Genomic DNA, 72,089 nt, shown 5'->3' with positions numbered 1-72,089 from the left:
ACTGAGGGCGTGAGATGAGTAGATAAATGGCTGATTGAGCAATGATCGTCCAGCAAGGAATTTTTACGTTTTGTTTCATGTCATGGCTTTAAGGGGCACTAGACCACGTTTAAGTTTTCTAATGGTAAGGAAATATGCCATAGGTGCCGACCCAAACAAGTTAAGAGCAAGTTAAGGGTCCACCCGGGGACCGGGTCTTTCAGAGGAGGGGAATAATGTAGCGGCACCACCGTTTAGGACAGGGGAAGTTAGTTTTGTTCAATATTCAGACCACAAGTTACAGCCAGGTGCTGGCCAGATTGCAGTGGTTTATGCATACCAACAGTTTCAAAATAGGATAGAGGCCACAGGCCATCACAATGTTGAAAGAGTATACGTAGCTGTTTTGTATGTCAAAATCACAATCAGAAGGGGCCCACTGGCTAACCTAGTGTGCTATGAGTACGTGATGCAAAGTGGCACGTATGGTAAAACAGAGGCGCACAGCTGCATATAAATAGGAGTAGGTTTCTAACGAGATTGATGCAAGTGTGGGAGCTCTCCTGGACGGCGGGGCATGTCACACCACAAGCTACATGCAGCAGCAGATGGGGCGCCAGCGTTCCAGTCCACGGTGGGTAGCTGGTTCGTCCCTCTGAGGCCGACGCGGGGTCTGTAGCCTGCCAGTGGCGCGCCACTCCACGGCTTGCTACCGCGGGCAGGCGTCCTGGCTTTCAACACACGCCGGAGGCAGCCTGAGGTTAGGGTCGGCTGTCATTGTCGCCGCGATCTCAGCCATGCCAGCGATAAGGACGCAGTTGGCCAGCTGAGGCTCACATTGAGTGGTGCTTAGTTGGCAGGGACGCCGACTGCTGAGTCTATAACACCATAGCTCTAATACTCTACTGATTTATTTTGCCTTTTGTTTTATTTAATGTAACTTCGTTGAGCTTCTTTAAATGTGTTTGGTTGAATAGATAACACAAAATTGTACACTCCTTTCTTTGTAAAAACTTTGATGTCATCGTTTGATTCTATGCAATGTAGTATATCTGTCATTTAAATTCTTTTTCACAATTGGAGGGAGACAAAACTTACTGCATATATTTGGAATTTGTTTAAATAATTTTGTTTAGAACTACCTATATGTGCAAATGATACGTTTTGTTTAAAATGATTGTTTGGTGTTCTGTAAACTGCCGACCTTCACTTAGGGTTCTTAGTTATCTTGTACATAAAAGGTGTTGTGGTTCCCCTCGGGAACGGAACTGTGTAGCGCGCGCAAGTTGTGGATGGCCTAGGTAGAAAAGGTGGAACAAGAGTCAGTCGGGGACGAGCTACCAAACTGTGCACTGCCATGTAAATGTTGCATATTGTGCTGGTTCCGAGAGAGGCTTTTTCTGCTACTTTCCAATGCCTCAGATGAATGGATAAATAGCTGGAACGATTCTCGAATTGGTATTCATCATCGCCATCAAGAAGGGCCAGAGTCCAGCAATTCTGTCTGCAAATCCGCATACCAACATGCAGTTGCCACCACATTGCGCAATCACTGTAAAGGAGTACTATACTAATGTACAGTGAAGGATCAGCTTACTGGGCGATTTAGTGTGCACAAATATAACGTAACGTATAACTGAATTTATGTACCTACCTTGATTTTTTCCGTATCACAACACCTCTCAGGTTCCTCTCCATTTGAACTATGATTACCGAGTGTCCTATTTTGTGGAAAAAATGAAAACCTCAAATTTGGGCAGTTTATTACATAATGTTGTTTGATCTTTGATGAGAAGCGAATATTGTGATTTACTGCGGATTTAGTGAAATTGTGGGAGGCAGTAAATGTAGTTTTGTGAAGTTTCAAAGTCACCTATTTAATCATTTACTTGAAAGTAGAGGACTGTGGTAATAAAGACAATTTGCTGTTTCTTTTATAAATTAAAGTTCTTAAAATTTAGGCTCATAAAGTTTTGCTTAGTTAATGATCATAGTGCTACCTGTAGTAAATTTTAAAAGGTGAGTCAGTTTCTTGCAAATTTGTCAACATTGTGTTTCATTGTAGTAAAAATGGAAAACTGCAATAGTAGAAAATTATACGTTCATGATTGCTAAGTGTTTGTCTCTCTTGTGTATTGGAAGTGCATATTAATAGTACAAGAGGATCCACAGTTTGTCTATTGTGCTAATGTTAGGAAACAAGTAACAGGAAAACCACTATTTATGAAGACCATAATTTCTTTATTCAGAAGATAGTGAGAAGCAACCTGTTAGTGGATTCCAATTAACTCTCATTTTAAATAGTAAAGTATTTAATTGAGAGAGACTTAACCTTCGTCCAATTTATGATCCTGCAGTGAATGTTAATAGTAATGTTATAAAGACCATTTAGTTTGAACAAGCCCTGAAAGTAATAGTGTATTTCGGTATCTGTTATATTTTTGCCAATAGTTGGTGCTGCTCTAGCTGTTAGCTTCAATCTTACCATAAACATATGTATGTGTCAGAGTTCATTGCACTCGAGTGTGCCCAAGTGTAGGTTGTGTTTATCCCTTAAAGTTACTAATAACTATTTTCTTGAACAAGAATGTTAATCATTCTCTTGCCTAATTAGGCTGGCGACCGTTTTCTTTATCCGTTAAACGGTGCAGATAGGCAAAAATTTTGTTTCTTACTGTTCAAATATTTACACAATTCTGACTTTCATTTCCGATAAGCCACCCCCGTTAGGTACAACTCGGTCAACACAACAAAATTCCTCTCAGAGGGTAACAGTGCTCTGTTGCTTTATACGATAACTAGATAGTTATATTTCACGACCTGCCTCCTACTTTAAGGTTATGGTATAGCAGTAGCAGACGGTAGTGTTATATGTGGCTTTTCCGTGTCATGACTACTTTGTTCTGTTGGGGCATAGTACGTAATAAACCAAACTTGGTATTTAATTGTACAAGCTACGTAAAATGCTGTTGCAGTGTTATAAGTCGACTGCCAGCATCCTGGTGACACCGCAACTCCGCTGGCATACAAGGCCGACACACAGCAGTGCAGGCACTGGTTGCTGAGGCAGCCATTCTGCACCGAGTCGTTTCGCATGCAGCAAAGTGGTGACATCAGCATTGAGGGACCCAGTGATGCATATCGAGAGGAACTGGGGCGCTTTAGTTGGAAACAATAAATCTGTTGGAAAGCTCAGACAGGTCATAATACGATGCCTTCTACCTCTTCCCACTACATTTGGCCATCCTGATACCTTCAATGGCAGAAGCTGTCACTACAGAAGAGAAAAAGGAAGGACAATAGCAAATTCGTAGGTCATGTTCTTACAGACAAATTCTTCCTTCCTAATATAATTGTGAAACGTAGTACTAAGAGAGTAACTAAGAAAACGCCCGAGAAAGTAATCAACATCAGAACAAGAGCCAGATTTCATAGAACAGAAGTGACACTAGTACCGAGGTGGAAGGACTGTGTTGTACTGAAAGATCATTGTAGAACTACCAGGTGTGGAATAAACTTGTTTCGAAGAAAATATATAATCATGCAACTACTTATTATTAGAACTGTTACTTCAACAAGAGATTATGAAAGTAAGTAACAAATCTTCGGAAAAAGTGGAAGTACTCGTAACTCTACAATTTCCATAGTCCATATCTGCATAAAATATATTTCGTCCTGTAGGCACATCATTTCTACACTCGGTCTCATGATGGTATTGAGTATAGTAACATTGGTGTTCCGTTGAGAAGTCTATCTATTCTCCACACCAAGCCTGCTCCACAAGCCAAGATATACTTCCATACGGCAACAGAGAACCCTCCACTTCTTTGGCTTTCGTGGACGTTTGGATGGAAGTGTTGTCCCCATGGGCAGTACACCCAAAGCAACGCAACTGTTTGGGTGTTAAAACAAGTATGCATTCATTCAGCGATTACGTTTACTTAAGACATAACACTTAAGACTAATGAAATTGGGAAATTTGTGGTAAGTTCCTATGTGACCAGACTGCTGAGGTCATGGGTACCCAGGCTTACACACTACTTAATCGAACTTAAACTAACTTACACAAAGGACAAAATACACACCCGTGGCCGAGGGAGGACTCGAATCTCCGACGGGGGGAGCCCCGCGAACTGTAGCGTTTTATACGTTAACTTTGATATCTCCCCTGAACAGGGGCTTCACTACACAAAGAAAACACTTTTTCTTCAAAGAAGATTACTTTGCCCAATCACTGTCGATGATATATTGTGCCACAATAGCCATCCAGTAAATTTTTAATGGTCAGTCAAAGATTGTTTGATAGCTGCTCTCCGACAATATAAACCAGCGTCTCAGTCTCCTCATACTAGTTTTTCCACTGCTGGGGAACTAACATATCAGCCGGCCGAAGTGGCCGTGCGGTTAAAGGCGCTGCAGTCTGGAACCGCAAGACCGCTACGGTCGCAGGTTCGAATCCTGCCTCGGGCATGGATGTTTGTGATGTCCTTAGATTAGCTAGGTTTAACTAGTTCTAAGTTGTAGGGGACTAATGACCTCAGCAGTTGAGTCCCATAGTGCTCAGAGCCATTTTTGAACTAACATATCTCTTTCAGCGCACAGCAAGTGAGAAATGGATTCGCTCTTAAGTTCTCCAAAGAGACGTTGATCATCTGCTTCACTAGACACACGGAGTCGGCCACTTCCTCCTTTCCTCTCGATACGGCCACTGCCCTGCTATTCTTTCCACTGGTCTAGCTGTTCTTGGCGGTACTCCAAACTTTTCTGCAACTTCTGTCGCAGCTTAATTGTCATTACCTATCAGAGCAATCACTCGCACTCTCGCGTGAGCGGGTTTATGCGACTGGCCATAGATATATCCAATAGAGCCCGTGACACTTGCAGACCCCACCTTTGCGTTGATGGAGCCACGACCTATGTGCAGTCCGCTGCAGTTCTTCTCAGAAGTAACGATGCAGGCCCATTGGCTGGGAATACACCTGCGGATTCTTGAACGGGGCACTTTCAGGGGTCCCTGTGTTGCCTTGCAGTTTTCACATGGCAGCACAAGATTTAGTAGCTTCCAGTACGGCGCAGGAGTGGACTAATGACCATACAGAAAAACATATTGAATTGTGAACCTCTAAACATTGCTATTATGGTCGCTGGAGAAAAAAAGGTTTAGTCCCCGGTTTACAGCAACTCAATTTCATTTCACGAGTTTCGAGTAAACTCATCTTCAGAATATCAAACATGGAAAGGCGCTTCAGACACGCGGTATGGCGTAATGTGCACACAACCATTTTCAAAGTTCTTTGAAATAATGAGCAAAGGAGAAATCTCTCTAGGAAGGTCATTACACGCTCAATCTGCAAGTTTTTCTTCGTTTCGCATTGACCTGTCTGGCTTAACTATTACCAGAGAAGTGGAAGAAGCAGAAAGCAGAAGTGTCATGTTAGCTCCGTGGCACCATTCTCGTCACGTAATCTGGTGGTTGCTGGTTCAGATCTCGAACTGCCGATGTTTATCGTGTCGAATTTTTTTTCTTTTTTAATTTGCAAATATGAAAAACGGAATTCAGTGATAAAATGAAAGGGAAGCCTATGTATTGCACCAAGTGAACGAACAGCCTATTTTTATTTTTAATCGACATCTTCTACTGTAATGGAATAAAATTCGATCATTATTGGTTAGTTATTGTTACTATTACTATTGTCATTCGTTCAGTCTCAAGAAATTTCGTATCACTATTTTGTGCCAATGCACTTGACCAGTGAATCTGGAAGAATGGACTGTTGGATGTTTCGTCACCCAGAATACACACATTAAGATTCAGTTCTCGTGTTCAGGGGAATGAGAACGGCCCAATAAGAGTAAACGACAACCGGTGACGCAGGCAGAACCCGAGAACAATTTATGTGCATTTCACACCAAGACGACGGATAAATTCACATTATAGTGCATTACTCAGCAATAGAATATGTTGGCGGAACTCTACGACAATTTATGTTGATTTCACACCAGGACGACGGATAAATTCGCACTGCAGTACTTTACTCAGCAATAGAATATGTAGTATGAAGGGACTCTGCTACGAATTTGTGATAAACAACCATGCTTTACCCTTGACTCAGCGGTTGGTTATAGAGTAACAATTGTAAATGGAAAACTGTGTTTGATGACTCTGTTCTGCTACTCTTCGAATGAGTTATGGCAGTTCGTACATTAGAGTTTTTTCTTGTTCTTATTTACACATTTATTTAAATTCCAGATAATTAAGTGTGCGTTTCACTTGCGATATTCGATTTCGAATGCAGTTAGTAACTCTCCTAGCCATCTCAATCCAATACCGTGGAAGAATGTATAGTGTTCTATTTCCAAATACCAAGCAACAACACAGAAAAAAAGTCACAGAACCTCATCTGTGACATGGACTTAGACTCTTTCAATCATATGCGGAACAAGAAAGAGGGGAGGGGTTACTGTTCCGCGACGTGTGAAACAACGTTGACTTCCAATATCTTTTTATTCCATTGAAATAAGCTTTCGTTGGAAATTGACAGCCGCCGCTGTGGCCGATCGCTTCTAGGTGCTTCAGTCTGGAACCGTGCGACTGCTACAGTCGCAGGATCGAATCCTGACTCGGGCATGGATGTGTGTGATGTCCTTGGATTAGTTAAGTTTAAGTAGTTCTAAGTTCTAGGAGACTGATGGCCTCAGATGTTAAGTCCCATAGTGCTCCGAGCGATTTGAACCATTTTGAAATTAACAATGTAAGTATTTTATTCCTTTGCACTTTGGCGGAATTGTGTGCGTGACGGAAAATTATGTACCTCAACACTTTGTATGCCGTTTCCTGTACTAGCAAAACTAATATCACTTGCTGTGATACTCATATGTTGTTACTAAAGTGTGTAGCACCGCACTTAACAGACTCCATCCACACCGGAAAGGTTAGAAAACGAAGAATTCTCGTTAAATATAACTTATTGACTTAAATCCATATAACCTAAAAGCTGACGCCGGAAAGTATGAGGATGAGACCTGATACTTAGGGAAAGACAGGGTTTGGCATGGATGGGGCCGTTATCAGGTACTGTTGGTTGCATACACTTTTTTTTTTATTATGCACCCTTTATTTGGAAAAAATTGCAAATAAAGTTGACAGTAAGGAACAATTATCCAGTTTGACTGTTAAGACACAATATCAAATAAAAAAATTCTTGAGCAAGTAGCACTCATGGCTGAAGGCCTTATTGACCAGATATTCGTATTATTGTCGGCTGCAGGCCCCAATAGTAATAACTCAAAAAACAGTTTGATGGCTAAAGGTCTGGGCAACAAATTCTTAAGAACCACTAAAACTTCTCCAAGAGATACTAGAATATTAAAGAAAAAGATGATCATCAAAGTTTCACTATTAAGAGACAATACCTAATTAAAAATTCAAAAGATCAATTGTGTTCAAGGCGGAAGGCCTTATTGACAAGAAATTCAAATTATTTGTCGGCTGAAGACCCCAATAGTAATAACTCTAAAAAACTGTTGGATGGCTGAAGGCCTACATACAAATTTTTGAGAAGCAATTAAATTTCTATGAGAGATATTTAAAGAACAATCATCAACAATTCAGTGTTAAGATATTTTGTCTAAACAAAATTTCTTAAGATATGTTACACTCACGGCTGAAGGCCTTATTAACAAGAAGTTCAAACTCTTTGTTGGCTGAAGGCACAAACAGTAATAATACAAAATTAAATTTTTTTAAAAAAAAAGAACAATAATCACAATCTGACCAAACCGAGAGAGAAGTCTGCCTCAGGCAGTGCTCCAAGGATCGACTTGGTAAAGTCGTTCAACTTCATAAACGATGAGACGGGCAGCCTAGAGTTGTATTTACTTAACCAAATGGCAACTCAAACTAGTGACAGTTTAAACCCAGACCAACACTCTTGGAAAATCTACCTAATGTCTGATAACCAATACTACGAAGGAATTACCCTGGCAAGGTGGAGCTGGTGGACAGCACTGCATCTTCAGAATCCGGCGTTTATAAAATTCAGAAGCAGAAGGAACCACTATGACCAAGGTAATCCAAAAGAAACAAAGTACCAAACCACAATGAAGGAGGCTGTCGAACTACCCGCCTTACCGGACAGCAGCTGCAAGGCGCGGAAAGGTACACTGCCACGAAAATACGCTAACCTCCAGAGCAGGTAACTGGGGCGTTAGCGGCCACTGGGCAGAAAAATACCGCTGGTTGAAGTTCACCAAAAATAACTCAAGGATACAATGATTAATAATAAGAAGTGGAGGACAGCTAATTGATTTCGCCAACTCCAAACACTCCACTCGGTGCTCTTTGTCCTAGCCACCCTGCGAGCAGCAACATGTGAACAAGTGGCATGATCTCAAAATAGTGGAAGTTTCTCTACTGGGTTAATGTTCACTCAACTCAAACGTCCTGGATCCAGTGGACAACGAGGTTGTCGCCCTCACAACTACAGCCCCTCAGTCCGGCAGTGCCTGCATGCCGCCAGCAGTCCCGGCATGTCCTCGCGCTGCCAGACCCCACTGATGCTCCATCCCAACCGAACTCCCCGACACACTCCAACCCAAAAAACACTTGATGTCCCTCCAAAGATATTACCTTCGTACTGGATATCGATAACCGCTGCTGCTGCCACTCACAGACAGACAACGCTAGCAAATGTAGTGGCAACAGTAAACACAAGAAAAGCACGAGATGCCACTATCCCTATTACATGATGCCAACTTACCAATGGCACCAACGCGAGCCACAATACGGCTCAGAGGAGATAACACAACATAAATCCAAACGTGACCACCTTCCCTCTGAGAGTCCATATAAGACAAGCACTTCAAGTATTTTGCTACATACTTACTTCTAGCACAGCTAAGAATTGGCAGCATTGCCACAAATATTTGGCATCCCTGTCAGAGTGTATATACTTCCGTGTATGTCACTGAGCGGACCTGCAAGAGTCATTTACAATTCACCCTCGACTCGATTACTTAGACTGTATACTCTTCATGTGTATTCCGTACTTTATGTAAGTAATACATGTTCTTATGTTTATTAGAGCGTTGCCAGGGTCAGCGACCAAGAGGGCTGTAGCTAGCAACGTTTTGTTCGCTCAGTTGATCTGCAGATGTCTTAGAATGAGAGTTCCAATCGCGATGTGTACCAATGCAAACAAAGTTTCTTTTCCGTTTCACTTTGTGGAGCTGAAAACCACTGGGAGAAATTCCTTAACGAATCTGAAGAAAACCTTTACACGTTAAGTCTCCTGAACTTTTCGCCTCTTCAAGCTGTTTTCAAGACCATACATGTCTGACGATTATCAAGATGTATCTTTATACAAACGTCTCTGAAGAGATTGAAAAGATACAAATTTGAGGTTTTCTCACCACATAGGCCCCACATGTTAGGGGAATAGCTACGAAGTGTGCATATTGATTATTATACTTCTTCTGTGCTAAATTTGTGTAACAGCAATTAGTCATCCCAGCAGGCCTTTGCTGACTCAGGCATTAGCAACTTCCTTCCTTTCTGGGTATCTACGAATAAGGACAGTTTTGTTGACTTAAATCTAATAAAAAACCTCAAAAAACACTTTTTACTAGCGTCAAGTTCTCCATAAATTCATATGTGGTTCTCAAAATGTGCAGTATATCTCCTTGCTGTAGACCATACCCCGCCAAGTATTTACACAGTCTATCTCACGCATTTAACGCACGGAATCAAACAAAGAGAGTGAAATACATTATGACACCATTACTTATTGTGGCTTGACAGATATACTCTTAATTCCTGACAAAACAATTGCATGAAGAACCACCTCTAAAGGGAAAGGAAACGAGATATAAAGCATGAATAATAACACTGAAAACCATAGTGAATATTTTAATTGGATCAGAATTATAGAAATAGGTTTGTGCCATATTAATGTAATATGAGGGTTGTCCAGAAAGTAAGTTCCGATCTCTTGCAAAATGTATGCCACAATGAAAACCTGATGAAGCTTTGCAGAGATGAATTGGGTAGTGTCTCTAGTATGATCAATGATCACATCAAGACGCTCTTTTCAGTTGTGAGAGCACTGTGAGCGAGTAAAGGTGGCTAGAACAACAATGCCTCCCGCCAATAGGAGGGCCCTCTCAGATGCTTCGCCTGAATGAATGCAGCCCACCTAACACAACTGCCATGCGGTTCCTTCTACATGGCAAATCTCAGCCGCACCCTGCAGGGGCAGTGAAGACGCTCCTGCAGCCTTTTCGATGGGAAGTGTTCGATCACCCACAACACAGCAGTAATTAGCTCGTCCTGAGTATCATCTCTGTTCACATGAAACCCTGGATACGAAGACAACACTTGGGCGCAGGCTACGCGCTGTAGAGCAGCGTAGAGAATTATCAGAAAGCAAAGGGCTGCCGTCTATGACGATGGTGTTGGAAATTTGGTATAACGCTTCGATAAATGTAAAAGTCGGAGCGGCGCCTAAGAGAAGTATCTGTAAAGTGTAGCTAACTATTGCAAATAAAATGTTTCTGATTTTCACTGTGGTTTCCATTTAGCGACTGATCGGAACTTACTTTCTGGACAACCGTCATACAATCACATCAATTTGGAGATGGTCATATGCTTTTGTTGCTGTCTAGCGTGAAATGCAAATCCTGGACATCTTTGTTAGAGCATCACTCGACAACAGTAAAGCATATTAACGTTGCAGCCGCAGCTGATAACTCGTAAATGGACCCAAGATCCTGTGTCATATGTGGCGTTCAGAGGCAGTCCGCCAAGCAATCGGTTACTGTTGTTGCGTGAAACTGTTACCACCAGCGTCTTAGAAAGTGAAATAAGTTATAGCTCTGCTATCATCTCACTCATCACTTCAATGAAGGGCGCAATAAAAATGCAGCAGAGGACTGACCCTGATCACGAGTCCACACATTTGGCCATCAGGCATTTTACGTCTACATCATGGCGATAGCCGGAACAGACTCGCTCGAACTGGAGACTATATTTCCTCCAAGAAGTGCCGCAGCATACAGTATTGTCAGATTGTCAGTGGCAGTCGCAACTGAAGTGTTGAAATTTTTCCGGCGACAAGGCTAAGGGCTTGTAGATTTCTTGCGTGAGTTTTCGACAGTAGCACTCGTAGACTCTGGCTGTGAACAGCAGAGTATTGTTCAAGACTGATAAAAATTTTGACATCGTCTCTTGGGTTTTAAGTCTGAAATGCACCCTGGTAGTTACGGACTCGTGAAATTTTTAGATATTAGTCCTCTAGACAGCTGCAAAATAAACAAATTTTAAAAATCTGTTACGTTCTTAGTGAAGGAATGTTAGACACGCAGAGTAGGTAAAGAAAAAGTTAGTACGTTGGAAACACTGGTAAATCTTCGTCTATTGAGATCACAAAAAGGAATACGTAAACATGGGGTCCATACTGAGGCCTCAGACGTCTTTTTACACGTGTTGCTTGTTAATGGCGGTTCGTGACAAATTCATTTGGCGGTTCACAAGTCAACCAAAATCACCCATGCATTACGGAGTTCAAATAAATATAACTGATAATGAAATTAATTGGTCTAGAATATCGTCGTCATCTTTATCTGAGAGAGTGAAGACAGGTCACGTATAGAGTATGTGAAGTGTTCGCGGTCTTCAAACTGTAAGAATCAACTGGGAGCGATAGCGACATCTGTCAGGTGCAACACCATAAGATTTTGCTTCACTTTCGGTCAAGAGCGTCAGATAGTCGCTTGCATGACTAGCTAGTGGAATTTATTATTTAAAAAAGATGTGAACTGATGGGTCCTCAGTATGGTTTCCAGCAAATTACTCATACGAATACACTCAGAGCAACGAGGTATTTTTGTGCCTACTTACGGAAACAGGAGGTGAAGCTAATTTTATACCACCATGGGCGAAATTTTTAAAGGTGGAGATTATCAGTGCAGATATGTCTGTGATTAGTGAGTGTTTTGATTTCTGAAGCCACTTTTCACGAAATATGCACCGTCTATCAGGAGCTGTGGGCCGTCAACACCAGTAACAATGTGACAATGACTTCTGGGTACTACAGACCGATTTAGGAGAACATGTGCAATCTTGCCAAGAAATCCAGGAGGGTATCAAAGCACCCGATCGACGCGACCATCCCTCCTGTTGGAATCAGTGACATCACAACAAAGTGACTCTGTCTCAACATACATTCAAGCCACATCAGTTTTGCCTTGAAAACAGAGCCAGAATATCTACGGCGCAGAATTTACCATAGCATCAATTCCTACTACAGAACGTGAGACCTTGCATGCGTAGGAAATAAACGTGCCCCTGAAGGCCAATTATTCCAGGCTACCCAATCATCAGCGAAAAGCGCCGTTTTCTTTGACGGAATACGTGGACAAACGCCAGCCGGTACCAACGACTGCTGGACACAGTGACATGGCCCTGCTCTATCAAGACAGAGCAGATACGATAATGAAGCAAACCTGCTCCAGGTTTCAGCGTCGCGAACGTTTTCCCCTAAGTGCAAAGTCAATTTCACGGACGACTGCACTCGAAAGTTTCAGCCTAATTGAGAAGTCTCCATCCACGCCCAAAGAAGCGGGAGCGGCACAGCTAAAAGGACCTTCTCATCTCAGTCCGGACAGGGTTCAGAATTCAAAGAAGAAAAACACAATTATACACGCAGGGTAAAACTCTTACCCAATGTAAGATCTACCATCAACCCTTCTACAAAGCTGCATGAGGAAGTCGTATCGTCACTCACTTCAAATAGTATGGGTTGATGATTGCGTCGCGGAATCGCATATCAAGCTCAAAATTAAGTGGACTTATCATACGCTACCAAATACTTGGAAATACATCACATTTACGCTCTGAAATCGCTAGAAGTTAGTATTACCAAAATTTCTAATATCGTCTGCAATGAATGTATTTGAATAGAGGCACCGAAGCCGGGACTTATTTACAGAGAATAACTGAATTGCTCGCTATACGCCCTCTTTCCGCAAGAAGAAGAATTCTTTTTACTTTTCACAACATTCACAATATCAACATACACGCTTTGATGCATACCAGCAAGACTTGCGTGGAGGTCCTGTTTAAGAATAAATAAGATTGTCTTAAGTAATCTTTTCGTTGCAGTTGAGCCTTGGTGAGGATATCCTACCGGATGTAGAACATGCCAGAAAAATAACAATATACAATAAATATTTTCAGTGAAAAACAAATACGCTAATGTACCTTCCACAGATCCCTAGTGGAGTGATCATTATGAATGTGGAGTGAGTAAAAACTTTTGTAACACATTTTCAGTTATGTGGTAGAAAACACTAAATAAAAAAATCATTTTCCAATACTTATTTACGATGAAGATATTATTGTACTGATTTTGTACAGAGGCCAGATTGCACTAATACTCGCATTATTTGATATTACTAGTGATACACACACATCAATTGGTTCTACTCAGACATTAATCCTTTAGGCTCCTCTTAAACTGAAATTTATTGATGTATAATTGTATATGGCTGCTGGCATATTATTGAAAATATATATTCCTCAATAATGGACTCTTTTTGGAGCAAATTAAGTTACTTTAAATCCTTGAGAAGATTATTGTTATTTCTAGTACTGTTTCTGTGGACTGATCTGTTGGTTTGAAAATGAGATTTATTATAATGATAACTTTCGTCAAAGAATAAATATATTTGGAAGCAGTAGTTAATATCCCCACTTCTCCAAATAGGATTCTGGAAGATGTTCATGATTTTACACCACAAATAATTCTCATTACATGTTTGTGGATATGGAAAAGTATAGCCTGACTTAATGAACTACCCCAAAAAACAGTCTCCTAAGGCATTATGAAATGAAAGTACGCACAGAGTACCAGCTTTTTTATTTTTATATCACATTTATCTGACAACATTTGCATTGTAAATAGAGATTTGATGAGGCGTTTCTGCATTTCTGTGGTGTGCTCCACCCAGCTGAGTTTCAATCCCTATAATTCAACACTGCCCACTTACTCTATCTGTTTGACATACGTCATTTGCCTCCCGTTTCGTGCACACCATTCAGTTTCCACGGTGACTTTCATTGCGTAACCCGTTCGACTAGAGCCCGTACTTTAATTTCAGCAGCGATTAGCAGTCTGCTAATCTGCGCCAGTACGAATCTTGGCCCAAATATATATCTCACTCATTCGTGTCATGGCAGCCCGTTTGTGGATTAGAGCGTATTCACGACAAGAGAGATCTATTTAACTACGTCATTTCAAATGAACGAGATCTTCTAGCTTTTTCTAACTCTCCACATGGACCGTTTAGTTATCGAATCTACCTGCTTACAAACACTTGAGGCCTTTTAATATAGCGCACCTCACCCACACTCATACCGAGGTAACATGGATCTACAGAACAACTGTGTTGCATATCATCTCGGATTCAGAAGGTAAATACACTACTGGGCATTAAAATTCCTACACCAAGAAGAAATGCACACGATAAACAGGTATTCATTGGACAAATATATTATACTAGGACTGAGACGTGACTCCATTTTCACGCAATTTGGGTCCATAGATCCTGAGAAATTAGCACCCAGAACAACCACCTCTGGCCGTAATAACGGCCTTGATACGCCTGGGCATTGAGGTAAACAGAGTTTGGATGGCATGTACAGGTACAGCTGCCCATGCAGCTCCAACGCGATACCACAGTTCATCAAGATTAGTGACTGGCGTATTGCGACGAATCAGTTGTTCGGCTACCACTGACCAGACGTTTTCAGTTGGTGAGAAATCTGGAGAATGTGCTGGCCATGGCAGCAGTCGAACATTTTATTTATCCAGAAAGGCCCGTACAGGACCTGCAACTAGCAGTCACGCATTACCCTGCTGAAATGTACGGTTTCGCAGAGATCGAATGAAGGGTAGAGCCACAGGTCGTAACACATCTGAAATGTAACGTCCATTGTTCAAAGTGCCGTCAATGCTAACAAGAGGTGACCGAGACGTGTAACCAATGGCACCATCACGCCGGGTTATACGCCAGTATAGCGATAACGATTACACGCTTCCAATGTGCGTTCACCGCGATGTCGCCAAACACGGATGCGACCATCATGATGCTGTAAACAGAACCTGGATTCACCCGAAAAATGACGTTTTGCCATTCGTGCACCCAGGTTCGTCGTTGAGAACACCATCGCAATCGCTCCTGCCTGTGATGCAGCGTCAAGCGTAACCGCAGCCATGGTCTCCGAGCTGCTAGTCCGTGCTGCTGCAAACGTCGTCGAACTGTTCGTGCAGATGGTTGTTGTCTTGCAAACGTCCCCATCTGTTGACTCGGGGATCGAGACGTGACTGCACGATCCGTTACAGCCATGCGGATTAGATGCCTGTCATCTCGACTGCTAGTGATACGAGGCCGTTGGGATCCAGCACGGCGTTCCGTATTACCCTCCTCAACACACCGATTCCATATTCTGCTAACAGCCATTGGATCTCGACCAACGCGAGCAGCAATGTCGCGATACGATAAACCGCAATCGCGATAGGCTTTATCAAAGTCGGAAACGTGATGGTACGCATTTCTCCTCCTTACACGAGGCGTCACAACAACGTTTCACCAAGCAACGCCGGTCCACTGCTGTTTGTGTATGATAAATCGATTGGATACGTTCCTCATGGCAGCACTTTTTAGGTGTCGCCACCGTCTTCAATCTTGTGTGAATGCTCTGAAAAGCTAATCATTTGCATATCACAGCATCTTCTTCCTGTCGGTTAAATTTCGCGTCTGTAGCACGTCTTCTTCGTGATGTAACAATTGTAATGGTGAGTTGTTTAGACTGTACATCTCCGTCAGTAATGGGAAACAGCCTAATTTTAAAATAACATTCACTTACGCAGCTCAATAGAAAATTAGTTAGTTTCTTGCCATTTGGCAACTATATGAAGATTCCAAAATTATGACGCATCCTTTTCATCTATTGCATCTTAGTAAATCAAAAAGCTTAGAAAAAACTAGTAGATGGATAGGACGTTAATGGAAAACAAGAAATAACATCTCAAATTAGCGGAAGACACTTTTGGTCCACATTATCAGAGAGGAGCAAGGCGGACCTCACAAAGACCAACCGAAAATTAACAGACGGACATATCTTCAGCCCTTTAAAAAGTGCCGACCAGAGTGGCCTAGCGGTTCTAGGCGCTGCAGTCTGGAACTGCGCGACCGCTACGGTCGCAGGTTCGAATCCTGCCTCGGGAATGGATGTGTGTGATATCCTTAGGTTAGTTAGGTTTAAGTTGTTCTAAGTTCTAGGGGACTGATGAGCACAGCAGTTAAGTCGCATAGTGCTCAGAGCCATTTGAACCATTTTTGAACCTTTAAAAAGTAACTTATTATGATTATTAGCCAGTCTTTATGTCACGTATCATCTTTCTTTCTCTCGGTGTAACAAAGAGCTGAACGAGAAAAGCAAATCGTTGTTGTCTGAGCTTCAAATATTCGATGCACAGTTACTCATACAACAATGCTTAGAATACGTGCATACAAAAAGGATTTGCATACGCTTGCACCAAACGTCTCATCTCACTTGCTGTTACGTGTGCAGGAGGCTTGAGCTGGCGTCTGCCACTTCCAAATTTTGTAGAGTCTATGAGAAACCGCTGTGGAACTAGCATTATGACGCCCAGAAGTCTGAAGGATTCGACACCCGTAACGTTAAAGAATTGGGACAGTAAGGTCTCATTCCTTGTACCTGAATGTAAGTGAAAATGAAATTCCGTATTCATCATGAGAATTGTGATCAGTCTTTTTTCTGTTTTTGTGTTACACAGAATTTTTGAATTTCCTGCTGTACTGTTACGTGAATTTTCTGGATTAGGAGGGCATCGTGAATTTGTTTATTGAGTAAAGGTGTGCATCTATTGTTATTAACAGAATAGTTTGTGTATCTTGAGACGTCTGGAAGCTGGTGTTTGCGACTAATGACCGGATTTCAGAGCCGTAAGTGAATATAGGGAAAAGAGAAACTTCAAAGATTTTTCATTTTACTCTTAATTTTGAATTGCCTTTGATTTCTTATTTCGATATACTACACTCTAGAGGTATTCGATGTAGTTGTGACGTAATAAGGTGTGGTGAGTTACATACATCTGTAAACGTATCGTTTGGTGACTGGTACCTACTGGCGTCTATAATTCGAGGTCAATTGCACTGTCTGCCAAAAGAAGTGGAAAGAAGTGAAGCACCCGATGTGTTGGTCAATGTCAATGTAACTTTGTAGACGTAATCACCATCGATGCGCATGTAAGTGATTACAGTTGCAGTTCTCTGTGACAGGTAGAGCGGAAGTGTATTAGTGTTGTTCGTATTTGGCGTTGTTACCATGCCGGGTATGGTATATAATGGGCGTTAAAGCATCAAAGTTGAGTGATTCTCTGAAGGATGCTGTGATGCCGTGTAACCTCGTTATCAGCACCTGACAGACGTTGAAAGGAGCCTTGGTGTGGGCTCCATTTAGCCAATAGTCGAATCGTGTAGTATCCAGATTTGTGGGGCATCAGGACGTGACAGTGGCCCGAAATAGGACTTGACGGGAATGTGAGAGCAGGTATTCTCGTCCCAGAGCTCCTGTCTACCACATATGACGACAACAAGGAAGGATCCCTGTATTGTGAACCAATCAAGCAGTAGCCCTTCTCGTCTACACTTGCCATCCGAGAACCAATAATTATGTCTAAACGACATTCATTGTCGTGGTGCATCATTGCTTGGAGAGCAGCGGTCAGACTGCAGAATTAGCGTCCCACGCGTAGGCAGTCCCTCACGCCACAACACAAACGGGGGCTTTTGGTGAAATTCCATGAACGGGTACGATGGAATGTTGGTGAATGGGCCCTCATGCTGTTCAGTGATGGATGTGGCTCTGCACTAGTCAGGGTGTCAATCGACGTCAATTACGTCGGCGACCAGGGGGAGGTCTCCTCTTCCAGTGTTTTGGGGAGAAACATCGGTGTTACTCCAGGCGTCATACTGTGGGGAGCTATCTGGTATGTTCAAATGGCTCTGAGCACTATGAGACTTAACTTCTGAGGTCATCAGCCCCCTAGAACTTATAACTACTTAAACCTAACTAACCTAAGGACATCACACACATCCTTGCCCGAGTCAAGATTCGAACCTGCGACCGTATCGGTCACGCCGTTCCAGACTGTAGCGCCTAGAGCCACTCGGCCACTCCGGACGACCATCTGGTATGTCTTCAGATTATTGTTGTTATAGTTATTTTGAAAAGTATCATTCTTTGTAAATGTTGTAGATAAGCCAAGGAAAAGAAAAATGTAAAAAGATGAAAAAAAATTGTAATCTGTACGACCTGTTTTAAACATCAGCTAACAGGTCTATAATTTGTCAATAAATAAATTAAATAAATAAATAAATAAATAATGTCTTCAGGTCATGGCTGGTAGTGATTGATGGAACACTTAAGGCACAGCGGTATGTAACGGACATCCTGGCTTCCTCATGTGTCAATCCTCATATGACGATGTCGTGGTGCCATTTCTCAACAGGACAATGCTCTTCCACTTATGGAACTTTCTCTAAGAACTGTCTGCATGATGTTGAAGAACTCCCATTGTCAGCAAGATCCCCAGATCTGCCCACTATAGGTCAGCAAGATCCCCGGATCTGTCCGCGATAGAGCATGTTTAGCTCCAGCTCAGATTTAAATTCTGTCCCGGTGCCAGATCCCATATTATGAAGCACCAGTTACAACAGTTGTGGACCAGGTTGCCTCAGGAGGATACAACGGTTTTATGACACCTTCGGCAACCGAATCACTAGAAGCATCAAGCCCAGAGGCGGTGCAACGTAGTGGTGTCTAATGGGCTCATATTACGCAATTCTCTGTAAATCTGACTAGATTTTATAATACACATGCCGTCTCACGCCGTGAAGTTTTTTTTTCCATTCCTCCTCACTTCCTGAAAGTTAACGTTTCTTGTTGGGCAGTGTACTTTAAGAATCAAAGTCTGCGTTGAGACACTTTACTAGTCAGTCACGTTTCATCGTCAACAGTGTTCGGAGCTGAGTCATTGCTCTTATGGAGGCTGGTTGTTTGCCGACCTCTGATGCTGGAACATGATATGGTATAGTGGTTGAATAGTGCAACGCGGCTGTCGGTCAAACGATACTTGGAAACTAGGGAGTCATCTATTCTTGGCTGAAATTGACTTTCACGTGTTTCATTATCGGCCCAGGATAGCGCAATGCTGCAAATTCATTACAAAATTTCGTTTTTAAATGAAAGAGAGTTGAAATAAGCTATGGTATTTCCGCTGTCGGTGGAAACTATTTTGTTCCAGCTGCAGGAAGCTGAGGTACGAAGCAATGGGGGAAGCGCCACGTATTGAACATCTGTTGTTCCACTTAGTGTTTGTAGCAAATAATCTCACCTTAAATGGCGAAAAGTTACGTTGTCTCTACATCGGCATCTATTCCCGGCAAACAACAGATTATTATGAGAACGAGAACAGAAGCTGCGAAGAGTTCACTTCGACCTCAGATATTTCTGAGAATCATCTCTCGACGTTCGAACAGGGACTGAACAAAAATATGGAAACATTGCGAGAAACGCATGCTTGAACATAAATGTAGATGCTAGACAAGCCTGTACGTTGCACTGTTGCGTTTCACCACAGACATCACCTATGAAAGTGCCAGTTCTTGTCAGAACTGTGTTCTATGTATTCGCGAGTGAATTATGTCGGAGCAAAGTGACTTTGAACGTTGGCAAATTCTTGGTGCTTCTATGGTGGGTGATTTCCTAACGAAGGCACCTGAAGCGTCTGACGTTTTACGAGGCGCCGTACAGAAGATTTATGCCGCATACAAGAAAACGGGAATAATCTCACCCGCTATCTCAACGCGGACGAAAGTCTGTGTGGAGTGACCGTGACGGCGGCTCACTGAATAGGGTTGTGACGAGAAATAAGCGGACGAGAGCTACTAAAGTCACTCAAGAATTGGATGTCACGTTCGCGAACCCTGCCGACACCAAAATAACACCAAGAGAACTCCGTAGCCAGGGAACTGTAGGGCGAGATAGAATTCCAAGTCCACTCGTCAGTGAAGGAAATGTCCACAACGAGAAAATGTGGCACCGAAGCTATTAAACCTGGCATGTCGAATAATGGATATTCATTTGGTCGGGTGAGTCTTGTTTCGCACTGTTTACAATTTCTAGCCGGGTATACGTCCCAAGAGCGTAACATGACGAGGTTTAGGTAATGAGTTGGGCTGCGGTAACTTGGTACTCCACTGACCTTATGGTTACACTTCAAGGCGTTGCTGCCAGCTAATATGTGACCATTTTGGAATATCAGGCCCATCCCATCCTACGATGTGTCTTCTCCAAAGGTCACGTTGTATTCCACGGCGACACGGCCCCTTTCACACAGCATTCATCGAACAGCACTCGTTTTGTGAGCATGCGAATGGATTGTCGCATGGAGGAGGTAACTTGGAAAAGGCCGGGTGATGCGTGAAGAGAGATTCCGGAATCAGATACTGGATTGTAAGGTGTATCCAGGAGCAGATATAGACTCAGATTACAACGTAGTAGTAGTGAACAGTAGGCTGAAGTTCAAGACATTAGTCGGAAGAAACAATACGCAAAGAAACGGCATACGGAGGTACTAAGGAATGACGAGATACGCTTGAAGTTCTCTAAGGCTATAGACACAGCAATAAGGAATAGCTCAGTAGGCAGTACAGTCGAAGAGGAAGGGGCACCTGTAAAAAGGACAATATCAGAAGTTGCAAACAAAAATATACGTACAAAGAAAGTAAGTGTAAGGAAACCATGGGTAATACTTCAGTTGCTCGTGCCAAAAAGGAAGTACAAAAACGTTCAGGGAAATTCAGGGATATAGAAATCCAACTCTCTGAGCAATGAAGTAAATAGGAAGTGCAGGGGAGCTAAGACGAAATGGCTGCATGAAAAATGTGAAGACATCGAATAATAAATGATTGTCGGAAGGACTGGCTCAGCGTATAGGAAAGTCAAATTAACGATGGGTGAAATTAAAAGCAAAGGTGGTAACATTAAGAGTGCTACGAGAATTCCACTGTTAAACGCAGAGGAGAGAGCGGATATGTGGAAAGAGTGCATTGAAGGCCTCTGTGATGGTGAAGATTTGTCTGATGTGATAGAAGATGAGACAGGAGTCGATTTGGAAGTGATAGGGGATCCAGTATTAGAACCAGAATTTAAGAGAGCCTTGGAGGACTTAAGATCAAATCATGAACAAGGGATACGTAACGTTCCATATGAATTTGTAAGATCATTGGCGTAAGTGGCAACAAAACGATTATTCACGTTGGTTTGTAGAACGTATGAGTCTGGCGACATACAATACGACTTTCGTAAAAAATATCATTCACACAATTTTGAAGACTGCAAGAGCTGACAAGTGCGAGAATAATCGCACAATCGGCTTGACAGCAGATGCATCCAAGTTATTTATTAGAATGATGTACAAAAGAATGGAAAAGAAAATTGAGGATGTGTTAGATGACGATCGGTTTGGCTGTAGGAAAGGTAAAGGCACCAAAGAGGCAATTCTGATGTTGCGGTTGATAATGCAAGCAAGACTAAGGAAAAGTCAAGACACATTCATAGGATTTTTCGATCTGGAAAAAGCATTCGGCAGTGTAAAATGGTTCAAGATGTTCGAAATTCTCAGAAAAATAGGGGTAAGCTGTAGGGAGAGACGGGTAATATAGAATATGTGCAAGAGCCAAGAGTTCAATAAGAGTGGACGACCAAGAACGAAGTGCTCGGATTAGAAAGGGTGTAAGACAGGGATGTAATCCTCCTTCCCTACTGTTCAGTCTGTACATAGAAGAAGCGATAACGGTAATAAAAGAAAGGTTCAGAAGTGGAATTAAAATTCAAGATGAATGGGTACCAGTGATACGATTCGCCGGTGACATTGCTATCTTGAGTGAAAGAGAAGAAGAATTACATGATCTGCTGACGGGAATGAACAGTCTATTGAGTACAGAATTTGAATTAAGAGTAAATTGAAGAAAGACGAAAGTAATGAGAAGCAACAGAAATGAGAATAGCGAGAAACTTAACATCTGGAATGGTGATCACGAAGTAGATGAAGTTAAGGAATTCTGCTACCTACGCAGCAAAATAACCTACGATGGATGGAGCAAGGATGACATAAAAAGCAGAATAGCACTGGCAAAAAGGGCATTGCTGGCGATTAGGCATCTACTTGTGTCAAACATAGGCTTTAATTTCAGGGAGAAAGTCTTGAGAGTCTTCCTCTTGAGCACAGCATTTTATGGTAGTGAAACAGGGAGAGTGGGAAAACCAGAACAGAAGGAAATAGAAACAGTTGAGCTGTGATGCTACAGACGAATGTTAAAACCTAGATGGACGGATAAGATAAGATATAAGGATTTTCTGTGAAAAATCTGAGAGGAAAGGAATATGTGGAAAACAATGATAAGGAGATGCGATAGAATGATAGCACATTTCTTAAGACATCAGGGAATGACTTCCATGTTACTAGAGGAAGAAATAGAATGTATGGGAAAACAGAGATTCGAATACAACCAGCAGATAACGGAGGACGTAAATTGCAAGTGCTACTCCAAGCTGAAGAGGTTGGCACTGTAAGCCTTAAAGTCGAACGCGTTTGGACAAGTTATGAAGAGGTTTAAAAATAATGCTTGCGTTTTTCAGGGTACAAAACATATAACTGTAATAACTGCGCACTGGTAATTTCGTCTTATCTACAGATGTGTCATAATTAAACTGTAACAAAATTCATCCAAATTGAAACCGTGACCCAGCCAGTGTTCAGCTCCTGGACAGTCGAAAATATGTGAGGGACTCACCAATACTAGTAGTTATCCGTTCGAAAAAGCAAGCTCCGACCATGGAACTTGGTGTTAGTCCTTTTCTGTACACGTTCAGCCTTCAACGCATGACGTTTTGCGCAACGATGCATGACTTGGCAGAGAGCTTGGTTGCAGAAGTCTGAATTTTTAGGAAACGTTCTACCTTGAAAATCCCTTCGTCCTCATTCTGGAAGTAACTGACACCCAACGTTTCTTCATCCGAGGAAAGTGGAAAAAGTCTGCTGGTATTCTGTCAGGAGGATACGGGGCTCAGGAAAAGTCTGACAGCCCAAAGAAGCAACACGTATGACCATGTCCTGTGTAGAACAAGCTGAAGTGCTGTCGTGGAATAGAAATACCAGCTTGGACGGCCTCTAGCGGCGTGTTGTCGTGGCGGCCTCCCGTAGCAGTGTCATAAGATTCCATCGGTGTGCTTTTGTAGCAGCGTGGCCCTTACGAGTGTCGTTACATTGCGGAAGCGCTGTAACAAATTTTTGACAAGTCCGCGAGCAGAATCTCAGTTTGGAGGGTCTTGGTCTCCAGTTCGTATCTGAAATAGAAACGTTGGATATAAGGTTTTTGGTTAAACCGAACCAACGGTCATTTGTATAACCATTCGATCATCTGTCTTACTGTAGACATGTTGCAGTATATATAGTAAGGTTTGAAAGACGAACAGAAGTTGTCACCCAGGTAAATTCAGTGAATCGATTAGTTCCTTTTGCAGTATATGTTAATTGGGCTGAAATTAATGCTCAGCTAATGGCACCATTTGTTTGTGCATCGTTCGGGTTTTACGTGCAAGCATGTTGAAAAAATATGTTTCTCCGCGAGTCTTAAAAGCACGTCGCTTCTGTATTTGTAGGAATCGGTCCAAACTATGCACTAAGGTGAATAAAGGCATAAAATAGAAACGATTTTTTAACTTATAATCTTTGTCCATTATTGAGATACGAGTAAAATGTCGCACGGAAAACTCATTGTCACATGAATTTAAGGCGTGAAAACGGTTTAAAGTGTTCGAAATAAATAAAAAATTCCGTCGTAAGATAAAACTGAAAACTCGCTTTCAGGAATCTAGTTTCATTCGGATTTGACATACAAGAAAAATGTTTCTTTACGTGCACCATTTATGTTTCAATCCTGTGCGAATCGGTTCAAACTTTGTAAGTATGTAAGTAGGCTGTTTAGGTTTTTATATTGGTAACGCCACGTAGCGCTCTGTATGAAAATCACTGGCTGTGCTGTATGCAGTCTGTGGCTAGTTTGCATTGTTGTCTGCCATTGTAGTGTTGGGCAGCTGGATGTGAACAGCGCGTAGCGTTGAGCAGTTGGAGGTGAACCGCCAGCAGTGGTGGATGTGGGGAGAGAAATGGCGGAGTTTTGAAATTTGTAAGACTGGATGTCATGAACTGCTATGTATATTATGATTTTTCTACACTATTAAGGTAAATACATTGTTTGTTCTCTATCAAAATCTTTCACTTGCTAACTATGCCTATTAGTAGTTTGAATCTTTTATTTAGCTGGCAGTAGTGGCACTCGGTGTATTGCAGTAGTTCGAGTAACGAAGATTTTTGTGAGGTAAGTGATTTGTGAAAGGTATAGGTTAATGTTAGTCAGGGCCATTCTTTTGTAGGGATTATTGAAAGTCAGATTGCGTTGCGCTAAAAATATTGTGTGTCAGTTTAAGCACAGTCATGTATAATTTTTCTAAGGTGACGTGTCATACGTCGACCCTTAGCCGAGGATACCTCACTGGAACCTTGTGATTTTTTTCTTGTAGTTCGTGTGGTTAGCGTAGCTTTTGTTTATTGTTAGCGCGTAATTGTAGAGAGAATCTCCTTTGTAGTTGCAGTCTTTCACTGTTGTACAGTAAAACAGGTGTGGCACGCATGAAAATTTGCACCAAGTATTTCGCAGCTGCTCTTGCAATTAACTAGATATTATTTTCAGCGCTATGTTAATGTGTTCTCTTATTTTTGCTCTTCAAATTGTGCTATTCTGTGTTATCGTGTGAATTATTGTGACAATAATAGCGTGTGAAAAACGTAACACTAGGCTCCAAAGTAAATTGAGAAATAATAGTGCCGACGAGCGTAACTTACCAGCACCACTGTTTAATGAATTAACAGACATTCAAAGTAGTAATTTGGTAACTGTGCATAGGGAAATGGAGCGGGCGTCAAATAATGGTGTGGACAGTGAAACAGGTAGTGAACAGGGAAGCATTATCGATCGATCGGTCGGCAACAGCTCGCCTCAGGAATCGGGAATGATAGAACACAATATTGTAAATAATGTAGACTCAGGTTTTGGGTTCTCACCGTTTTCTCAAATGAGTCAAGACACATTTTCCACTTGTCAAAATGTCAATGTTGCCGGTGCAAATTCACTGCCGAAAAGCATAGAGGAACAGATTCCAGACACAAATACATTATTATAGCAATTAATGCAACAAATGAAACAAAATCAGAGAAAAACACAGCAACAGATAGACACAATGGAACAAAATCTTCAAAAGTTAGACACAATGGAAGAAAATCTTCGAAAGCTAGATACCACACTTGAACAAACACGTGAAGGTTTAACTGCTGAGTTACTTAAAATCGAATCGAAATGTAAAAAGGTCTGTAATGACGTAAAAACACAAATTTGTGAGCATTTCCAACCTATTTTTTCGCGTCATGAAAATGCATTACAGAATCACGAAGCAGCCATAAAAGAACTGCAAACTATTGTTCATGAAAATCACGACACCTTGCAAGGTAAAATTGACTCAGTTGCATCTACCGATTCGGTTACATAACTTGCAAAAACTCAGGAAAACTTAAAGGACACAGTAGATACGATTTCAACACAAATGGACACTCTGAAACTTGGTTCAGAAAAACACACAGAGGAAATAATTTCACTATCGGATAAAGCAGCCGAACTTTCAGATCTGTTCACTAACTTATCTACAAAGGTAGATGATGATCTGAATGAGACAAGACATATAGCCTTCACGGACACTGAAGAGTATGAACAAATTAGAAAATTCAAACAAAATCAAAATCAAATCAATACACAGCACAAAAGAGAAATCCGGGAAGTACAAGATCAATCGGCACAAATAATACAAGAATTACATATTTCAGAGGACACTCGCGCTGCAGTACAAGAAGAGGGACATAGAAATACGGAACAACCACAAAATAATAACACAGGACATTTCGGAAACTATGAAAGAAATTGGCAAGGTGCACAGAATTTGAAATGGAACCGCCGAAACGACGTAGCAATGACCGACATGCGACTCGCCGACATGATGAATTTGACTATAAGCTGTTTATTACTACGCGTAAATTCAAAACATTTAAGAATTCCGGAAACGACATTCATCCACAAGCATGGCTTCATCAATTCTCTCATTGTTTTCCTCCCAACTGGTCATTGGAGCACAGGTTAGAATTTATGTGTGGCTACTTGGAGAATGAACCAGCTGTAAGAATGCGATCGGTCATTCACGATTGTCACAGTGAAGGAGAACTTTATCATGCCTTCCTCTCAGCATATTGCTCTCAAGCTACACAAGACCGAGTAAAACATAGCATCATAATGATGAAACATTTCGAACAATCTGAATTTTCCAGTCTTGGGAAATATTTTGAAGACATGTTGCACAAGAATCAGTACCTGTCAAACCCATACAGCCCCTCAGAACTCATCCGCATTTGCTTAATCTTACTACCTCAACATTTACGACATATTATTTTGGCAGGACGTTGCAAAGACGACAGTGAAGCTTTTCAGGGACTGTTACAAGAATTGGAAAGTGACACTGACGATCGCAGAACACGAAAACAGAAGCATAACAATTACAGGTCCCATCCGTTGCAATTCTGTGATGAAAGAAATATTAACTGGACACGACAAGGCTACTCTCACAACACAAATCGTGACCAAAACAGACTCCACCCGTATGACAACCACTGGCAAAGTAATAGTTACAGAGAAAGATCGCATTTCCATAGTAATGAATATGACAGAGACAATCATAGAAACAGACAATATGGCAACCAGAACTATTATCACGGGAGACACAATAACTTCAGACGCAATGGTCCACAGTGAAGTGATAATTCAGGGGGAAATTCTCCACCACGTGACCGACAAGAAAGAAACTATGGAATCTACCGACATGACGACAGACGATATGATCGTAACGACAGACCTGAGTTGCATCAGAACTGGCGGAATTCAAACAGAGCAGGGGCCTCTCGACAAGGTGAATTTGTAGAAGTTAGGTCTCCTAATCCCAATAACGACGCGCGCCAACAAAGAGAGAGACAATGACTCGCACCGCAGGCAGCCACGTGCGCCGGCTGGCTCAGCGAAAAATAACATAGACGCTAACCTTGAGAAAAATTCCAGTATTCTTTACCGACGTATACCGCATGATAATTGCATTCAAGTTCAAACTCTGAGTACTATGAAGAGTAAAGGATTGCACCACACTTCACATGTAAAACCGCTTACTGAGAGATAATCTATTTTTTAACTTAGTCTTTGCCATAAAATTTTTCACTTCATGCTACTAGTACAATTTGTCACACTGAGAAACTGTTAACATGCAACAATGTTTGAAGTTAAATATCCAGTCAAGAACCAAGAGAACTTATTTAAACAGAAATTACGAATGCATTGTTATAGTGAACAGACGACACAGTGTTGTTATTTGTACATTCTTGCTTGTTAGTTGCACGATTACGTAACGACTATCAGGCTTACATACTTAGAACATATACTGGTACTACTAATGAGATTTTAATGCAACATTTTGGTTTACTTGAAAATACATTTTGGATTTAAAGTACTTTCTGTGAGATACCAGATGACACAGTGGTTAGTTTATGTGACAGCTACACGATTTTATCACGACGCTACTAATGAGTGACAATTTACAATGTTGCTTTTGCGGTGTATCTGTTTTATATCTGCACAGATTTTCTGAATTCTTCTAGAAAGTAAAACATGTTTTGGTAATAACTTTTGTGGTATAGCTACAAGGAGACAGCCTTTTCCGTAGCACAACAATACATTACAGCACAGTACTTTCTTCATCACGGCAATAAGCGTAATAACTAAGATATCTATACGCAAAGCATTTCACTTTTGTTTATCATGAGGTAAGGACATTGACTTCTGCAGAACTTAGCTTTCGGAGGACGATAACTACGACACTTCCTCAGAGATTATCTTACAACAAGACGCACAGTTTAGCGCTACAGTACACGTATTTGAGTGATTAATTTTGTACTCAAAACATTTATTTTTAAAGATTTTTGAAGTACAATGATACAAAGGTTTTCCGTGATTCATTTCATTCCATTGCTGTAATCTGTAACACCTGAGGGTATAATTACATTAATCCTCAGGATAGTACACACCTACTTTGTGTACCATGTGTTTGGCTAGCACAAGGAGCCCTATTAATATGGTATTTGCTTATACAACTTTACACATCGGTACCATATTTCACTAACACAGAATTACACAGCTATCTGATCATTTAACTGAGAGAGACAAATATTTATTTTACTTCATCAGTGATAGATGTTTACGTAATTACACAGCTGGATAACTTCACACTTATGAAATTGTATTTTGTCTGTACTTTGTGAAATGTTCATATATTTTTGGAACCATTGTGATACCACGAGAGCTTTGAATGAAGTATTTGGTATGGGATCATGATTTTTAAAGTACGTTTGAGGTAGATGACAGTATTGAAATGAGCAGAGAATTTTTTTTTAGGTAGACAGCTACGACGTTTTAGAGATTTTACTGAGGTGTTATGAAGTTATTATTATGACGACAATGTGTATTATGTTGTCGAGGAATGTTTATTACAATATGTATTTATTATGACGAAAACTGAAGAAGTGTAGACAGCTACGAAGTTTTTGAGATTTTACTGAGGTGTTATGATGTTATTATTACGACGACGATGTGTATTATGTTGTTGAGGTTTGTTTATTATGATATGTATTTATTATGATGAAATATTGAAGAAGTGTCGACGAATATGTATATGTGTAAAAAGGTAAGGAATAATGAGTAGTGGTTGGGGACTCTGGTTTGTGAAAAAGGATGTTGGAAACCAAGAATCGTACTTTAAGAGTTATGAAATGTGTGTATATGCGTGAATGTATCACAATGCCCGCAAAAATTTTTTGGACACTTATACTTACAGCATTTTGTTTCTACACATTTGTAAAGCAAATTCTGGACCTGTGAAATTTTTATATGAGACTGTCACTGTAGCAGAAACTGCTGTCGTAAATATTTTGCTAGGAACATTAAAAGACCACCTGCACGTAATGCGTCGTTGGTACCCAGCTGCATGACAGTCGCCTGGAAAAAAGCATTAGCGTGTGCCTTTCAGATGCACAGGTGGTAAGAAAAAGAGGCCATTATCCTCGCTATTGACATTCCTTTGTAGAAAGCATCGCAAATACGACACGCTCAAACTTGAAAATATATGATTATACTGTGGAGTTCTTAATTTATGATATTTACTAAAATGCCTAATGAAACGATGAGAAACATTTCATGGCTATTGTCTTGCTAGTTGAGAGAAATGCCATATGTCTTGCTTTATGTATTTATTTACTCATTTTGTTTAATATCTAGTTTCTAGCTGCACTGCAGCACTGGTTAAAATAAAATTCAATAGATGTACTAATATAAATATTTTATGCCTACAGATCCAGTATATAATTTTATGATCTATTAAAAAAAAACGAAGGAGCATAAAAAGACATTCCCCTTCACAGGAATTACATACGGAATTTTCTTTTCAACTACTTGGTACTTTTTTTGGTAGAATATCTTCTTGTGGTGCACCACTTTAATTACATAGACATTAAGATGTGAATAGACATTTCCCTTATCCACATTGTTGTCTTTAGTGTACTATTTTTTCTGCTTGAGCTTTGTCATGTTTAGGTATAAGTTATTGCATTTGCTGCTGCTGTGTGCCAGGCATAGTGCTACTGAATTTCACTTTGTATTACACTGTTATGCCAGTTTTACTACTGATTTATTTTTCTTGTTGCTGCACATTGGCTCATATTAGTTGTAATGTTACATTTTCTCTCCAAATTTTGATTTACTGTTGTTTGCTTTGCAAATTGGCATTTTTGTGTCATTGCTGCTTGTATTAATTGTTTTGTGCTGCTGCATTGCCTCATCACTTAGTTTAGCATCTGAGCTCAACAGAATTAAGATAGCTTAAGATAGGGTAGGCTATATAAGAGAACGAGTTGTGATGAATTGTAAGAAATGCATTGAGAAGCTATAAGAAAATGGTTTGGCCAAAAAATATTTTGAAAGAGGATATGAACAAAAAAGTAGGGTTTAGGGACAACAGGTTTAGATAGGATTTTCTTTGAAATAAATGATGAGATAAGATAATGGAAAATAAATAATGAGGTAAGAAATATGTGAATGTATAAATACAGAAAGCAAGCTTGGAGAGAATTTTTTTGGTGGAAACAAATGTTGAAATAAGAGGAAAGATACATGAAATGAAGTTTTGGGGTAGACTGCAGTACCAAATGTCACACTGAAAACTAACCCTGTCCTGTATTCTTGTGTTATTACACTATGTGAATTTGTGTTTTTCCTGTCTTAATGTGTTTAGCTAATAAGAGTTATGTTGTAGAATTTTTCTGATAATATGTTATTTTCTTTGTAAACATGTTTAGACATTATTTATTCTGTTTTGATTTAATGCTCATGTGTGAAGTTGATGTTTCGAAAGTTATTCTGATCTTTTATGTATGTACTCATGTCATAATTCCTTTAACACTGATGTATATGTTATTTCGATTCTTTTGTAAAGCCTGTACTACAAATGCTATCTGTATTGTTATGTTCTTTAATGATGTATTTTGTACCTTTGTAACTGTATTCTTATGTTATAAAATTGAAATTGACACCAGTTCATCATATTATTAACTTGTAAGTTCCATTTCATTGCACACGTTTCTGTTTGTCATAGTATATGGACAATATGTGAGAAGTAGGGACTGATAGTGTTTGCACGTGTGTTGGTAATTCAGCAAGGGACTGGATAACAGCATTGCTGGTTCTAAGGACAATTCCAAAAACTTTGTGAGTGCACAAGTGGTGGTTATGGACTTGCTATATTGTCCGCAAGACTCTTCGATGGTGATTGTGCACCTGCGCACTCGCAGCAGATGGCTGCTGGCCATCTCTAGAACGACTACAGTGAGTCTGCATCTTCGATGACCCACCAGTACCATTACTTCTACAAGGACTACAGTGGGTCTACACCTTTGCTGACTCACCAGTACCATTATTTCTACAAGGACTGCAGTGGGTCTGCACCTTTGGTGGCCCACCAATATCATACTCTCTACCAAGACTATCGTGAGTCTGCTCTGTGATGACCTACCTACCAATATTCTTCAAAACTTCAAATGACTCTTCTGTGAGTTTGCTCTGTTGTGGCCCATTACCTGTCTGCATGTCGAGAGTCAGCACTGTCTTTCTGTTGGAAGGACAACACTACTTCTTCAAGATTGCATTGAAATCCACTACTTCTGTGTGCATTGTCTTTTACTGCTCTGACTTTGAAAAATAAAAACTGCAATTTTACTGTGATGAATGATCAGAACTGTCTTCATAGACTGTGAGAAAATTTTAGCTTATGACCAACATTGTATCAATAAGTGTGTGCATTTGATATCTTTGTTATTACAACTATGAAAAACTTTTTCAAATCTGTATTGGCCACTGCCCAAAACAATTTGTAAAATCTTTAGTGGGAAGCATGGGGGCTATGTAAGTAGGCTGTTTAGGTTTTTATATTGGTAACGCCACGTAGCGCTCTGTATGAAAATCACTGGCTGTGCTGTATGCAGTCTGTGGCTAGTTTGCATTGTTGTCTGCCATTGTAGTGTTGGGCAGCTGGATGTGAACAGCGCGTAGCGTTGAGCAGTTGGAGGTGAACCGCCAGCAGTGGTGGATCTGGGGAGAGAAATGGCGGGGTTTTGAAATTTGTAAGACTGGATGTCATGAACTGCTATGTATATTATCATTTTTCTACACTATTAAGGTAAATACAATATTTGTTCTCTATCAAAATCTTTCACTTGCTAACTATGCCTATTAGTAGTTAGTGCCTTCAGTAGTTTGAATCTTTTATTTAGCTGGCAGTAGTGGCGCTCGCTGTATTGCAGTAGTTCGAGCAAGGAAGATTTTTGTGAGGTAGGTGATTTGTGAATGTTATAGCTTAATGTTAGTCAGGGCCATTCTTTTATAGGGATTATTGAAAGTCAGATTGTATTGCGCTAAAAATATTGTGTGTCAGTTTAAACACAGTCATGTATAATTTTTCTGAGGGAATGTTTCAAATAGATAGACAAATACATGTAATTAATGGTCATCACGTTCTTTTGTGAAAGCTTTGTCTACTGGCATGATACAAGCAACACAGTTCGAAAGACAAAAGCTTGTACCGGATCAGTGAATAGAAATATACATGGGTTGCCAAGCAATGGTTCTCTTATGTCACAGTAAATGTTGGGAAACAACGAAATATGCTCCTAATACACCACAAAAAAAGGCGATTATGTCATGAATAGAGTTAGGAATGTAAACGAAGACGACTATCTTTTCGACTTATCTAACAAATTCAAAGACATTAAAACAAAACATTTGACATATTCGAGCGGGACGGATGGCCCTTGTAGTCTGGTCCCGTCAATCCCCACAAACCAACCAACCATATTCGAGCACTTTTATGAGTTAACCATACTTCCCCAGTGGTGAGTCCCTTTAGCCGCAAGGCGTGGCACATCTACATCTGGCAGTTTTGTAGGCTAAAGTCCCTGATGCTGTGCTAAAAATTCAGAAATTTCGCCAGCCATAGTAAACAATACACAGTATCATATTGCTGAAAAGTATACATGTAATAGCTAAAAAAGTTTTTCTGAGTGGAGAAAATTTGTATGTGTAGATTTGTTCCTGGGGAAATGACACCATGTGTCATGTTACTTCACTTGAGATGATGCATCATACTGTATAACTTGAGTGCTAATATCAACAACGAAAAAAGAGCGAATATGTCAAGATATATTGATTTAAATTTCATTGAAGCTTCCAGTTAAGTAGAAAAGGAGTTCCCTCCTTTTATATCGGCCCAGAACATATTCGCCTTTCTGTGCTATGGTAGGAGCATTTGTCATTCTAATAATATTATGACCATAGTTGTAGTTACACATCAATCAACCGGTAAGGTGATACGGTTGGTTACTTAGTTAGTTTCACATTCCATGAGCCATTACGCACGATAAACCGTAATGATGTGGAATGTGTCATTTTACATTCACATCCAAAATTAAATTGTAAATATGGTTATATGCTAAACACTAATATGATGTTTCTTTAATGTACAGATGTCAGTTAGTGATGCCTGCCCACCACCCTTAACAAATTACAGTAAAAGAAATTCTTGTACAGAATGGAAGGAGTAGTCAAGGAGAAACATTTCAGCTTGTTTTCGTATTTTACTTTACTCTCTGTCAGCTATATCACTGGGTAGGGTGTAACGCCGGAAATGCATAGTACTATAACTTTTTTTTCTTATTTTGTTACATGAAGAAATGACGTTTCTGTGTCTTTGTATATTGTAATTGTTTTACTATTTGTATACATATACATTTAGGTCGATGTATAATTGGTTTGTTTTGTGAATATTATTTGTATTTATACGCTGGGTCTGGCCTAGGGAAAACTATGCTATCGAACGAATACATCGATACGTCGTGTGGAGAACCAAAGTGTTTAGGATCTTTAGTAGTGTTAACTCTGTCGGGTGGAGCGCGGGCAGAGGAGAGTCTGGCTGGAGTAGTGCAATGGAGCAGGGGTGTTGCGTGACACTCCCGCGAGTTGCCGCGCTTTCAGGGTTTGGCAGCATGTAATTGCGCTCGACTTGCGATGATAGTTTCTGACACGGTGTCGTGGACGGGAAGCATTAACTGGCGCACATCAAGAGCCCGTTTCGCCTGGTGACCGTGTCGAGAAGAAGGCGCGCCAAATCCAGCTTCTGCAACAGCGACGCCCGACAATGAGTGACTGTCGCCACCTCCTCGATCGACGGCTTCAAACCTTCAGTCAACCAGCAAGGAAGACTAGAAGCAAGTAAAGTTTTAGAACTGTATGGCAGACCTCAGCTTTTCAAACTGTTCCATTTTCATAATTAAAATTACAGCAACTTAGCATGAACATTTGTTGCTCATTGTCTCAATTGCATTACCAACCAAGGTCCCTTCCTTTTCCAGAATGAACCCGAGTGAAGTTGAAATTCAAACGCCAGCATTAAAGTAATATCATTCCATTTCACTGCTTTACTTTCAAAGTTCAGTTAAAGTATTCATAGCTGGCTGCAATATTTAGATTACACAAGCACAAATTAAGAGTGCGAGTTTTGTTACCACATTTTAGCTTACCTGTGACTGCAGCTCAGCTTGGTACGTACTAAATTTTACTATTGTTAATTGCTCAGAATCATTTAATTCAAGTTCAAAGTTAAATCTCTTATTTCTAAATTGCATACATTCAAGTAGCTTTTGAAATGATTGTTGAGGTAGCCCAAGACTAACCGTATTTTACTGAATTTCGATGTGCTTCAGAAACAAAGCTCACTATTAATTTCAGTCACTAAATTAACTTTCAATTTTCTGGTTTCATTAATTCTTTTGCAAAATTAAGTCAGAGTGTAGCGAAATTTATTAATTCTGACCAACTTTCAGTTTTCACACTACACGTGTCAACCTTCAGTTGCCACGCCTTTGGTGCTAATTATATGTGCAATAACCTTTGTTTTTCAGTTATTATAGTAGTTGTTCATAGGACTGGCAACCGTAATTTCCCCAAATCACAAATATCTAATTAACGCCAGTTGATTGTTAACGTAACGACCGCACATTCACTTTCTTTATTAACTTTACCCCTTTTCAGAATTAAATTCCACCAATTTCATTTGCATTTTTCCTTTCATTTAGATGTAACCCTTTCCTCCCTCTTTACCGACAGATTAACTTCGGTGACGATTGCTTTTCCCAAATTTCCATTAGGTGCACGCGGTTTAATTTTTCACTGTCATTAAGGCCGATAAGTGAGGAGGAGGATACACGTGGCGACCTGGTGACAGGACAATCTTCAGATTTGAGGTTGTTCCGGACACGAATTTTGCATTGGGCGAATCTCGTAACAAAGTACTGGTTACGAACAGGTCGTTACGTCAGCGAGATTAAGTAGTATGAGGAATCCTAATTAGATTTGAGATTTGGCATTTATATTGAAAATTATTAAAATGAATGAAGGCATGGATAGTAATGGGGTCAAAGTGATCCGTATTTCAGCTTATTGTCCGGCAGGGAATCCCGCTGCGAGGTATATGCGCGAGCTAGGCCGACTTTGCTGTACCTATTGCCATCACAATCATAGGGCATGGGGCAAATATGTAGCAGTATTTGAGAGAATTATGAACACCTTGAGACATGAATCTACGGGATTTTCTACAGAGGAAATCCTGTTGGATGACAGAAGTAAAAGTTTAGTGGAAGAGATAATCAAATTCCCTCCACGGATTGACATTAGCATTGGTGTGAAAAAAGATCGTTTGCGTGAAATAATGAAGCTAAAAGCCGATGCTCGCATACGTCGTCATGACGCTAAAGCGCGTTTTGCTAAGTTTGCAATCGGAGACTTAGTACTTGTAAAAGCTCATGAGAAATCGAGCGATGTAGACCACGAAACCTCTAAATTTAAGTCTGTTTATAATGGAGCATATAAAGTCATTGGTATACCTCACACAAATGCTTACTGCTTAGAGTATCCAAGCTCTGGAAAACTATTAGGTATACGGAACATTGTAGACTTGAAATTGTACCAACCTAGGATTGATTAATACCACACAATGGGTAACTTGTACAGGATGCAATAGAGTGTAAGATTTAAGGATTTGCTAGGTTGCCATGCTTTTACCTGACCAAGAAGTCATTAAAGAAGTTGCAATTAATGAGTAGTTAATTTTGATTAAATGTTTTAAGAGTAAGTGATTATTAATGAATTGAAAAATCTAAGCTGCTAGTTTAAGTTTTCAGCTGAGACACAGTGGATTAAGGAATGTAAATATGATTTTGTAACTAGCTGTAAGATTTCTTAATATGTGATTTACTAGTCATTGCCGATGTACTTAGACGCTGTTTTAAGTTTCAGGCTAGTACATGCGTGTGATGATGGACAGTGTCGAGTTATCCACTGTGATAGTGTTAATGGACTCCTTGAGATTACTCGGGAGTGAGTTTTTTCCGAAAGAATTCAGTGAGGAGGAGGTTACAAGAGGATCAAAATTTTTAGCTGCAGCATTATGCACCCCTTTTTGTGCTAAAGACAACCTTAATATGGAGACATTTATGTCATTTCTCCTTCTGGTACTGTAATTATGTACATCATTGTTCCTTTTGAAATGCAGTGGATTATTTACAAGAAACTTTATGAGAGAATAAACATACTGTGAAGCAGTAGTCAGAATGCCCTACTCCTTAAGCAGATTCCTGCATGATGATGGTCGGTAAGCACCACATGTTATTCTTACAGCAAGTTTTTGACCATTGTAAACTTTCTTTCTAAAGTTGAGTTTCCTCAGAACATTATTTCATATGACATTATTCAATGAAACATACAAAATGCCGGCCGGAGTGACCATGCGGTTCTAGGCACTACAGTCTGGAACCGAGCGACCGCTTCGGTCGCAGGTTCGAATCCTGCCTCGGGCATGGATGTGTGTGATGTTCTTAGGTTAGTTAGGTTTAAGTAGTTCTAAGTTCTAGGCGACTGAAGACCTCAGAAGTTAAGTCGCATAGTGCTCAGAGCCATTTGAACCATTTTTGAACATGCGAAATATGTCAAGTTGCTGCGTCGTCTGTCTCAAATACTTGCAATGATTTTAAGTGCGAATGTGGCTGAACTAAGCTGTTTTTGGAGTTATTTAAAATGCTTTTGCCAGCTGAAATTCTCATAAGTATGGACACGTATGAATTTTGATGTTTCCACCCTGTTTATTATTTCCTCACCATGTGCTACAGTTTATTTTTTTTTTTTTATTTTTCTTTTATTTTATTTTATTTTTTTTTTGCCTCGTCAGTTTTCTGACTGGTTCGATGCGGCCCACCACGAATTCCTTTCCTGCTTTACTTATCATTGGTATAATACCTGTACACAGAAATGCTAAACTAAATATGATTTGTCTTTTTAAAATGGAGAGTGAGACCATTTCAGAAAACCAGTGAATGATATTTCCAAAGTCATTGTTAACCATTTCTTCTTTTTCTATATGTATGCTTGGACTGATTACAATTCTAATGTTATCTGCAACAAGAACTAATGCTGCTTGTTGTTTATTAGACTGAGGATCGGAAGAACGGCGGAGTTATGACTGAGTCTTGGGGAACCACAAACGTGATTTCTCCCCAGTTGGAAAAATGTCTCCGGACTGCATTGGCTGAATTACTAACGTACAACTTTCTACTAAGTCCTTTTCATTACACATGACATTACCCATTGGTTGGCTACATCGTCAGTCCCATAAAACTTCAATTTATCGAGGAGAATACTGTGATTCAAATAATCAGATACTTTAAATAGGTCGCAGAAAATACTATGCTGCGCTACTTCATTATTTAGTGCTTGTACAGTTTGGCGAGTGAACATGTAAACGGCATTTTTAGTAGAGCAACTCTTCAGCAATCCAAGCTATAATTTACTGACGATACTATTGTTGCTCAGGTTCTCAAAAATTTTGGGAAAAAAGCGAAGTTATCTGAAAAGACGTGAAGCAGCTGCAACATTTCCGCTGCTGCTTCGGTCGGTGGGTTTTTCGAATGGATGTGAGCAGTCACAGAACCTAGGGCGAGGCGGTCCTTTGTGACGTACAAATCGTGCAGCACATTGGAAACTAATCTGTAACTGATTTTCACTTCAGTTATCGCTTCATTTGCGAAACGCCAGTCTTCTGGTAGGAGGGCCTCCATTTCTCTTTCAATCCCCCATTTTTAGCAGAGAGATGGTTTGCAAGTTCCCTCTTCGTTATTGAGATTGGTCTGACCACGTTGGAGGCGTCTGCGCTGCCTAACACCTGTATCAGTGACAGTACGTTGTTGTTGTACACTTTCACTAAATCACCATGGAGTCTGCAGAGTTGTTCATCTCCAAATGCAGAAAACGAATTACCGCACAGCACCCTACTTTATTAATGGGCTGGGCCATTTCGTTTTGATTCAGCTAGCTGTCTGTTACGACACTTTGGCACGAGAATGTCATTGTATATCACGACAGCAAACATGTACAAGGAAGGTACTTAAAGATTTGCTATATATAGGAGTATGCAAACTCAAGCGATGAATGAATATTTGTACCAAGGTGGAGTATTGAATAATTATTTGATGATACCTTAACTGCGCTATAATTCATAATTGTCATAATTTGCCAATGAGAACTATTTGTTGCCATATAACTGTTATAAAATCTGCTATGAACCAGTTCCCTTCATAGGCCCTAGTCCGCTGACAATAACTCCAAAAATAATTATATTTTTAAGACAAACACAACTGGAACTTTGCACACTGTCTTAACTGACATGAGTGTGAGCTTTAGAATATGCCACACAACACGTGGTGCCAGCAAAAACGTAAAATTACCAAATACAAAACTTACCACTTACAACAAGGACGGCGGTGAATAACAGTTGTACATCTGGAGACCACGTTCACTATTTCACGCCTAGCAAAAGGAAACTTCTCACCAAATTGAATAAATACCCACTGCGTCCACTACATTTACGGTGAATTTACAAGCTTTCGCCGCCTTCAACGAAACATGAATGCGATACAATACACGGCCACGACCCCGTCTAAGGAACAACAACAGCACCTCCTAAGACGCCACACCCGAAGTCAATCCGTCCGCTGACTTCTATAAGTGAACCCTCGGGGGGACTCCCTGCCTTCTATAGGGATCGGGAATCTATTGCTTTCGATTGGTCACTGAACTCCGCACTCCTCACTGAGCAGCAAAGAACGTCTCTCTCTCTCTCTCTCTCTCTCTCTCTCTCTCTCTCTCTCTCTCTCTCTGTAGTGGTAGTAACACTTTCCTATTCTCGCTCTCCGTCACCGAGGCAGCTGCCACACGTACACACACTCACTCACACACACACACACACACACACACACACACACACGCACACACACGGATACTTACATGCACACACACACACACACACACACACACACACACACACACACACACACATACACATACACACTCACACACAATCGTCCGACCACAGTGAACAACGGCTCAATTTCGTCACTCCACTTCCTGCTCTTATGCGCGAGATCCTTTGAAAGGGTACGGCGACTTCCTTCCTCATCCTTCCCTAATCCGATAGGATCGATAACCTCGCTGTTTGGTCCCCTCCCCTAAACCAACCAAACGGGCCTAAACACCCACAGGAATGTTGTTAGCACAATCAAATATGAAAGTTAGCGCCAAATGGTACAAATCATGAAAATCTGAGATCCAGCATGGAATTGCATCTACATCTACATGACTACTCTGCAATTCGCACTTACGTGCCTAGCAAAGGGTTCTTCGAACCACCTTCAGACTATTTCTCTATAGTTCCATTCTCTTAACAGCTGTAATGGGATTTTGGGACTGTTTAAAATTGTAGTGGTGTGTACGTGTTAATATAAAACGTATGAATTGTAGGAGCCAGAATAACAGCATTATTTGAAATAAATTAATAATCTCTGATAATTCTTATTTATGTGCTGCTGAGCTCGACTATAATGAATTACTTTGTCATACCTTTATCACTACAAATAAATATTGAAATGGTGTTTCAATAATTCAGTACGTGACATTAAAATTATGCACCAAATAATTAATACATAACATCACAACCACTACCTATAACAACACTGGTGTCGTATATATTTTTATTTAAAGTCACTGATAAATTTATTCTGATAAAAATTAATCTTACGCACCAGCCATTAAAATTATTTCATTTACGTAAAGTCTAAGATTGTTCTACTGAATGTTATTTTTACTGTTGGAATAAAAAAATAATAAATTCCCATGAGTTCTTGTCCTCAAAGTTCTAATATTGTAATATCGATAAAAAGAATTAATGCCTGATTATTTCTACAGTTTGAAATTGCCTCTCCATAAGCCCACGTAATGGCGGCAGACAAAGCGTAGTATGGACTGCTGCGGACACAAAACTTGAAGTATTCATAGTTGGTTATCTAGTTACAAATGAAAATTCGTACTCTAGAGCCGGCCGGAGTGGCCTAGCGGTTCTAGGCGCTGCAGTCTGGAACCGCGCGACCCCTACGGTCGCAGGTTCGAATCCTGCCTCGGGCATGGATGTGTGTGATGTCCTTAGGTTAGTTAGGTTTCAGTAGTTCTAAGTTCTAGGGGACTGATGACCTCAGCAGTTACGTCCCATAGTGCTCAGAGCCATTTTTGAGCGTACACTAGAGTTAGTAAATTGTACGTTACATTTTGCTTCTGATCACTCAGAACTACGCTTTACAAGATTTGAAAGAACAGACCTCACCTTATCTTCCTTCTCGTCCGCTTCATTCATCATAGACAACAACAGAAATAGACTGAACAGACAATACAATGCCAATACATTCTTCTAGTGGTATTATCTTTTGTTATATGATTATTCTTTGTAGAAAACTGCTTATAAAATAATGAAACATATTGTTGTTGGACATTTCACAATATAACAATGTCAGAATATAAGTCTTTAGTCAGTTGTCACATATAGGCTTAAAAGTCATTTCTGGAGAAATATTCATTACTTCATAAATCTCGAGCACTGTCCCATACACTGATGACACAAAATAATGGAGTTGATATTACACAGCATAGGGGGAAAATTAACACTTAAATTTTTCTGTAAGAGGCCTGGGTTCTCTTATTTTATTATGATGATCATTTCTTCAAATGGTTCAAATGGCTCTGAGCACTATGGGACTTAACATCTGAGGCCATCAATCCCCTAGACTTAGAACTACTTAAACCTAACTAAACTAAGCACATCACACACATCCATGCCCGAGGCAGGATTCGAACCTGCGACCGTAACAGCAGCGCAGTTGTTCCGGACTGAAGCGCCTAGAACGTCTCGACCGGTATCATTTCTTCCTTTGTAGGTCGGCGACAGAAATGTTATTACATTCAAAGGAGAAAACTGATGTTAGCTGGTGATTGGTGAAAAGATCTCGACAAAGTTTTTGTCTTAATGATTGCTGCTCCAATTCGTCTGCCATACCCGTGGCCGGCCGAAGTGGCCGAGCGGTTCTAGGCGCTCCAGTCTGAAACGGTCGCAGGTTCGAAACCTGCCTCGGGCATGGTTGTGTGTGATGTCCTTTGGTTAGGTAGGTTTAGGTAGTTTTAAGTTCTAGGGGACTGATGACCTCAGATGTTAAGTCACATAGTGCTCAGAGCCATTTGAACCATTTGTCATACCCGTGGCACTCCACTATTTCGCGCTAATACACAACGAGCTGCCCTTCTTTGAACTTTTGCGATATTCGCAGTCAGTCATATCTGGTAACGACCCAATACACCACACCAATACACTAGCAGAAATCAAGCGTAGTGTAGGCAGTCCCTTTAGTAGACCTGTTGCATCTTATTTCTGCCAGTGAAACATAGTCTTGCTTTGCATTAGCCACGACATTATCTATGTGATCATTCCAACTTAAGTTGTACCTAATTGTTATTTCTAGGGTTTCAGTCGAATTGACAGCCTTTAGATTAATGTGATTTATCGTGTAATCGAAATTTCACGGATTGCTTTTTGTACTCACGCGGATGATCTCACATTTTTCCTTTCTGAGAGACAATTGCCACTTTTCGCGTCATTCAGATATAGTGTCAGTCATTTGCAGTTGATTCTGATCTTTTAATTATTTAACTAGACGGGAAAAAGTCGGCGTCATCTGCAAAGAATCCAAGAGGGCTGCTCAGTTTATCTCCTAAATCGTTTATGAAACTTTTGCTACTAAACCTTAGTTTTTTATTTCAACGTTGTAGTATGCTGTGTAAAGTCGACCACGTAATGAGTAACTATGACCCCTTTATCTAAATCACGTCCAACGATATTCTATGTTAGAACTAGTAGAATAGCACTTTTACTTTCGTGATATTGTCGTGGGTATAACAAAAATGTACAAAAGACATTGAAACAGGTTCGTTTCCACTCAAATTTCGGCATGGTTCTATTAAAAGCTCTATTTAGTACTCAAACGTTATTTGCATAGACACTGTAACAGTTTATGTACTCCTGAAAATGTCGCGTATCGTTGCAAGAATTATTGCGTACGCTACGTTACATCTACAAACTGCTGTCAGCTGACGTAATTGCGTGGGACGATTGTGGAACTATAAATTACGCAGCGCTGTGCAAGTTTATGTTGATTTACGTCATCGTGACTTATGTAACGAAAGGAATGACGTCACTAACCGTCACGCATAGCCTGTGTCACGTCTCACCTGGAAAGGTCAGTCCGTGGCCTGCGCGCTGCGTAACAGTAAATGTTACTGAAACGTAACCCGTGACAGGACACGACCCAGCAGTCACGTGAACAACACCATATGCACGTGAGGGCGAAATGCGTGGGCGGCCAGTCGAGTATTTAAGGACTCCATGTGCGTTTGTGAACTGTCGTCCCTTGCGTATTCCTTAAGACGGCCGTGGGCGACGTGCACTTGCGAATATTGTTGCATTCCACTTTTCGCAGCACACTGGATTCTTAAGCCACGGCTTTATTCTGAAGATGGCTGAAAATCAGACCTGAACTTGGTAATTATAAAAGTAAACCTCTTGACACTCGTCCTGTTGAACAAAGGAGTACATCAGAATTATTGCTCAATCATGAAATTCTCCAAAGCGACGATTAAGTAGTTTTGCACTTCCTAGAACTTTCTCATCCTATGTTTTAAAGAATCAGTCCATCATATGCACCAATTTAACAGTCTTCCATCCACTGCTGCGTAAACGGGAAGGGAACTGAATAATTCAGAGACTGTAAAGTGTAATTTGTTCATCTGTCGCCATCATTAGTGGAAGTAATATCTTCGAAATGTGCTATGATTGTGTTAACTGTATTACTAGTAATACATTCAGAATATAAAACCCGAATACGTGGATCGTAGCATGGAAACAGCAACCATTTACGTGTGTAAGTTTAATTTTTTGTTTAAAATTCATCATATCTAGCTCCGGATTTGAAAAATCTATATTTAGATCTGTGCAGAGGAAGTTTACATAAGAAAACAGTCTACGGTTATTTTTGTGATTTGATGCTAACATGATTTTTTATCTTTCTTTTCTAATCAAATGGAGTGAAAAGAGTTCTTTGTACAGTCAGTAAAACTATACTCAGCGCTATATATTAGCTTCTCTTCTACCATCGAAGCAACGTCTATGGTGGCTCAGCATCTCTCTTGCCACTTCCCCCAATGATTTTAGAAATTCTGATGGAATGTTAACTATCCCTTCTGCCTTATTTGAGCGTAAGTCCTCCAAAGCTCTTTTAAATTCCGATTCTAATACTGGATCCCCTATCTCTTCTAAATAACTCCTGTTTCTTCTTCTATCACATCAGACAAATCTTCATCCTCATAGAGGCTTTCAATGTATTCTTTCCACCTATCTGCTCTCTCCTCTGCATTTAACAGTGGAATTCCCGTTGCACTCTTAATGTTACCACCGTTGCTTTTAATGTCACCAAAGGTTGAAACTTCCTGGCAGATTAAAACTGTGTGCCCGACCGAGACTCGAACTCGGGACCTTTGCCTTTCGCGGGCAAGTGCTCTACCAACTGAGCTACCGAAGCACGACTCACGGCCGGTACTCACAGCTTTACTTCTTCCAGTACCTCGTCTCCTACCTTCCAGACTTTACAGAAGCTCTCCTGCGAACCTTGCGTGAGTCGTGCTTCGGTAGCTCAGTTGGTAGAGCACTTGCCCGCGAAAGGCAAAGGTCCCGAGTTCGAGTCTCGGTCGGGCACAAAGTTTTAATCTGCCAGGAAGTTTCATATCAGCGCACACTCCGCTGCAGAGTGAAAATCTCATTCTGGAAGCATCCCCCAGGCTGTGGCTAAGCCATGTCTCCGCAATATCCTTTCTTTCAGGAGTGCTAGTTCTGCAAGGTTCGCAGGAGAGCTTCTGTAAAGTTTGGAAGGTAGGAGACGAGGTACTGGAAGAAGTAACGCTGTGAGTACCGGGCGTGAGTCGTGCTTCGGTAGCTCAGTTGGTAGAGCACTTGCCCGCGAAAGGCAAAGGTCCCGAGTTCGAGTCTCGGTCGGGCACACAGTTTTAATCTGCCAGGAAGTTTCATATCAGCGCACACTCCGTTGCAGAGTGAAAATCTCATTCTGGTCACCAAAGGTTGTTTTGACTTTCCTGTATGCTGAGTCTGTCCTTCCGACAATCATATCTTTTTCTTTGTCTTCACATTTTTCCTGCAGCCATTTCGTCTTAGCTTCCCTGCACTTCCTATTTATTTCTTTCCTCAGCGACTTGTATTTCTGTATTCCTGATTTTCCCGGAACATGTTTGTACTTCCTCTTTTCATCAATCAGCTGAAGTATTTCTTCTGTTACCCATGGTTTCTTCGCAGCTACCTTCTTTGTACCTATGTTTTCCTTCCCAACTTCTGTGATGGTCCTTTTTAGAGATGTCCATTCCTCTTCAACTGTACTGCCTACTGCGCTATTCCTTATTGCTGTATCTATAGCGTCAGAGAACTTCTAACGTATCTCGTCATTCCGTAGCGCTTCCGTGTCCCACTTCTTTGCGTATTGATCCTTCCTGACTAATGTCTTGAACTTCACCCTACTCTTCATCACTACTACATTGTGATCTGAGTCTATATCTGCTCCTGGGTACGCCTTACAATCCAGTATCTGATTTCGGAATCTCTGTCTGACCATGATGTAATCTAATTGAAATCTTCCCGTATCTCCCTGCCTTTTCCAAGTGTACCTCCTCCTCTTGTGATTCTTGAACACGGGATTCGCTATTACTAGCTGAAACTTGCTACAGAACTCAATTAGTCTTTCACATCTTTAATTCCTTGTACAACTGCATGCCAGTCGCCCATGACTATTAGATTTTCGTCCCCCTTTACATACTGCATAACCCTTTCAATATCCTCATACACTTTCTCTATCTGTTCATCTTCAGCTTGCGACGTCGGCATGTGCACCTGACCTATCGTTGTCGGTGTTGGTCTGCTGTCGATTCTAATTAGAACAATCCGGTCACTGAACTGTTCACAGTAACACACCCTCTGCCGTACCTTCCTATTCGTAACGAATCCTACACCTGTTATACCATTTTCTGCTGCTGTTGATATTACCCGATACTCATCTGACCAGAAATCCTTGTCTTCCTTCCACTTCACTTGACTGACCCCTACTATATCTAGATTGAGCCTTTGCATTTCCCTTTTCAGATTTTCTAGTTTCCCTACCACGTTCAAACTTCTGACATTCCACGCCCCGACTCGTAGAACGTTATCCTTTCGTTGATTATTCAATCTTTTTCTCATGGTAACCTCCCCCTTGGCAGTCCCCTCCCGGAGATCCGAATGGGGGACTATTCCGGAATCTTTTGCCAATGGAGAGATCGTCATGATACTTATTAAAATACAGGCCACATGTCCTGTGGATACATGTTACGTGTCTTTAATGCAGTGGTTTCCATTGCCTTCTGCATCCTCATGTCGTTGATCATTTCTGATTCTCCCGCCCTTAGGGGCAATTTCCCACCCCTAGGACAAGAGAGTGCCCTGAACCTCTGTTCGGTCTTCCGCCTTCTTTGACACGACCGTTGGCAGAATGAGGCTGACTTCTTATGCCGGAAGTCTTTAGGCAGTGCCGGGGATCGAACCCGGGACGGAAGACGTTTTGATTACGAATCAAAGACGCTACCGCTAGATCACGGAATATAAATCATTGCAGAAAAGCTGCACAATTCAGCGGTATCTTATTGACAGAATTTCATCCTCCGTTTATCCTTGTTTTGTAGAATATTTCAAAGTGACCACATATCCCACGAATTGCTTTGAGTTGAGTACCTTTCTTCTTTGTTATAGCCTGTCTCTTTGGACGACAAGTTTAGCCTTTTGTAAGCCTGAAGCGAATTGGTGCCTGTGGTCTCGTGGTAGCATCGATGACTAGTTATTAAAACATACGTGGTCCCGAGCTCCAACACCGCCACTGCATAAATTTTGATTAAAAACCATCAACAATGGCGGCCGAAGAGTTCCGTCATAAGAAGTCACCCTCATTCACCCAAAGGCCTTACCAAAGGGGCCCGAGGGGTTTACATAGGTTCAGGCCATTCTCTTACCTTTGGGGTGGGAAACTGCCCCTCAAAGACGGAAGAATGAACAACGATCAGGGGCATCGAAATGCAGAAGGCAATGGAAACAAAGTCATTAAAGACACATGATCTGTATGCACGCGGCATGTGGCCTCTTCCTCTTACCGCACACCTCCATTCTCATGAGAGGATGAAATAAATGGACATTCTCATACATCTAGCAATATATCTCCGTTGGAATATGAGATTTGTTTTTAACGTCCCGTCGAAGACGGGGTCATTAGGGACGGAGCACAAGCTCAGATTATGGAAGGATGGGGAAGGAAATGGGCTGCACTCTTCCACAGAAACTATTCCGGCGTTTGCCTGAACCGATATAGGGTATTCACGAAAAACCTAAATCAGGATGGCCGGAAGCGCGTTTGAACCGTCGTCCGCCCGAATGCGTGTCCAGTGTGCTGACCACTGCGCCACTCACCTCGGTCTCGCTGGATAACTGAAAATTTAAGCATCAGCTGTTGATTCAACAGAAGTAAAAAGGTACCATAGTACTTTCTGCAATAACTTTTTGACATTTGGTGTCTAGTGAAGAAAGACAAATAATTTAATAATGCAGTACACTACAGTCAAATCGACAGGAATGAAAAACCAAAATTAAAATAAAAAACTAAGCAAGGAATGGAACAGAAAATAGTGGAAAGTGCTAATAGAACTGAGAGTAAATCAGTCCCAAAAACATCAAATGAAACAACCTAGTACGCTCCTCTATGTCATTAATGTGCATTAATTTCAGCAAAGCAGACCACTTAAATACGTCCGGCCCATAATTGAGTGTCGCTCTGAGTGGCTGCGGAATCCCGTCTCGTGACTGTTTCACCAGTTTGAGGTTTGAGGTGCCATACACGGTGGGGAATGAGCTTGTGAGACTTACAGTGCTCTTCTGCATGTTAAATGGTTTTTTGTTGTCTATATCCAAGATGACGAAATCGCCAGTGAGCGCTAGGAGGATGTTAAACATTTAAGTGACACTGAACAGCTTTAGAATGGTGGAAATGTCCGTAACGGATTTGTTACTCACGTGACATCCAGTGACTCATCCACGTTCAAATCACTTCTCCTGACCAACCCATTCTGCTCTTACCGTTTGTATACTGACAACATAATACTGCCCATCTTCTTTGACACTGACGATCCCATCTCGCGGGACATATAGTGGTAAATTCTGCATTACATAGTAATGTCCGGATACTTTTGATCAGAATGTGCATGTTCTGTAACTCCAATCATGTGATCTGTATCGTGCATTATGAGGCTTTAATAGATCAATATCCCTATGGGAACGAATTTGTACCGTACACTAGGAACACATGGAAATACAAAAAGCTACCACAAATCAGAAGTACACTACTGCCCATTAAAATTGTTACACCACGAAATGACGTGCTACAGGCGTGAAATTTAACCGACAGGAAGAAGATGCAGTGATATGCAAATCATTAGTTTCCTGAGCATTCACACAAGATTGGCGCCGGTGGCGACACCTACAACGTGCTGACATGAGGAAAGTTTCCAACCGATTTCTCATACACAAACGGCAGTTGACCTGCGGTGCCTGGTGAATCGTTGTTGTGATGCCTCGTTTAAGGAGGAGAAATGGGTACCATCACGTTTTCGACTTTGGTAAAGGTCGGATTGTAGCCTATCGCGATTGCGGTTTATCGTATTGCGACATTGCTGCTCGCGTTCGTAGAGATCCAATGGCTGTTAGCAGAATCTGAAATCGGTGGGTTCAGGAGGGTAATACGGAACGCCGTGCTGGATCCCAACGGCCTCGTATCACTAGCAGTGGAGATGACAGACATCTTATCCGCATGGCTGTAACGGATGGTGCAGCCACGTCTCGATCCCTGAGTCAACAGATGGGGACGTTTCAAGGCAACAACCATCTACACGAACAGTTCGACGACGTTTGCAGCAGCATGGACTAGCAGCTCGGAGACCATGGCTGCGGTTACCCTTGACGCTGCAACACAGACAGCGCCTACGATGGTGTACTCAACGACGAACCTGGGTGCACGATTGGCAAAACGTCATTTTTTCGGATGAGTCCAGGTTCTGTTTACAGCATCATGATGGTCGCATCCGTGTTTGGCGACATCGCGGTGAACGCACATTGGAAGCGTGTAATCGTTATCGCTATACTGGCGTATAACCCGGCGTGATGGTGCCATTGGTTACACGTCTCGGTCACCTCTTGTTAGCATTGACGGCACTTTGAACAATGGACGTTACATTTCAGATGTGTTACGACCTGTGGCTCTACCCTTCATTCGATCTCTGCGAAACCCTACATTTCAGCAGGATAATGCGCCACTGCTAGTTGCAGGTCCTGTACGGGCCTTTCTGGATACATAAAATGTTCGACTGCTGCCATGGCCAGCACATTCTCCAGATTTCTTACCAATTGAAAACGTCTGGTCAGTGGTAGCCGAGCAACTGATTCGTCACAATATGCCAGTCACTAATCTTGATGAACTGTGGTATCGCGTTGGAGCTGCATGGGCAGCTGTACCTGTACACGCCATCCAAACTCTGTTTAACTTAATGCCCAGGCGTATCAAGGCCGTTATTACGGCCAGAGGTGGTTGTTCTGGGTACTGATTTCTCAGGATCTATGCACCGAAATTGCGTGAAAATGTAATCACATGTCAGTTTTAGTATAATATATTTGACCAATAAATACCCGTTTATCATCTGCATTTCTTCTTGGTGTAGCAATTTAAATGGCCAGTAGTGCAGATACGAATTAGCAGGTTTCTTACACCACCTTGCTCCACCGTTAATAGACTGCGTCCCTGGCTTAAAGCTCCTGTGTTCATCAGGTATAATTATCCAGCTGCATGGAAAGTTTTTGAAGATGTTGTCACACATCATACTACTGTCGTAAGCAAAGCTAAAGGACGTTCAGGTGGCAAGAACTGCAAGGTGATCGTCTTCCTGACGGTAGGTAAGCGAAACTGGAGGAGGTGTTTGGAGAAAGTAGCACAATGGACTATTTTGTCAGACGTGAAGAACGCAATTGAAGGCATTAGAAAACACAATCACGAGCAGAGATTAGCCTTACACGATGATCTGGAGACTGCAGCTACGAACAAGGATATTAATTATGATTTAAGATGTTCTGAATGAAAGCGTATGCAGTCTCGTTTAAATAAGACACTGAAAAGTGTTTCAGTTTTCAGATAGAATGATGGAAGTAGGTAAGTGGGTACAGTGAGGTGTTTCACGAGATTCATTACTGTAAGTGAATTAGTTTGGGAGGACTATAATTTCATGGCTGACATAGGAATTTTGTAATAAATTTTATAATAAATCTATAATAAATTTTCGTATAGGCTATTTCGCTTACGGCGCCGATTCACCTGAAATAAGAAGTGTTGTAATAGCGCGCTGGTTCATCGGAGAGTCAAACTCGTTTTGACCTCAGTGTGCGCCAGTATGTCTGTGTGGCTGCATCTGTTTTATTTATTATTTTTTTTTTTTTTACTTTGGCTTTGGGTTACAAGGACCATACCGCCAACAACAGTTATAAAGTGCTAAAGAAACATAACCGCAAAAAAAGCAGAAAAGAACCAAATCACAAAGTTGGCATACGAACACACTCTTAAAATAAAATAAGCAGGTAATTAGACGAACACCAGACAGCCGGCGGCAGTGACGATGACTTTGGGATAGGATTGCAAACAGCACTATACATCAAAATTATGAAAACATGCATACGCTCTTAAAGTAGGAGACAAAACATGAAAGGGCAAACACCACACACCATACAATAAGCACAATAGCTGAAGAATAAAACTGCAGATAACATCGTGTAACGAAATGAGAAATGTAGCATACAGACAGACGTACTTAAAGCAAAAGAAGAACCCGAAATGACAAACACAATACAACCGACCTTATGTACAAGGGTGGCAGCAGAACACTGACGCAAAGTACATAGGAGAACAGTAATGAAAATTTAAGGTAAAAATAGAGGTCAGTACGCAAATTAAAGCACAAAATTACGCAAGCGGTTACGAACCGGGCTGATACCACGCGAAAATGAAGACCTACGCAAATCATAAACTAAATTAAGATGTTGGTTGCTTTCAAACAGTCTGTGAGCGAATTATATTTATCAAAACGGTGGAGTAAAACACGGACACTGGTGGGCACTGCATCTGGTTGTAGTAAAAGTGTTTTCTGCTAGATTATTGACAGGACGGGCGAACAAAGAAACTCTAGAAATATGCGAATTGTGATGGATTATTTCGGTAGTTAAGGAATACAACCTAGCAAGTGAAGGTCTGCCATGCACAATAACGTGAAATTTTAAATTATTGTTATTTGTATAAGAACACAGGTTATACGGCAGTGTGTGTCAATAAATACTGCTGGCTTTTTCCACAAAGACGGCCGGAGTGGCCGATTAGTTCTAGGCGTCACAGCCTGGAACCGCACGACCGCTACCGTCGCAGGTTCGAATCCTGCTTCAGGCATGGATGTGTGTGATGTGCTTATGTTAGTTAGGTTTAAGTGGTTCTAAGTTCTAGGGCACTGATGAACTCAGAAGTTAAGTCCCATAGGGCTCAGAGCCAATTTTTTCCCACAAAGGTCTGATTTGGCGCATCTTTAGAAATGTCTTCACACAGGGCTATTTCGCCCCACATACGTGGCGCTTTTATCGTTCAGTCAAATTGTTAGTTTAATTCATGTTTTAATGTGAAATTCTGGAGAACATGTTTTCTCGGTTTACTTTCAGGTGGCCTGAACATACGAAAGGAAAAACCCAAGAACTTCATGATCCGAGGAAGATATAATGAAATAAGTGTTACAGGCAGAGACGTACGAGAGGAGCTCCTGCATTGTTCAGAATTCCCTATTCGACACTTAGAGATCGAGTAACCAGGCCAGAAGAAGAGTAAGATTTTAATTCTTGTTTGAAAGACAGCGGCAAGAGGTTTTGCCTGCATTCCTGAACAGATTCGAAAAGCTGCATTTACTTATGTAACGACGAATAACAACAAGCATCTCGGGGGTATGGTAAACAAAATTGCAGATAAAGACTGGTTTACTGTGCTCATGAAGATGTATATTGATCTATCGCTCCGAAAACCACAAGGTTTAAATCGTAGAACAAAGGGGAGGGGGGGGGGGGGGGGGGGGGAATAAGCAGGCTGAAACTGAATTTTTCGACTTGTATTGGAAATCGTCTCAGAGGACTGAAGTTTGTGGTAAGCCTCATCTTTCGAAACATCAGGTTCCAGGTAAGTAGCGAAGATAAGAAGCGTCTGTCACTGTTATAGCTTGCTATAGTATTGGTGGCCTTTCTATTCTTCCGTTTGGTGCCTTGAAAGTTGTTCGATTCAGAGAGGCGTACAAACATCATCTAATAGCGGGTTCAGTAGCCACGATTCTGAATATGTGAACGAAGATGTTTTTCTGAAGTGACTCGAACACATTCACAAGAAACACTCACCTGGAAAGTGTCTTCCAATTTTAGATGCCAATGGCTTTCATTTTCTTCTCCGGTACCTGGAATATTGGCGTCAGAATGATAGATGATTGGCCATCCACCTCACACGACGCATGCCCTTGAGCCTCTGGAAGGTCAGATATCAAACCGCTTCAGCTTCTCGAAATATCAGTTATGAAACCACTCAAAATCTTCTATGATCATGCTGCAATAAATCATGTGTATTCGACGTAGGAAGGAGGAACCAACAAGTTTAGCTTTGGAGAAAGGTTTTTCACAGCTTGGAATAAAGGTGGCGCCGTTGGAAATGTTAAGGGATAGAATAGCTCTGGATTGTTCAATTTAAACAATTTCACTATTACTGAGGATAAATTTCTTCCTTCATTTCATTTCCAGGCAGACATTTAAAACGTATTATCATGTTCTTTAATTTTTGCAGCTGCAACGCGAGTCCCCTATGCCAGGATCGTCTCCTTCCGTTATCAGATACTTCTCGTTTCCCTCCGTTCATCAGAAGACTTCTCCATTTAATGCAGTCATTTCCAGCCCAGCAGAAAGAATGTCTACAAAGAAGTACAAAAAATAGGAAACAAACAAACGTATTTGACAACAGATAAGAATTACGAAGCGACGAAGGCCAAATGCAGACTAAAATTGGTGAATGAAAGCTAGACTTACGCATGTAAGAAACGTTATCGTCAGTTAAGTGAAATGAGTAATGACTTATAGACACTTGAAACTGAAGACGATTATGAGAATAGTTCTTGTGGATTTTACGACCCGAAATTTTCTTCGCCAGAATGATCAAGAAGTGAGACTGGATAAAGTGACAGAAATGTGCTACATGGTTTCATGAAATGTGTGTGGGTGCAAAAGGACGAAATATGTTCACCTGTGGTAAATCCTTATGATTTTGATATTGAAATGTGTTGGATGGAATAGCCACTTGACTGGGCGAAACAACCCCACCACTTTTATGTATTTTCATTTCTGCCTTCTTCAGATGTTTTTTTAACGCTTCGTTCATGTGAACTAATTTCCACCTTTTATATACTGGAGCATATTCGCAATTAAAACGTCATAATTATATCACATTGACAGATCTGTTGAAAGGTTTCATGTCATATTACATAGCCCTTACAGTTGAAATGAGCGAAATAGCCCGGCTATATTGAATTGGCCTTTGTTAGGATCTTCATCGCCTTGAATATCTCACGTTTCATGTGCCTTTTTCGTCACAACTACCGACCTAAAACTACAACTCGTTACATAATTTTCAGTCGAAATGCACTGCAACATCTTAAAGCACACGAATCAATTTATATTCTGAAAAACTGTGTTCACGTTATGCTCTGAAAAATGTACCACACAACGTACTCGTCAAATGCGTATGAAAAACCCAATGAAAATGAATTTTTTATTTTACAGATATTTATAGCAAGTTTTTGAAAAGTAAAAGGATTTTTTTAGTTACGATATTATGTCACTAAAATACTACAAGAGGTGACAACAAAAAACCAGTTTCAGGAAGCTAAAGATGGGTTGTGTAGCCATAAATCGTTAATGGTGATTTTTAAGAAAAGGATGTAAATGCTGCTTGTGACTAGTACTCGTAGATGTTTTTACGGTTACATTTGACCCGCACAATTCGACTATAGTTCTTTTACATCACGTGTAAAAAAGCATTTGCGGAAATTTTCCATGAGTTTGGCTTTCCTCTTCAATATACTGTCTTACATTTTTTGTTTACGAAATGACAATGACATACAAAAAAATTTATCCCTGATTTTGGTATCTTTTGCAGTAATACTTCTCGCGATTTCATCGGATGTCTTTACTTTAAGTGCTATAGAAAAAAAAATTGGTTTAGAATAAAAGGTCTTTAAAAGGCCTTTTTATGGCTGGGAGTAATGTGGTGAATCCCATCAGATCGTTTGGAAGAATCCTTAGGTAGTGGGTCTTCAGTATAAAATCTCATTAGACGTTACTTGATCGATCATAAGTCTGGGACAATTATCAGATAGGACTGATAGAGGAAGTAGAGAAGATCCAAAGAAGAGCGGTGCGTGTCGTCACAGGTTCTTTTAGTAAGAGCAAAATTCTCAAGCTCATGGTCATCCAACTCCACTGATGCTACAAGAGCGTCATTACGCATCACACTGTGGCTTATTGTTAAATTTCCGAGAGCAAACGTTCCTAGAAATGTCCACCAACATACAAATTCTTTCCTCCAATGCATATCTCGCCAAAATGCCATGGAGGAAAAAGCACAGAGATTCGAGCTTACACAAACGTTTATAACAAATGTCCTTCCTGCGCACCATTCCCGGCTGTGAGAAGAAACGTGGAGGGTGGAGGTAGTGACAGGTAAGCAAAGCACGCTCCACCATACACTTTGAGGTTGCTTCCAAAGCATATAAGTACAGCCGTAAATAAGAATAGCTTCTTCATATCGATGAGTTTGACATAAATAAATTCAACCGAACGTCTTCCGAAACACTTTAGCTACGTTATTGGCACAAAGACCGAATCATACAGATGGTAATAATAACTCAAAAAAAGCAATTCACTTTGTTTGTCAACCATCTTCAAAATCGCCCACCCACACTTAGAGAGCCACATTATTACAGTATCTTCCATTTTCAATCGCATTAATATTCAGTTACAAATTAGCAATGGAAATCCCGAAGCATTCCGTCCCCTGCGAATCCTATTGACTTAACTATAACGTCATGGTCTTAAAAAATTCCATTAGCCCTCAGATTTATTAAACTCGTTCATATGTCTCTCCTCACTCCCCCTAACAGGAATAACATTAAAGAAGAACGGTAATAACAATGAGGTATTGGCTCTCAAACGTACACTCACTACATCTTTCTTGCGGATATACTTCTTCAAGCGTACTATTCGTTTCATTAGATGTCACAAGTGGTATATTGTTATACTTTACGTCGAAGACATCTCAAAAATGGCACATCCACCATTAGTTCAGTTCATCCTCATTATTCCCTTCATTTACAAAGAAACAGTTGATGATATAATGGATACAAGCCGCTTTTATTTGAAGGTAGTTCAGTGTTTCAGAAAAAAATCTGCCCGGAGGCTAACGAGCGGCCATACCGATGTTGACCAGGTGATAATCAGTATCTGTTTATTGTCTATATTTGACAATTGTGTTATACTTCGAAATACACTTTAAATTTTCCAGATATGAAAAAAGTTTGTAGTGTTAGTGAGCTGAAGAAGGGTGTGTCATAGATGATAAGAATGGCTGTAGTGTGACACGTGCCCTTGTTCTTCTAGCAAAGCAAGTGGAGCTGGCGAACACTTACTGTCTTCAGTTTCATCGTGGAGCAATAGTGAGAGTACGTGGATACAGTCTTGCCATTTTCTAACAGAGAGACATTAAGGCTATATCTGTAAACAAAATGAATCTGCAGTTTTTACCATAGTGACTTCTGCATCAAGAATTTTCCAGATACACGAACACGTTCTGGTAGTAATCGAGACCATCTGCACATTTTAGGCGATGTTAATCCATATCGTATAACCCAACAGTTATCAGCTATTATGTATTACGAGCAGTCTACTATAGCATAACATTTGTAGTTCATGAAAATAAAAATCATATGTATTAACAGGACTAGGATAAAGTTTAAACAGAAAATATGAGCTGCTGACAATTTATGCTTCTCTGCATCACCACCCTCTATTATTGATTCCTGAACAATATCAAGAACTTCGGGTCATGAATTCTATTTGTGCCTAAATTAATTAGTGTCTAAATTTAAAAAAATCGGAAAAATATCAGAGATTAACTCTAGAAAAAAAAATAAAAAGGGGAGGTTAAAAATGTTCCTCACTATCCACAGAGACAGGCGTAAGGCATCTGATGTGAAGAGGAGGGCATCGTGTATTTCGAAATCCTTCACGGCAGTTTAGCTGCTAGTATCTGTTGTTAGTAACCGGAATTCTTCGTCCGGTCTTAAAATACAGTTGTACACAAAACGGATAAGATTATATTGTAACAAATAAGCCCTCGGTCACAAATATCTGTGACCGAGGGCTCATTTGTTACAATATAATTCTGACACGGTCACTGAACCTTAGCAGCCATGTTCAAAGTTTTACAGATAAGATTAATCACAGAAAAATCGCAGAAACGTACTGTTGAATAATCGAAGCTACTTTCGCTATAATCCGTGGATGTTCTGTCGGACAGAGAGATATCGACTCTAGGAAATGGGTGTCGTTAATCGTTACCGTCTTAGTATGGAATGCATTGATAAATAAGTGTTAATACTTGGTACAGAAGGCGACACAGTTCTTATGAGGTTCTGGAGGGGCTCTGTACGTCTCGGCAGATAAATAATGCTAAGACGTCACACTAGAACACCAGCAACAGAAAACAGAGCACTTGAAAATCAACAAGACTGCAGAGAACACCTACTGTTGCTCTTCAGACGTAAATGGACGTCCAGATTTAATATTAGTTAATTAATACTGAAATACATGCAATGGTTAAAGATTTCGTAATACGAAGCTGCAGAAATCAAATGGAAACGCGTTATTTACATGAATTATCTATATGGTCCATTCATTTCTGCTACTAGATTCCGATTACCAATCGCTGGTAAACTATTTCTACAATGATGGTGTAACATGACGATTTCACACAACCGATAGATTACATTTTTACGACAATAATAGAACGTGAAATTTCATCTTAATTATAAAAACTTTCATAAACAATTGTCCTCTTTGTTAATAACTTCACGGTCACTTTCTGTTGATGATAAATGTTTGCATCTTCCTGGAGATCTCGTAATGTCATCAAGCTGACTTCAACAACAGTTTGCTACTGACTGTTTGTAAATAGAAGTGATCTCCTTTATCTCAGAGCTCCAGGAAAACCTCGGAATGGGTTGTCTTGCGGCCTTTGGCTGCAGTCTGACATTTCAACCAGGTATAAATTGTTATAGTATATCCCTATAGTGACTTATTGCACACTCGTTCAAAATATCTTTCATCGCTAAAGACTATTATCTTCCTCCAGTATCAATATGCATCTCACGTCATGTGGGCATAGGGTTATAAAATTTACGACGTGGCCGTCCTAGGCTTTCGGACTCTTCATCAACTTGACTTGGCTATTGTGCTCTGTTACACATAAATCGAGGTCCATTAATTATGTTTGTAGCCTTATTGTATGATGAAGTAAGGTGTTCGAATTTTCTGAGCCGCCTCAAAGGTACTGAAATATTTCTAGGTGCAGAAACTGAATATTAAAATTGTAATGTACAACACGCAAGTAGTTCCCCAGTCATAGAGCACAGATAAACTGCATCAGCACCAGTTGTACTTAGTTTGTATACGATATGTGCTCAGAAAATAACGGGAACTTTGTAATTTCGTGTGCTGTGTAAGTGGGAAGCGCGCAGACCTTTCATCTATGTGGCGGTGAGCATATCTGAAAATTATCTGCGCAGTCTTAGCTAGGTCCGATAACTGTTTTAAACTGTTGAAACAGGTTACATGCGTTTTGGTACCATGGTTGATTTTTTGTTTGGTATAAATATGGATAAGAGCATTAGAATTAAGTTACATGTACGAACGGAGTAAAGTTGAGCAGCGTTTCAGAAATGTGAAATATTACTTTTGAAGAGTATGCTAAGAGTGAAAGAAAGACTTAAAGAGTGATATAAGTGTTTCTGAGCAGGAAATGAATACGGAGAAGATAAGAGCGCCCTTGACGCCCCAGACAATCAAACGATTAAATCGAGGAGAAGTAAAGTAAATTATTTTTAACGATACCTGAATCCCTTGCGAACAGGCAACCGAGTCTGAACCCATTCATCTTGGAAAGCTATTGGATCTGAATCAGACGGGCTACTGACAGACCAATCGATCCCCAGTGAGCTACTAAATTAATAACTGCCTCGCAGCGGAATTAACGATATCGAACGGGCGGCCATTGTAACTGAGTCGTGGGTGTTGGCCTTCACAAAATCAATAAAGTATACTGCGTGGGAAAGGGACTTGGTAACCACTAAATTGTAATGTTGGCCAAAGTTATTCCAAAGTTAATTCCAGTCACATTCAGTGTGAATAGGCCAATAAATGACATGGTATTTAGCACACAATGAAAGAAAGATCTAAGAGGAACATGTTATTGAGATACACTAACATTAACTAACAGTGAGAAAGTTCTGAAAGGGTAGAGGGGGATGCTAGAATATGAGTTGTATGAAACATGGCCGTGGCAGATACGCAATTATTGTTGAGATCGTACCAAAACTGCTAAAGCATTGGCGGCCGTTGTGGTCAAGCGGTTTCTAGGCGCTTCAGTCCGGAACCGCGCTGTTGCTACGCCCGCAGGTTCGAATCCTGTCTCGGGAATTTATGTGTGTGATGTCCTTAGGCTAGTTAGGTTTAAGTAGTTCCAAGTTCTATGGGATTATATTGTAACAAATAAGCCCTCAGTCACAAATATTAAGTCAAAATTGACCTGGTTTCGACGCTACTATGAGCGTCGACTTCAGAATTAGACTAACTGTATTAAAACATTAGGTATATAGTACATTAATAAAATTAAAGTTTGTACTGACTAGAAAAGATGCAGTACTTACAAGTCACATATTAAAAAAGATCTAAGCCGGAAAGGCGACGTCATGAACACTTGTAAGATGGCGAGCAGCCCTTAGCTGGTGTCTTCCACCAAGACAGTAAGACTGCGATCCATCGGTGACACTGTATTTAGACCTACACTCTAGAACTCTGTAAATTAAACATAAGCCAGGAAAATCATTACATCGCATACCCCTCCCCTTATCGGCGTGGGCTCACAAGTCTGCCTGTGCCCTTTGAAAGTCTCGCCGTGGGAAATCTTTTCCCATCGTCGCCACTGTAGCTAACTGCTAGCTTTCCAGATATCATTTTGAAAGCATCATCTAATGTTACCCATGGACATATTCTTAATCAGAATGGATATTGGTAATAAATAGAAAAAAGTGGCTTGACCCATACAATCACTGATATCGTTACTGTAATTAACATCAAGTTGAATCGATCGATCGAATTATGACTCTTATCCTGATTGACTGAATTAGCGTATTAAAAATGAGATGTGTTACGGTGGAGGTAGACTGATACCTCTGAAGCTGACTCACGCAAAGAAATTTTTTTCGTATATTTTGCGTGTGAATCGTCTGACGGTTAAATATGTTCTAAAACTGTTGAGTTTCGAACAGGAACAGTAAAGGAAGCAAGAGGCTCAGGAGGGTCTAAATCAGTCACGGCCAAAACTTGCGTTCCGCCAGCACAGCCGAGTCTGCTCAGCGCTCGGGCCTCCCGTACCACTGCACTGTTCCGACGAGTGTGAGCGAGACGGCTATATGCTGAAGGCTGCACACGCGGGAAACTTAGGAAGACGTGCGTGCAACACAGTACGACTACTTCTTTGAGGCGAATATTACGTCATTTTATCTCTGGTGTTTATTTGAAACGTTTTATTTTTCGTCCAAAGCAATAGCTTTATTACTTGATCCATTAAGTACATTAGACAGTGCTAACACAGTGAGCACAACTACAAGCTATATTACATACAGGCATTTATCATTCATAGAAAGAAGTGTGATGAAATTAAACAAGTTACGACTAGGCTGCAATTCTCACTTCCTGCAGGTCACCGTGAGCACCTTGGCTATCCATACACGACTCCCGTACGACGAAAATTCCCACACTGTCGCACATTACTGACGTAGTAGCCACTGTTCGTCGTACTAATTGCTCGCTGGCACTCTCGGGACTTCCGCAAGAGTTCAAGGGAGGGAGAGCACATCCGCACTGCACTGATCTTAGGCCCGTCGAGCCGTATATACATTGTTTTGGTCAAGTACATATACACCATGGTATTCATAATGCAGAAAGCAAATCCGATTTAACACAAATGATATTGTCAGCTAACTATGACAAGCCGATTGCGTCGCTTGAGCAGTGTCAGGACCACTCGCTGCTGTGCTTGGAGAGCTTTCAGAGGGTCGCTTGCTTTAATCATAAATATATGTCCAAGTGATGCTAAATGTTGTTATCTTTACATAAAGAAAAGTATTATCTTCGCAACAATCTTCAAATCGTGAGCTACACCCTTAATTTTTATAAATGAAATTGGTGAATTACTCATGGCACTTTTGTTGCCTATGTCTGCGGTCACTTTCAGAACTCGAATTAATCATCAAAGTAACTAATTTAGTAGGATTTCATACTGAATTGCTGTTATATACAAGTATGGCTGGAGGAGTGGGTATTTACGTTCACAAAAATACTAGCAAGTTCTTATCCATCCTTTTGTAGCTACAATCGAGCTGATAAGTCGTACAGAAAAATGAGAAACATAAATAAGGAAATTGATGGTTCTTGATTGGCGAAGCTTTGACTGGGGCGGAAACTATACAAAATCTCTCCTGAATTGATTCCATTTACAAAGCAATCATACTTTGTTTAAATGAATTCCACTGTAAGGCTGAATTCTGTTAAAATGAATTCAACTGCAACCAAGTAAACCACAAGCAATGTTTCACGAAGAACAGGGAGCCGTGAATATTATTTAGCAGCCACACGACAGTGCAGCAATACTTTACCCTTTCACCGTGATTCAGGTGGCACAGGTGGCAGCAGAATGCAGCGTACTGTGGGCGAGCAACGACACACTGAGACAGCTGTAATGTTCTGATGTGACCACAAAAATTAGCAAACTACGGGGACTGACGTTCTGATTATTAGAACACGGGAAACGTCCCTATCAGAGTCCTGAAATCCCGGTAGACATCAGTATGAGATGCACTGGCTCTTAGCCCACCACAAGTTATAAGCCATAAATCTCCGACTAGGGAAAGACCTAAAATTCTCCACCGGGGGAGGATCATACGAGAAGAAGGTAAAGAATGACACTTTCCACCAAGCCTTGGTATGGAAGCTGAATTAGCAGAGAAACACCACCTCCACGTTGTACTAACCAATCGAACCAATAGTGAGTAGCACATAGGCGTCCAAGAGAGACGACACTATACATGTTAAGTGTCTCCATCACATACAAGCGCAAGCTAGGTACTACCGCAACTCCAGCTCTGTTCTTACTCTACAGGCCGCGTCACGAGATGGCGCTAGTAGGAAAGGCGGCAATGAATGCCACAGCTCGCGTCATAAGAGGATACACTTAACATTTATAATGTTACCTCTCTTGGACGTCTATGTACTACTCAACATAATTTTGTAAGGCTTACGTGTGGTAGGCAACTATTAATATCACCATTGTTTGCCTTCATGTTGTAACCTGTATGTGTCCGAAGGTATGTAACTAAATTTATATGTATACATGTTATATAAGTGAAATCCAAGCCAACTTTTATAGTGTTTTCTGTCCTCCCTAGATCCGATTATGGCGGCTTTAGTTTCGCCGAAACCGGTAATCATGGAATAAAAAGAATTCATGCGATCTTGGCTACCAGTTTATTGTATTACAAGCATCTAGATCGCTCCCACATGAGCATAATGTGCTCCCTACAAAATAGTATCCCCTCGGGATTGTTCTGATGGCCTGGTAGCCAATCCAGACATAGCACCAGCGTTTCCATGCTGGGGGAGCAACCCTCTACTTTGCACATCCTGAGAGAAGCCAATCAGTGACTCAAAATCTTTCTTGTCTGAAAAAGAAGATTGTTAGACTAGGGAAGCAACGTTCTCACGGTACGCGCGGCCATGTTTCGCCAAGAAATGTCTACCTAGATGTGACCACAGTTCATCAGTTATGGCGAGAACTAACCTTTACAGGAAAACTATTTCCATTTTCTGAAAGAAGGCTGTTAAGCTTCCCAGACAGTCATGCCCATGAAATATATGTTCTTGCTACTCGCTAAAAGAACCTGGTGAATTCCTGGCATCACGAGAGTTACAGTCTTGCCTTCACTAAATACCTGCACCAGCCCCTCTGTTCGTATCGTCCCAGCTTCTAACATGAGAATGAGTTTTATGAATGTCCCGGCATTTTCACGAGAGCTCAGATTGCAGCAGTCTCACTTAAATTGCTCCCTCCACCCATTACCCTTCAACTGGCTGCCTTCGCAATGGATTGTCGCCTGGACCAGGTAAAATGTTTCGTAAGCTGGCACCCTTCTGATCCAACCATAAGTGGGATAAGTGCAGTGCCATGGCCGAATGTCCCTCTACAGGTACAATTCACAGGGTGCTGCTTCCCCAAATCACTCAAACAGCCAGGTCACTGGACACAACATTTATGGTCCACAATCCATCTTTTTACCTGTTCTCTGTCGCCTCCACTAAGGCCCCTCAAGTACAAACTCTCTAGAGGCTATACATGCACTTATATGAATATTCTGCCCACAATTTCCTTGTGTAAGAAGTCATAAACCACACGTACCAAATGTATTACTGGTTAACTCAGATATCATGACCTAAATTATGAATATAAATCTGACCGACAGCATAGTTAAAGTGGCAAAGTAACGTGCCACCTTTCAAAGAAGGCAGGAGCGCGCCCGGAGAAGTCGTACATGCTGAGAGCTGTTTGGATAGGTCCACTTTAAATGAAACCAGTAATAAAATAGAATTCATCGTAACAGGTGGCGAAACAGGGATTTACTCACAAAAGTCGATACTAACATTCAGTCGTACCAGTGGAAGATCTGTGCATCATGGAGATCGGGAAAAAAACAAAAAAAAAAAAAGCAGAAACTCTACAACTGCGCACAAATTTGAAGATATGCTTCGTCTTTTTTCCTATTTTAACGACATAATGCTCGATGAGTTCTCACCACAGGATCAAATGAGCAATAGGGTGCACTCCAAAATGAGATTTTCACTCTGCAGCGGAGTGTGTGATGATATCAAACTCCCTGGCAGACTAAAACAGTGTGACAGACCAGGACTCAGACATAGCCAGGGAGTCTCATATCAGCTCACACTCCACATCATTCTGGAAACATTCCTCTGGTTATGGTTAGGCCATGCCTCCAGAATATTCTTTCTTCCAGGAGTGCCAGTTCTGCAAGGTTTGCAGAGAAGCTTCTGTGAAGTTTGGAAAGTAGGAGACGAAGTACTGACAGAAGTAAAGCTGTGAGGATGGGGCGTGAGACGAGCTTGGGTAGCTCAGATGGTAGAGTACTTGCCAGCGAAAGGCAAGGGTCCCAAGTTCGAGTCTCGATCCTGCACACAGCTTTAATTTGCCAAGGAGCTAGGAAGCAGTACTTACAAGTAAGAACTAAAAAAGACAAACGGTCCGATTTGTGGCCAAACAATTTATGATGATAGAGGACAAGTTACTCTCTCACCTATTTTTCATATATGGAAAATTATTATAGATTCTGTTACAATCTGCCACACCTTGAGCGAGACTCTAGAAAGTTAACGGCCTGAGAAGACGTTGATGGACCCTGGTAGGGCACTAAAAGCATGACGTATTTTTATGGTTCTTAGCTTGTAGAAACGGCATGTTGGGAGTTGGAAGCAATTGGCGGCGAGCCCATTCCTCAGTAAATCTGGCGAAATAGGCCCAAAGCCGTACAGGGCAGACAGAGTAGCCCCTCACTGAAACAAGTGTCCAGCAGGACAATGCCACAATACCTGCATTGGCGCCAGCCAAAGCCAGAGGTGGGGGTGATGGTGTGAAGGGATGCATCTACACACTGGAGTTGTAAACCGAACATGTAATAAAAATTCACCAGTTTTCATGGTCACCAGTACTGGAAATAGCCTTGTGGCCCACTTCCATCAGCCGCTTTGGTTGTGTAAGAAACTCCGGCATCTGAGAAACGTTTAGAGACAGAATCTTTATTACACCTCATAGCTATGACTAACAAGGTCCAAGGCAAAGGAGATTTAGATAAAGATCTTGAGGGTTGTAGCTGTTCACTTTATTACACCTCATAGCTATGACTAACAAGGTCCAAGGCAAAGGAGATTTAGATAAAGATCTTGAGGGTTGTAGCTGTTCACTTGTTGCTGTGGGAAGCAATGCAACTTTGGAGAAAAACGTCTTGCACCTCAACTAAAACTTAAAAAACCTGTAATTGGCGATTCCCCTTCTTTTTTTTTTTTTTTTTTTTTTTTTTTTTTTACAGAAATGCAGGTTTCGTAACACTAGCCCTGGTTCGACATGAGTTTGTGCTGTCGTGAGGGTGGGAGGGGGGAGGATTTAGCTCCTCTAGAGCCCTGCGATTGGCACAAGATGACGTGAAGGCGGTCTCGTTTGTTCACTTTGTGGGAAAACTTTTTTTTTTTTTTTTTTTTGTGGAGGTGCGAAGCACTGGGGTGCTGGACATTGGTCTTGCAGGAGATCTTCAGGTCGATGCTGTGGCTTGTGTGGTTGGTGCTTGGGATCTGTCCTGAGACTCACTTCACTTTCGAGTAGTTTAGTCTAGGGGGGTCTGTGGTGAAGTTCTTACCATACCGACAGTGTGACTTCAAACGCCTCGGACTACTCATTTGCTGAGGGCACACTTATTCTTTTTGGTTTACCACTCTTGACGTTTGGTATTTTTGTGCACTGTGTCATGTACGTGAGTCAAGTTGGTCATTGGTACGACCAGCGAACGGGTGTGTCACACACTGAAATATGCTGTTATTTCAAGAGCGAGTAAATTTAGATCAGTCTTCCTGATCGCTAGACCATGAGGTTTTGCATTTCCTTCATGGCTGTGGCTGTACTTCACTATTTATAAAGAATATAATTTTAAAAATTCTCACTCATACCCTCGCTGTTATCAATCTGCCCAATCTATACGTCCCTCGCGATAAGACACACCGTCATGCCATAACATATACCATACTAACTTTACAATGCAATATATAGACATTTTACACAATACAATACATACACATTTTAGAAAAACGGTGCAGATATCTTTTATATCTGTGCAGCACCCAAAAAATTTATAGTACGCCGACACTCACACCCACTATATGTTACAATGTTCCCCAGTCCTAGCGAAGCACCATCAGCCTTTTCTTTCTTTCTACAGATGCGGCATTAAGCGGCAATAAGCTAATTTACGCTGATCACCACTTCACACCGACGACTAAACCTCGCAAAGTGCCATACACATCGTTAAATACTTAAACACACCTACTCATTCACACTCCCCTCCCACTGGGGCTAGGACTTTGAATATTAGCTCGGCGGGTGCGCACAGCTGAACACATCATGTATGTTCCATTAGATGGAAGCAGGATGCCCTATTCTGCCATCTGTAGTAAAGACAATGCTGGCCTGAGGTGTCTCGAGTATGGGGCTACGCCTTGGAGTTCTGTGATGTGGGTAAAAATGAAACTGTATAGACGCAACTTTCGCCTGTATTCGGGGGCAGCTCGCGGCTGTGCTCCCACACGATCACGTCAGCACGTGTGTCTTGCGGAACATGTATGTGGATAGGAATTTCTCATAAATGAAGTGTGACTGAGATGTCGCTGCTTGCGGGACCCGGGTGAGCGCAAGGATAAGATGGACAGTGTTTTGCCTTAGTGTGATAAATATATTCGATCTCTAAAAGAAATGTTCGAAAGTAAATAGAGTGGACTCCTTCCTTACTCTACCCACCAACGTAGCAGAGAATGAGTAATTTTAGCATTATTCTCGCCCCTACAGACCACCATCTGGGATTGTGTCATAAGAAAAATGACAATATGATCTCATGGCAGTAATGTGTACTAGTAATGTGTACTATGTCAGTTGATCAGTAAATCTCATGGTGGAGACACTGCCTGTAAAATATATACTTATGTCCAGATCTGTTTTTCCCGCCATTTCGCCACACCATCTTGGATGATGTCATGTGCTGTGTACGTTAGTATAGATTAGTACACGTTAGTACACGTTAGCCCGCCAACATGGGTTGGTAAGTGGGCATGATGCTGGGTTCAGGATCATGGTGAAGACTCTAACTATGTGAGTCCAAGTCCAGGTGGGTGTGGCATTGGTGAAAATTGATTCCAAGTCCTAGGTTCTATGAAGTCGAATCACGTGACTAATGCAGTAGCCAATAGGAGTGCAGCACTCTAGGGGTGGGGATTGCTAGTTCATGAATGAACACTGCGCTGATAGTGGGAAAATGTGGAACTTCTCATTTGATCATTGAATACTGAAACTGTTAATTGACTTATTGAATATGATTGTAATTGAAATGGAATTAAGTACTTAGGTAATTGATAGGTTAGATGAGCGAGGTTGGTGTCACTTGTGTTCAGTTAAATTCGTTAGCATATTTACAGAAGACTATGTCTGACGCGAGTACAAAGGTGCGGGCTTGAGGCTGTGATGTAAGCGGTCACTCGCTCGCGGGCCACTGACACTGCACACGTCCAGTTATAACGAGTGTGATCACCCGACTTCAAAGTAGCACCCTCTGGTGGCCACGATATGAACTAAGTCAGTTAGGCTCTGGAGCTCACGGTGAATCCTCTTGGTCCCGTCATCTTGAATACCAGTACTTGCGTCATGATCTGATGTCAGGTGAGCGCCCTGTAGTGGCACCAATATGAACTAAGCCAGCTGGGCTCTGAAGCTCGTGGTGACACACTGGGTACGGCCACCTTAAATAACGCTACTTGCGTCATCAACTGACGTCACCGTGGCGTCCTTTGGTGGCGATGATATGAACTAAGCCAGTTGGAGTCCAGACCCAGTGGAGAACACACCTGCTTGAAATTGGTTAAATAATAAAGACAAGTACTTTTATCCTGCCATTTTCTTTGCTTAGTAGAGGTAAGAGTGGTGTGGTGCATTATCCTGCCGGAATTTGAACTTCGCGCCATTTCTCTGGGGGGAGGGGGGCGTGGCACTTTCCCTCCAAAATTCAATCTTCTCGCCAAAATCCGCCATCTTGATTGACGTCATAGTTACCATTTTGGATGACGTCATCGCCGCAATCTTGGATAAACGGTGTTTTGTCTGCGTACGAACGTTGTTCCAATACTGGAAACTTCTGTGACCGTAAGATCGTGCTGCCTAGCGTGGTCATTCAATTTGACTTCCTTGCGGAGAATTTTGAATTGATAACACTTTCTGTGACCGTCAGTTCGCGTTGCGTAGTGTAATAATTCAGTTTGACGTCCCTTGCGCTGAATTTTGAAATGATGACTCTTTCTCTGGCCGTCAGATAGTAGATGGTATTGCCTAGTGAAGTTTGTGTAACCCCTGTTTAATGTGGTGCACTGCGTAGAATAGTTTGGCGTTCCTGTCGCCTAGATGTAGTATTATTGTTTAATTACTGTGTATGTGTATTTTCATGTTGTGCTGGTTACTTCTCTGTCACTGGATTGTTTGTTTCTGATGGCGAACGGCGTTGTGCTGATTTGTTAGGATAAATTAAGATTTCAATTTATGAATATAGACAAGCGTGCTGTTATACGAATTCGTTGTCAGGACTTGGGAATCCGTAGCTCACGGGAGCGTAATTTAGAGTAGAATCAGTGTATCATAGGAATGTGTAGTGATTAAATTGATTGGGTCAGAAATGGAGTGCATGCTTACAAGAAGCAAGTCACGTTTGCTACAGACTAGCGGAAGTAATTGCGATTTGTTAACCATGGGTCGACGTCAGATTATTAGTGGTGACCAGGCAGATTTTACACAGGACTCTCAGTTAAATTCGGCTGCAGGCCGGGCAGAAATGTCGAACGTGAAACATGCAGGGTATGGCGACATGTCTGCGACGAAAGTGAACGGGAGACCGCAGTAGAACGAAATGTAGGCGCTGATGGTACGAGAAGCACCATCAGAGACACTGCAGACCACAATCACGAACGAAGCGTCACAGAATGGTGGAATCTCGTTCATCTAGTCCTGGAAGTGTTAGCGGTGGATCTCAGTTTGAGGCTCTCATGCAAAGGAACAAACAAGAGGCAGAAAGGAAGAGACAAGAGACAGAAAAGAAGAGACAAGAGGCGGAAAGGAACAAACAAGAGGCAGAAAGGAAGAGGCAAGAGACAAAAAGGAAGAGACAAGAAGCAGAAAAAAAGAGACAAGAAGAAGAGGAGGAAAGACACAAGTCAGTAATAAGAACGGTCTCAGAAGTTCTAGATGGAATCAAGGAAGAGATCACAGGAATGAAAGAAGAACTAGAGAATCTCAAGAAAACGACAACAGAAACGCGTGAGGTTGCGGACCAGGCGTAGAGCGATCCCAAAACAGCGCGATTGGTAGTGCAAGTAGCACGAAAGGACGCATCAGTGGCCAAAGAACAAATTAAACTGGCAAGATCTGAGGTGTGTAGGACATAAAGGGCACTCGCAACTCTCCAAAAACAAGGCAAAAAAAATATTTCTAGAAACGCAGGAAAAATGAGTGAGGCTGCAAAGATAGAAATCAAACAGGCTGAAATGTCTGAAGTTAAAGACGAGTTGGTTAAGGACGTTCGGCAGGCACATGAGCGGGTCGCGCAATTTCAAACACAAACGCGTCCGTTAGAGCGACATCGAGAGCATCACAGAAGTGAAGAAAATGTTTTTCGACTCTCCGAACCGCTATATGAGGAAACACCCCCTGCACATTGGCGAATGCAGCAGGAATATGTTCCTGCCGCAGCGGAACTCGTAATAGAAAATGTTCCGCCGGTAATACGCAGGATGTCGGAGACCGAGTCCGAAAACAATTGTACTCGTCTACGGAGTTCAGAAACGTTATTAAGTGAATCTTACAATATGAGGGGATACCATAACAGACCATGAGGATCGTTTGGGCACGGATACATGGAATAACTCGCTGCAGACGAGAGGGAAAATTCGTACGGCAGATACGTCGAATATATGGACCACAAACTTCCCTTGACGATCCAGAATTTTCAAGTCTACAAGGAGGCAAAGAACGCATTACATCCAAAGGCTTGGATGGCACAGTACGATCACGTGTTACCAGAATTATGGCCATGGAAGTACAAGCTCCGGTTTATCTGTGGCTACTTTGAAGGGTCGACTACAGAACATACACGCGGAGTTGCGGAGAGTTGTAGCTCCTACCAAGAAATTAAGGACGCATTCCTTAGCACATATTGGTCGCAAGACACGCGGGAGAGGATAAAAGAAGAGACCATGTTAGAAAAGGACTTAGAAGCGTTAGGATTCCGCAGTCCTGACAAATTCTTCGAATCCCTTGTCAAGAAGAACCGATTCTTGGACCAACGGTATATCCCGAGTCACTGCTACATTGAGTTAGCTTTACGTTACAAGCAACTGCTCATCGGTAGATGCAGCGATTCAGTCGAAACTTTGAAGAGTGCGCTGTGCGAACTCGAGTATGTGAGTGAAATTCACAACTCGCGGTAAAGAAGTAGAAATAATGACCTTAACTGGCCTGATTTGCGAGCGAGGAATTACGATGGGCGAAACTGAGGAAAACATCGATCGAATCGCAAGCCAGAATTCAAATTTCAATGGGAATAACCAGCCATTACAGAGAAACAGAAGAAGACGAGGAAATTATAACGATAACAACAACCACTGCTACCACTACCGACGAAACGGGAACTGGAGAGAGCAACAGAAATCGAACCAGGATCAACAGGATTCTAGGGACCAACAGCAAAGCAATAGCAGGACATACAACGGTCAACGTAAAAGGGATGACCAACGTAGCGAATATGTGGAATTAGGCAACCTAACCCATCGCAGGGGTCACGCAGAGACAATTCAGACAAGAATTGATACACAGCCACTGCGGACTCAGCTCAAAACAATGCCTCAGAAACTTTCGGATCGAGCAATATTAACCTGCTAGAGTATGAAGACACAAGAGAACTGCTACGGGAAGGGCATGACACAACAGGATTTACACCCCATCATTCATATCACAGTCGGGCAGGTGAATCTAACCGGGATTGTGGACAGTGGAAGCCAGGTGACGGCGATATCGGTTTCGGCATACTACAAATGCACTGCGAATCATTCTTGGCCGACAACCACGCTGTAGAAAACCAGAATCACCTGAGCTCTGAGAGGGAACCATACAGAAGTGCAGTTACATACCAGGTTGACGTTCAGCTGCCAAGGGCATTCCTTGAAATTTAACTTTCTGGTCGTCCCTTCTTTGGCAACTGAGATAATATTTGGATTTTCTAAATCAACAACAGGGAGTATTGGATGTACGGCGAGGAGAACTTGCTTTACATAATGTAACTGGATTCTCTCTTTTGTTGCTAGTCAGTTGTCGGGATGAGCATTACTGCAAAAGGTATTTCATTCTAAAGCATTATGTCAGGGTGAAAAACACTAAATAAATTACTTATTCACTCATAACATGTGGGCAGGGCGGGTTCTTCCTTGGCTCGGGTATGACGTAGAATGAAACAGCATTTTGACATACCATAACTTTTATTGAAGATTTGTACAACAGTTTTCTTACTGGATTGTTCTGGCTGGGAGAGCGGCAGCTGTGTCGTTTGCGAAGACTTCATGCTGCGTGAGCGGCGGCGTCTGATTACGCCTGGAGGTGTGTATCTCGTGTCGCCGTTTCGCCCAGTTGACTGGAAGCGTGCATCGTGCTGTGGCCCGTTTAATTATTGAGAACGAAGTCGTGAATCGGATGGTGATACCTTGGATGTGGCGTCCCAGTGTTTCTCTTTTCAAAGCGGCTGCGTGTGTCACTGTCGTGCGTCGGCCAGCGGAGCGGCGCAGCGGGGGAAGGCTAGCGTTCCGGACTCAAACAACAGACTCCGGCTTGCCAGTGTTCGGCTGTCAGATCTTCATCCCAGCTCACAGGTGACTGCTGATGTGAGGCCGTCTCCTTCCCGTCCTCACGAGTCACCCGGTACGTAAAAATCAGTCTTCAAATACCTTCTAACTTCTGTCTTCTGGCGGCGAGGCTGCTGCTTGCTATTCCATTACAGCGGCGGACTTGGTGCTTCTGTGTACGAAGTAGTCTCTTCCTGCAAGACGGTCTTCAGCACTGAAACTGAACTGAAAACCTACTACTCCTGTCGGGCCCACTGTGTCTCGCGTATTTATTCACTTCAGTTCACTCCAGGTGAACGACTTCACCGTCATTGCCTCTTCTGTTACGTTGAAAAGCTTCTCGAAGAATCTTCTTAACGTCGGTCATTGGCTCTTGGAATGTAGGCGAGGGCCTTTGATCACATGTGACAATTGAGAAACACGTGAGCCGGTTGGGCGATGCCCTGACGGCTGAATCGACCGTGTCCGCTTATTTGGGGAGGGTGATGGCTTCTCTTGAACGTGCTCACTTGCAAGCGCCGGACATTGTTATTGATGCTCTGTCCGCCATTTGCCAGTTTGTAATTCTTCTAAACTAAACTAAGTTTTTCATTTATTTTCTAATTTCTACTTCACTTCACATTGATATTACTAATATATTTACCTATGTTAAGTACCACTCAACATTCCTCCACACTTCGGAGAAATTTGCCCTCGAATTTACCACTCGACATTCCTCCACTCTTCACACAGCAAAAGCACTAACACAAGCAATCAAAACTCTTGACTTAGACGATTACACAAGATTCACATTAAATATGTTGAAAATACTTTATCACTTTACTAAAGCACTGTACGCTCATGAATCACATAGTTCACACATAAATCGTTATAATACGTGTAATAAATCTTGATGACAAATATTAATTTTTCACTTTAAAAATTACATAGCCATACCTGTTTAATGTACCCTATATTAAAGCAGGAATATCTATTCTACAGTATTGTTTATTTTAACATGAGACTGTTTAATAAAGACTAAAGTACAATAAACAAAATTAATACACTAATGCTCAAAAGTAACCACTGAAGTACACCAGGTAAGAATGTGGTATCCAGTTAACAGGGATTTGATGAAGTGGTATATTATTATTTGGCTTATTTTTTTCGTCTTAAAAAATGTACAAAGCATAAACACCAACACAGAGGTTCCAGATATACCCGTTCCTAGCATTATAATTTTAGTTTTGTGTTCACTTTTTAACTTTAAGACATGTTGCAGCATAACTTTGACGTCAGTTTTGCCTTGCTGTGGGTTTATGAACACATCTAATGACTTCAGAAGGGAACTGTCAAGGGAGTCATTGAGATAGGATAGGTTTTGTGTAGGAAAAGCTTGCATGGCGTTTTCGGAAAAAAGCAAACAACATGG

Source organism: Schistocerca americana, chromosome 5 (genome assembly GCF_021461395.2).
Source record: "Schistocerca americana isolate TAMUIC-IGC-003095 chromosome 5, iqSchAmer2.1, whole genome shotgun sequence".
Taxonomy (NCBI): Eukaryota; Metazoa; Arthropoda; class Insecta; order Orthoptera; family Acrididae; genus Schistocerca; species Schistocerca americana.
Note: the sequence above shows the minus strand (reverse complement) of the source record.